This window comes from Pinus tabuliformis, chromosome 3_2, assembly GCF_031772625.1.
Source record: "Pinus tabuliformis cultivar Carrire ecotype Pingquan chromosome 3_2, CPIR1, whole genome shotgun sequence".
Taxonomy (NCBI): Eukaryota; Viridiplantae; Streptophyta; class Pinopsida; order Pinales; family Pinaceae; genus Pinus; species Pinus tabuliformis.
The window spans coordinates 254,387,322-254,459,410 of record NC_142302.1 but is presented as its reverse complement, the minus strand read 5'-3'; the positions used below and the strand labels follow the sequence as shown (position 1 = coordinate 254,459,410).

Below are 72,089 nucleotides of genomic sequence, written 5' to 3'. Positions count from 1 at the left end.
TTGTTTCTTTGATTGTCTTTGCCAAGAAAGTTGTTTTCTATAAAATTTGCATTCTCCAACTCTCTTAGCTAGGAGATTCATTGAAAAAGAAAAGTAGTGTAAATCATCTTAGGTGCATCTTTGTAGTGGTTGCGAGTCGAGTCTACACACCACCAGTTTCATCTCCACTACCTTTTTGTCTTTAAGAAAAACCATAAAATTAACGCTTAATGTAAAATCAACTTAGTAACTTTTATTTACTAGGGCTCTGAAACACAAATTTAGATCAGGCTAGTGTCTTGGAGTAGGAGAGTAATTAACTCTCAAAGACAACAAAACCAAACAAGTAGCTTATCTTGTGATAGAATAAATCCAATTGTTTCATTTGTACTCTGGGAAAGCTCCTCTTAAAGGAGAAGCGCGAGCTCGTGTCCGAACCAGTGAGGGGATCAATCCTCCCTCGTTGGGAACGACGCCAGACACGCACGTATTACAAACAGTAAACCTCGGATTAACCATTGTCGAGGAGCCAGGGGTCACTTGTCGGTAAACCTTGAATTATTGTCAAGGAGTCGGTAAGGGGATTGAGCTTGATACTCTGCCCTTGCATGCTGTCGGAGTGTAGACTGTTCCCCCAGGTGCATTTGTTGCTATTGGTAACCTTAGTGACCATTATCTTTAGGATTCTACCGAGGTGACGGTGGAGGGAAGATCCCACTGTACCTGGAGCAGACATCGGCTAGACTCACTTGGATTTTCCGGGGGGTTCACTTCACTCGAGACGGTTAAAGTGGAGGAACTTGTGCCGGTCTATTCATTAAGCATGTTGCCGAGGTAACTGTTCCACCCGCCACTTCTGTACTGAATCCAGCGATGTTGGGTTTCATCTCCAACTAGCGTTTTTGGTCTGGAAGGCTACTTTTTGTGCTTGGTTTGACGCTCTAGATTCTTTAGGCGTGTGATTCAAATTTGTTTGGTTCTTTAGAGACTTTAGGTGGTTTGCTTTGAGATTTTACTTTGTTTGCGTGTGCAGTAGTTAAAAGTTTTTAACTGTGGCGGAATTACCGAGACAGTCCCATCGACTTCGAGGCAAGTCTCCTGAGGTTGTTTCTGTGGCCGAATTGTTGAGGAAATCTCGTAGACTTCGGGGTGAACCTCCTCAAGACGTCCTAAGTCATTACGAAGGTTTAAAGGTCCTTGTAACTCCTAGTGGCAGTAAAGTAGGTTCACCTGAAGAAGGAGAGTCGTCATTGGTAGTCCATCCAGATTACCAAGGTCTAGAAATAGGTTATAATCCTAAGGCAGTTGCAGTTTCTGAGCTTGCTGGTAGTTTTTCATCTACTAGTGATATAGGCGAAGAACCTGAAGTATCTGAACCTGTTACTCCAACTTCTAGTGCACCAGATTCACCTAGGGTAGAAAGAGTCATCACCGAAAATCTTCCTACTGGTTTGATAGCTATTGAAGAACTTGCTCCAGAGGAAGAATTAGGCGTATCTATCCTTGAAGATCAACCTACTATTGATCTAAGGGAGCGTGAATCTATCTTTTACAGTCCTCCTAGAAGTACTACTTGGTACCTTTCGTTAACCAATTATTTAGACAACTCAGGGATAGGTTTTTCTCCACCTCGTACTCCTTTTCCACCTGGAGGTATTTATACTCCTGTAAATATGTCTGGTCAGTCGTCCGTATTCACTCAATCTCCTGAATCTTTCTTGCACGGCGGTCCTTCTGTTCCCGCCGGGTATCAGTCACTTTCTGGTACCTTTGCGGGGGCATCTCCTCAACCCATTGATCATGGGTTATTAGCTGGAAACAATGGTAATAAACCGTTGGGTGTAGGGGACATTTATATGATGTCAGGTTCAGTTCCCATTTCTCAACCTCAAGGTGGCCAATTACCGCCTGGGGGGCAGCCTCAATTAACGCCTGGGGGGCAACCTCAAGGTACACAAATTGCGTCTGGGGGGCAACCTCAAGGACAGTATGTACCCATAGTACAATACATGCCTCAAGGTCAACCCCAGCCTCAATATGTACCCCAGGGTCAACCTCAGTATCAATATTTACCTCAAGGGTATCAACCTCAAGGTCAAGGCCAACCCCAGTATCAGTATTTACCCCAAGGTTATCAACCTCAAGGTCAATACTCGAGTCAAGGTTATCAACCACCTCAAGGTCAGTCATATGTTCAAAGTATGGGAACTGTGCCTTTCAGTTATCAATCCTATCCTCAATCCAGTTATGGATCTCAGTATCCTCAACCTGTTACGGGTCAATACCCCGGAATGATAGTGTGGGATCCATCACAAGGTCAACAGATGTTGCAGCCAAGTATACAGTTGTTACCTCAAACTGGACAACCCGTAGTTTCTGGTTCACCCCAGCAACCGCAACCTGTCCAGTCAAATGTTCAAAATTCTGTAACTTCGGTAGTTACTCAGCCGCCAATTGCACCTAGTACTCCATCTCAAACGACTGCTGAAACTACCGCAACATCTACCACACTTACTTCTAGAGTATCGGCAGCTCCGGTTTCTACTGTCTCTGCAACCACTCCTCAAACATCTTTACCGTTGTCTGGATCTACGATTCAAACCACGGTCCAGATGCCTGTAGGGCAGCCTGGTTTAAGTACTGTTGTAACAAGTCAACCTCAATTTACCTACCAACAGTACCAGGGATAGTACCAATTCGGTCTTGCTGTCCAACAACCGGTTTACCAGTATCAATCGTATCCTGGGTACACTTATCAACAACCTCAACAACCCCAGTACAGTCCGGTTAATCTTGGTTTTCCAGGAGGATATAATATCCCGAATGCGATTCCTGTTCCAAGTTATCCTGGATATCCTCCTCCTGGGACTGGTCTTGTGACCCAAAGTTTTAGGGATCCTAATCGGCAATTACCGTTTATCGCAACTTTGGATTTACCAGACTTGACGCGCCTAACGAACGATCCAATACAATATCTTCCGTTCTGGCCGTCAATGCCAAATAAGTTTCCCAGTGATGTACCCAAGTTCGAAGGTAAGTCTGGAGAGGATCCGTCCAATCACGTGATGACTTAGCACCTCTGGTGTGCTTCAAATTCCATCTTGGATGATTCGATCCGCTTACGTCTTTTCCAGTGTACGCTCATTGGTCTCGCGGCCAAGTGGTACATTGAGTTACCACGGGCCTCTTTTTACAATTTCAGCCAGTTAGCTACCTCGTTCCTAACTCATTTTCAGTTGCCGGTCAGATACGATAATGGTATTGAGTTATTAACTTCATTAAAACAATCGATGTCCACTTATATTTCCGATCATATCCATGAATGGAGACGTCGAAGACGTTTAGTGAAAGTTTTTATCCCGGACCAAATCTTAGCTGAATGGTTTGTAAAATCATTATTACCGAAGATTACTGAAGATGTAGCTAAGGCCGGAGTAGTTACTGAGGAGCAAGTCATTGCTCAAGCCCAGTACCTTGACTTAGTTTACACTCAGTCGGGTACGTTGCACGAGAAGATCCCAGATCTTCCTAAGTCGAATCAAATCGTTGCTGCTCCTTCGGGATCTCATGCTGCTGATGGCATGATTGGTACGGTGAATACTAAAAGTAAGAAGAAATCCTCAAAGAATTCTTCTCCAATAATAACCTTACCAGACTCTCCGACAGGAGAGTCTTCTCCTAAAATTACCGCCGACATTCACGCTGTAGAGTCATCTACGGCTAAATCAAAAAACGGTGGTAAGAAGAAAGGCAAAAAGAAGGATAAAGCAGACAAGGCTCCAAAGGAGAAAAAAGAGAAGTCGGAATCTAACGACGAAAAGCGCAAACCTCGCTATCCTTGTTTAATTTGTGAAGAAGATCATTTCACAAGAGATTGCCCTCATCGGGCGGAGGTTGTGAAAATCGTTAAAGGTTCCCCAACTCCTGCTGTTTTGAAAGATCCATTTCCAAAGCAGGAGAGTAAAATGATATGTTCTTCCTCGAGTGCCAATGAAGAACCCATATTGATGATGTCTCATGTACGGATTGCGACTCGATCACAAGATTATGGTAGTAAAAGTCCTGTTGATGGATCAAAAGAAGCGGAATCTTCTCGTTCAAATCCATCAACCTCAGCTCCCGGTTCCGATCCACTACAGATCGAGAAACCTAACCCGGACTTAGTAATAAAACCGCCCGCCAAGGGTGTACTTCGAAGGTCTGCTTTCAATCCACATGCGAGAGCGGCCCAGAATTACAACATTGTTGAGGATTTAGCTGTTTCACCCTCAGCAATGTCGGCTTTGGAAGTGCTGCAATCATGCCCAGCACAGAGAAAATTACTTTTGTCGGCTATAGGAGCTGTTGATATTCAGGACCCGAACCTGATAATCTTTGATCTAGAAAGTAGTACACCGCGTCTCCCTCATCAGATGGCTTTCCAGATTCCAGTGATAGTCAAAAACAGACCTATTCATCGGACTGTAATTGATGAAGGAGCTTCTATGTGTATTATGTCGATTCAGTGTTGGAGATCGCTTGGCTCTCCTTCACTGAACCAATCCCCGACGATTCTTAAGGCCTTTGATGGCCATGGGTTCCATCCGTTTGGCATTCTACAGGATTTTCCTATAGGGGTTGAAGGAAAAACCGTTAGTCTGGATGTGGAGGTGGTTGATACCCCTCTAGACTACAACCTTCTTTTGGGTCGCAGTTGGTCTTACGCTATGACAGCGGTCGTGTCATCGGTCTTCAGAGTTATAAAGTTTCCACACAATGGTAAGATCGTGACGATAGACCAGCTGGCTTACTTTTCATCCGACCCAGCCTCTTCAGAGAGTATCCAGCATGTCGGTAAAACGACTATCCCTTACAAGGATGTTGGTGTAGGATTAGTTAAAGATTCCGGTTTACTGGGAACTTTTCCTTTTCCTCCAATCAACGCTGACCCTTCATTCGCAACCATTCATATGATTACTTCAGACACTATTATCTATGATGATCCTTGGATTGTCCCATCTGAATCTGGGATAGACTCATTCGGTAATGCAATGCCTTTGAGTCCATATGAAATTGCTTATGAGGCCGTGCAGTCTTTTTCCGACTCGCGTTCAACCCAAATCGACAAAATGAATATGGTCCGTGAGGAATCACTTTTCACATCAACCTCAGAATGGATAACGTTTCCTGAAGTTGTGTCATCTGACGAACAACTTTGCGAAATCCTAAGTGTAGACGATCTACCATGGGAAGATCTTCATCATAGATCTTCGTTTTTACCTGAGAGTGATGACTTTGAAAATGATTTTTCATCAATTTTTACAGCTGAATATGTCAAGGACGCTCAGAATCCCATGAAACATCCTGATTCAGAGTTGAATTTGGGAAACATTTCCCAAACTATTGCCATTGACATTTCAGTCAAAACCGGAATTATTGAGAACATTCATATAGGTGCCTCGTGTACAGATGACAAAATTCAAACATACAAGGTCCTATTTCAAGAATTCCACGACGTGTTTGCCTGGTCCTATGAGGAAATGCCAGGAATTGATCCCTCCATTGTTGTTCATGAAATCAAGACCTACCCGGACGCTAAACCCGTTCGGCAACGTCTGCGTCAGATACACCCTAGGAAAGCAGCTGCGATTAAAGCAAAAGTCGAAAAGCTGTTGAAAGCAGGTTTCATTTATCCGATCCCGTTAAGGGATTGGGTATCGAATATTGTTCCGGTCAACAAGAAACAAGGAACAATAAGAATATGCATCGACTATAGGGATATAAATCGTGCTTGTCCAAAAGACAACTATCCCACGCCCTATATCGATCAAATAATTGATGATTGTGCCGGCAGTGAAATATTTTCCTTTATGGACGGTTTTTCCGGTTACAACCAAATCAATATTCTACCTGCCGATCAACCAAAAACGGCTTTCATTTGTCCTTGGGGGACATTTGCTTACTGCAAATTACCTTTTGGACTTAAGAATGCCGGCGCCACTTTCCAACGGGCAATGTCTTACGCGTTTCACGACATCAAGCACATTGTGCAACCGTATCTCGATGATTTGCCTGCTCATTCTTTACATCGAGCTAATCACCTTGTCCACTTATGCGCTATTTTTATGAGGTGTTGGCATTATCGAATTCGGTTGAACCCACACAAATGTGTCTTCTGCATAGAAGTGGGACGATTGCTAGGATTTGTCGTTTCAAAAGCCGGTATCCGCGTCGATCCCTCGAAGGTCGAAGCTATCATCAAATTGCCTCCTCCTTCGAGTTTGCGCCAACTCCAAAGTTTGCAGGGGAAAGCAAACTTTTTACGTCGATTCATTCCTAACTACGCCGAGATTACAAAGGGTTTCACCCGGTTGTTGAAGCAAAATACACAATTCTCTTGGGATGAGATAGCTCAGAAGTCATTTGATGCACTAAAGCACGCATTGACCCATGCACCGTTGTTGCATCCTCCCAACTACAACCAGGACTACGTTTTGTATCTCGCCGCCTCCCACTCCACCATTGGAATGGTCTTAGTTCAGGAAGATGAATTCGGAATGGAACATGTGATATATTATCTTAGTAGGACGTTAAATCCCACTGAGCTAAAATATTCGCATGTGGAGAAATTGGCCCTGGCAGCTGTTCAGGCTGTCCAACGTTTTCGTCATTACATTCTTCTCCGTAAAACTACAGTGATTTCGGATTGCAACCCTATGATCTATATTCTGACTAAACAATTGCTAGGGGGCAAGTACTCCAAATGGATCGTTATCTTGCAGGAGTTCGATTTGGAGTTCGAGAAGTCCAAGTCTAAGAAATCCTTAGTTTTTGCGGAATTGATGTGTGACTTCCCGCGTGCTGACACGGAAACTGTGGCAGAGGAACCCATTGCGGACGAATCTCTGTTTCTCATCAGCACTTTAGATCCGTGGTATGGGGATATAATCGTCTATCTCCAAACCCAGTCCTTTCGGCCCGAAGCTTCAAAGTCGGAGCGTCGGAAAATTCGATTCTAGTCCCAACAGTACAAAATTATTGGAGTCACTCTTTATCGTCGTGGGGCAGATTTAGTTTTTCGTCGTTGTTTAACTCATGAAGAGGCAGAAAGGGTTCTGAATGACTGTCATTCTGGAGCATGTGGCGGTCATATGTCTGGGTATGCCACAGCTCAGAAGGTGTTGCGTGCTGGCTACTTCTGGCCGTCCATGTTTAAAGATTGTATCATTGCGGTCCGAAAATGCCACAACTGTCAAGTGTTTGATCGCAAGATGCGCGCACCACCTGCTCCTCTCCACCCTACAATTGCCATTGGTCCTTTTGCTAAATGGGGTATCGATTTTATTACATGTAACCCTCACTCGGCCGGGGGGCATGCGTATATCATCCTTGCAATTGATTATTTTACTAAGTGGGCCGAGGCGATGCCTACATTCGAGGCAGATGGCAAGACAGCTGCGATTTTCGTTTTCAATCATATTATTGCTAGGTTTGGTGTCCCACAAGCGATAATCACTGACCATGGGCGCCATTTTCGAAACATTATGATGACAGAACTCACAAGCCAGCTTGGTTTACGCCATGATAGTTCTACTCCTTATTATCCTCAAGCAAACGGTTTGGTTGAATCCATCAACAAAGTTCTAGTTATCATGATCCGACGAATAATAGGTATTCATTAGTCAAATTGGCATAACATGTTATTTTCAGCGCTTTGGGCGTACCGAACCTCAGTAAAAACATCAACAGGGTTCACTCCGTTCCAACTAGTTTATGGTTTGGAAGCAGTGTTGCCCATTGAATGCGAAATCCCATCACTTCAAATGGCTATCGAATTACTCCCAGCTACTTCCGAAGAGGAGAAGCGTCTGTTATACTTAGCTAAATTAGATGAGACTCGACGTGACGCTGCTTTGGCAATCGAGACTCACGCAAAAAGGATGAAAGCTCAGTATGATCGTAACGTGACCCCTCGTAATTTTTCGGAAGGAGACCTAGTGCTATTGTATGATCAAGCTAACGATAAATTAGGTGCTGGAAAATTCGTTCCCATGTGGCATGGGCCCTACATTGTCAAGCGAAAGCTAGCAAAAGGGGCCTATGAGCTGGTAGATTTTGATGGGGACTCTTTGCGTAAGCCCAGAAATGGACTTTACCTAAAGAGGTATTCTGCTTAAAAGGTGGGTATGGAGATTCAGTTAGTTTAGTTAGGTTAATTTTTCTTTCTAGCTGGTATGTTTGCTTAGTTTAGACAGTGTGCTTAGCTTAGAGAGTGTGTTTTTCGTCGTTATTCTGGCTTATCTTGGTTTTACTCTTGATATTGCAGATGTCGACGCCTCTCCAAACGTACATTGGATTTGCTGATGGTGCTTGTCGTAGTACACGGAATATCTCTTCCGCAGCTTGGGTTATCTATTCGCCCTCTGACGAGTTAGTTTCTATGCATGGGGTGAGCCTCGGTCAAACAACAAAAAACATTGCAGAATACAGTGCAGTGATTGAATTATTATCTGAATCTATTTCATTTGGGATTCGGAGTTTGATAGTGAGGTTAGATTCTGAACTCGTTGTATTACAGCTTAATAGAGTCTATGCCATTAGAAATCCAGTGTTATTAAGATTGTTTTTGAGGGTGCGTCTCTTGGAACGTGAATTTGATTACATTGAATATCAGCATATTCCAAGGTCTTTAAATACATTAGCAGATGCAATGGCGTCTCGAATGTTAAATAGACATTTGTAACAATCATAAATGTAAATTTATAAACATTTCATCACACATGTTTAACAAAATAAGCCAGTAATAATGATATATAGATAGGAGTGTGTCAAAAAATATACATCGTCTTCGATCATAGGTTGAAAAACACCTTATGATCGGCAAAAATGATAAGTACAAAAAATCAAAAATGTCACATGTGTCTACAAAAGTGACTAGCCAATCACTGGTGGTGCTCTCTATATGAGACCACTGCCCACGCTACCCTACACAGGAACCTCCTGAAAGGTCCTGGGACTGCGACCACATAGCGCTGAAGTCGGATAGGAATATCGTCTATAGTCGTCTCTGGTATACCCGCCGTGAGACGCTCTAAGTCCTGTTCCAGCTCGGCTAAGGTCTCTGCAGCCGCATCCTGTGGGGTTGGTGCTGGTGCAACTGGTACTCTTCTCTCAAAAGCCCGGAGATTGGCCGGATGCCGTGGACCTACATCTGCATTTTGAAAATTTTTTGCTGTCAGTTTTGAGACGATATATAAAAAACAAAAAAATAGATAATTTAAAAACTGGTGAAAAATGAAGTACCTCTGTCGTCCCATTGTTCTCCCTGTGGAAAAACCATGTCCGGATCATTGCGAAAATCTGCTCCGGCATAAGGAAAATCCTGAATCGCAAAGACCTGGCTCTCCAACCAGTGAAAGTAACCCGCAGGAAATCGGACAACCCCCGCTCCCTCATCAGGATGCCGGGCCATTACCGAAACCCATCGCGTCAACTTAGGCTCCCGAGGAGGCCCAACTGGAACAGTAAGATGTTGGGGGATCAGCATTGGAACTCTCTCTAGGGCAAAGCTCACAACTAAAGGCCCATATCCAAAGGTCTTCAATTGTCCCTTCTTTGCCCTAGTCAGTTGGCCTTTCATATTGGCCAGCACAGCATTGCACCAGTTGAAAATGGTGCCTCGGAAGCAATCTATAGCCATCCGCATTTGGGAACCAGTAGCTATGTGCAAAGCGGCAGCACCGCAAAGTCTGGTAACTGTAAAGGCAATTACCATAAGTTCAGGTTGGGATATGTATTTGATTTCTATCCCCTTATCCTAGTTTTGATTGTTGCACCACTCTAGCCGGAGACTAGCAAGGGATTGGCCACCCGGCCTAGTCCCGAATAGAGAGAGTTGCTCGCCCCTGTTAGGCAAACCAGTGAGAAAATATATGTCAGAGGACTCTATCTCGAGCTGGTGTTCTCCGATGTAAAATCATTGATCCTAAATGTTCCACCTTTCAACCAGCCACTGTAAGAATGGCACCTGGGCCCTCATGCCAGGTATGGCCCAGTACTTGTAGAGACCGCATGCCTTTAAAGCATCAATGGAAGGTTTATGACCTATTGCGGCCAAATCGACATCTTCGTGTTCTCTTTCACGCCAATCTAGCATGGTGGGCAATCTAGACACCAAAAAACATTGATTAGAATTCATTAAATCAAATTTTAATGGTTAAATTTTGAGTTTGGGTTTTGAAAATCCACTTTGCGCGGAGTACGCACCCCACGTTCAGAAAACAGAGCGTGGGTACGCAGCTGTTCTGAAGGTGGGCTGCGTACTCCGACCATTTTCCCATATACGAAAATGTCGGGGTACGCAGGCCGCCCATGGGGCACCTGCGTCCCCCAAAATGCGGACTCTAAAACCCCAAACCCTCCAAAAAATCAAACTAAAACTTAAAATGGAATCCTAAACGGATGAAATTGAAGAGGAGGATGTTGTGAAATACCTGAAAGAGACGGCGCTCGATTCCAACGGTCGGATTCTCCGCAAAGTCCATGGGAAGTTTCTTGCCAAAAGCCCTTTTCTCACCCTCAACAGTAAAATGGTAAAAATGACATGGTAAAAAGTCTTTTTATAGGTTTTTTGGATGAATGAATGCTAAGTTTGTTTATTTTTCACCATGAAAGGATATTTTTCAATGTATCTTTGCCCATCTTAAACAGGTATGAGTAATGTGTTGTTTTTGTGCAGGACAAAAGGACTTTAGGGTAAAATCATCATTTTTCATGAACCAAGACATCAGAGTCATCTTTTAAGCCCTTTTCTGACTCCTAAAATATGAAAAGATTGCCGAGCGTTTCTTTTACACTCGTTAAAAGGAAATTAAAAGACGGTCCTCTTACAGCCCTTTTCTGACCGTAAAAACAAGAAAAGATTGCCGGATTTTTGTCGTTTGAAATTCGATACTGGAAATAAAACGACATGCCTCTGATCGCTTTTTACTTTTCAGGTCAAATGCATTAATCATGAAAGTACTCCTTGGTCGCAAGATCAAGCGGTTCTCCCAGGTATTATTTTATACTTTTTCGGGCTTGGGAGACACAAATTTACGAAAAAGTTCACCTTGGAGTCTTCTTTAGTTTTTTTCAGACTCTCTAAAATTGAAAAACGCCGAGTTTCTCCTATACTGGACTCGTTAAAATTTCACAGTAAAGGACCTGTTCGATTACAAACAGGAACGGACCACTCCTTCTTAGGGTCCGAATCTAAACTAAGTTGGACTCATCCGAAGGATGAGCTTATAATCAAGCATATGTTATCCTCCTCAAGCTTGTAAAAAATAAAGAGGTACTTGCCAGAAATGGTGGGGGAAAAGAGAGAAGAATGAACCTATTTGTTATCCTTTGTTACAGAAGAACCTTATCACCGCTCTTGAACACGACACGTTTCATTCACCTGGGTTTGGAAATCCTTTGCCTTAAAGCTGATAAAACCACTCTGAAAGTCTTCAACCGTTTCTGGGTATTAACTTTGGGTCAATCGTCACCAAGCCATCTGTCGTGTCGTTATGTGTTCAAGAGGTCTCTGCAAATAAACCATTCATATGCAAAATACTTGTCATCCATTTGACCATCCCTGAGTCAGTCCTTACAGCAACATTTCTTCAACTTGAACAATGATTTCGTGTTGTGGGCTTGCCTACAACGGGTCGCTTTCTATCGACATCAGCACATTATCTAGAAATATGACTTAGAAATCGTCAGTACCTTGAAGTCTGCATGCATCAATAGCAGGTTTCTCGCCTTTGACGACAGTTTACATCATTGACTTTCGATCAAAGGATTCCGTGACGTGTTCGACATCAACCCATTCATTCACATTTCATGGATTGTACTGGGTACTTTGAGAACCATTGACATCACTGGTGGTCTCTCTCACACTTGTTAACAGTTTACATCATCGACTGGTAATCAAGTGGTTTCTACCATGTTCGACATCAACTCATTTATTCGCATGGATAGAATCGTACCAATTCAGGAAGTAGAGATGAAGACCCTGGATCTAGTTTCCACCATCCAGGCTGCGAGGAGTTTTGTATTCATTATATAGTAGACTAACCATAAACAGATGGCTGCGTCCATACTGTGTCTACAAAAGTCTACAATTGTGATGTACTGCAAAATCATTCTTGTATCAGAACAGTAGTTAGATTGTTAGTTAAAGTTTTCAATCTGAGTATCCTCAACGATGATATCATCTTATATATGTATTTTGTGTTGAATATTTGCAGGTTCTGACCGGGCTCTCCACAAGATACTCCTTGAAATGATAAAGTACTTCACCCTTCCTAGATCATATAAAACCCTAATCTACTACAGGCTTCGCACTTTAGGGGGCAATCTGTTACACTAAAAAATGTCACCATGACTATTTGCAGTTAGTATGGCTCCATCCACTGTCATACTATCCTCCTTGGCAAGTATCATGCCTCTGCTCTTCATGGCAAACTTCAAGAAAGAGAGAAAAGTCATTTAAAGTCAATTATCTCTGGTACGCAGTTTCTCTTAGCCTTACCTGCGTGTACGCAACCCAAGTTCACAATACCTGCGTACTTGTACGCTCTGTATGTAAAGGGGTGGGTGCGTACTCCTGTAAAGGTCAAAAGGCGCAAGTTTCACTCCAAAAAAGTTACTTGTGGTCATTTCTAGAGCATTCTAGAAGCTTGATTGACGTGTATGAAGCGCCTCCAGATGGTTCATGTATCCCTACCAAAGAGGAACTTATCCCATCAAGAGGGGAGCTATCCCATCCAAAGAGGGGCTTATCCCATTGATGGTGGACCTGAATAACTTCCTCTAGAGCACTATAAATACAGGCATTGGGCCAAAGGGAGGGGAGGTTGAAAGCTGAACATTCCTAAGGGTAGATGCTGCTGGAATTAGGACTTCCTTGTAGAAGCTTGTGAGGAGAGATTACCATCTTTGCTTGTTCTATTTGGAAGTGGGTGAGCTGATCAGATTAAAGGAGAACTCTTGTGGACCCTGGGAGGGACTTGCACAACACCAAGGCTCAGGTTGTAATGATTCCTTTTGTTACCTTTTAATACAAATTAGTCCATTCTTCTCAACAATTTGTTATTTATGAGTTGTTTCATATACTCCTTGGTCTATATGTTAAATATGTTTTATTTTATGTGATATTCAGGTGCTATTTAATCGTTTGATTGTTAGTGAATGCAGGTTTCGAAGGGAAGGAGGAGCTCATCCAGATCAACGAAGCTGGACTACTACAACAGTGTTGGGTTACAGGTAGGATCTAAACACTTGATTTCTCATATTGTAAAAGCATATTTAGAGAAGGATTGCTCTTATTTGTCTTGTTTGTCACTAGAAAGTCTTAGGCTTCTAGGGAGGTAGGTTGTGTCCACACTAACGACTCATTTCGTGTGACAGTAGGTTCAAGGATTATGCAAAGCATCAAGCAAGAATAATGCATAGTGGGGTTTCGAAAATCCTACCTAGTTTGTCTCGGGGAACTCCAAAGACAAGGGTTTTTCCTAGATTTACCGACGCCGTGTATAGCAGTGGTTCCGCTTTTCAGTCGAAGAGGGGTAGGGATGATCTTGTCGATTTTATCTTTGAAAAACTACCAAAAGCTTTATTACCACTATTTCCATCGCTTTTCTCGAGAAAGCTCAGTAAACATTAAGTCATAGAATAATTCAATTATTTCCTACTGATTCTTTTAAGATCTCAGATTGAATCAATTATCCCCTTATTTTTTCATTGGTCTAAGAACAACATCTAACAAATTATTCTTATGTGATTATATGTAGAGCATAAAGCAGGAAGAATGCTCAATGGGGTTTCGAAAATCCTACCCAGTTTGTCTCGAGGAACTCCAAAGATAGAGGTTGTTCCTAGATTTACCAGTGTCGCATATAGCAGAGGTTCCCCTTCTCAGTCGTTGAGGGGTAGGAACGATCTTGTTGATTTCATTTTTGAAAATATACTAAAAGGTTTATTACCACTATTTCGGTCCCTTTTATCGAGAAAGCTTAGTAAACATTAAGTCATAGCATAATTCAAATATTTCCTTAATGATACTCTTATGATCTCAAATCGAATCAATTATTCCCTTATTTCTACATTTGTCTAAGAACTGCATCTAATCTGCTAAACTTTGGAAAGCTCTCCATCTTCAAATCCCCCAAGTTTCAGGTTCCTTTCACTAGAAGTTAGATACATACGTCGTTCTTTACTGCCAGGCTTTGCGAATGCATTACCATACCAAATCATTCCAATATCAACTAGGAACATTCCCAATACCACCTATGAATTTAACCCTTCTTGTCCAAAAAATATGAATCCCAATACAAGGACAAAGATAGTCTTCATATGGGCAAGAAATTGAAATGAGACTGCTGTGAACCAGCCAATGCAGATGAATTGGCTAAGATTGGTGCCAACTGTGATCAAGCATGACAGTGTAATGAAGATTTGTACAATCATGACACACAAGATTAGCTACAGAACTTTAATTGACCTAATGATGGGGGAATTGTGCCCTAGTTTTTGAGCTTGTGATTTAGCTTATGTAACAAATAAACAAAAATACCACATACAGAAAAATAATCTATGAATGATGCCCTTTCCATCTTACCACATAAGTTATGGAATAATCATAAAGATCCATTCTTTTTTCGGCGAGTCAGTAATCAAGAATAGGACCTAAAATGAGCAAGGTAGCTGCTTGAAATAGCGGAGTATGTCTAAGAAGATGAAAAGAACCCAGTGCATATTTCTTATGCATGCAGTGAACATATTGTGTATACAACAGCATAAAAGAGCTTTTTATCATAAAATACTGAAACATTTACTAGCCTAATCAACGAAATTGAAGTACCTCAAATGCAAACAACAACAAAATATTGTATGTCTTGGACATTAGTGAAACATGGAAAAGTGTAGTAAGCATGATTTAAGACTTCCATATTGTTGCATAGAATTGATCCATACGTCAATCTCAGTGGACAAAAAACCTTTTGTATTGACACTAACATCTGTGACAGTACATATTTCTACACCAATTAGCACTACTATTATACTTAACTTGGTATCTCTTGAATAACGAATCTTGTCAAAGAGAACTTCAAAAAATCAAGATATAGGTATTATGCTAAACTTTTCTATCTACACAACAAATAGAAGCTCATATAAGAAACTAAATCTTAACAAACACGAGGCATTACATTCAAAACAACAAAATATATTTATCATGCTCTAAACTGCAATACAAACTGAACCTCATAAAAAAAATTAGATATTTAAATAATAAAATTCAATATGAGCAAGAGACTGTAACAAACGAGTTTTGAACCATTCAATCGATTCCACCAATAGGAAGAATTCTTATCTAAGTGGCTTAATTGTTTACTAAAATATGATACATGCCAATTGGCAAGAAGCCACGGGGATGTGGGATTGGAAGAACATTGCATTAAAATACTCCCAAAAATCTAATAGTTCAACTTATGGCATTTACAGATAGGAAGTCGGGAAATATTTATTTGCCAATATTATAAATTTTAAGAAGGATTCTAGGATCATAATAATTATTTTATCTCTGGCATTGATCTTCTTCCTTTGTTTCTTGATTTTCTTTGTCATTTCTTCGTTTGGTTCCTCATTTAATGTATGCTGAATAACAAATTTCAAGAATTTGCATCACATTTTTCACTTTGAATTTTATATGTTCCTACAATTTTCCATACTTTCAACACTTTTATTGGATGCAATATTTTTAGTATGTATTAGGTTCCATATAAAAAAATTCCAACAATTCTCAGTAACTCTGACAACAGCTAAGTTGTTTATTTACATACAAATGAACAGAAAAGGTGAGAAAAGAAGTGATGTGCTGACAATGAACACCCATGCTACCACATCATGGGTTTATTTCCTATCTGTCTTGCTTGCAGGTGCCATGCCTACCCAACCTCTAAAATTACACATAGATCTAATCACTTCCATCCCACCAATTTATGCTATCAGATTTGGATCTTGAATCCCCAAAGCTCGAAGTGCCAATATGCCCTATGGTGCACAAAAATCATACAAATGACCTCAAGTGTTGTAGATCCTTAGAATACCAATGAGAAGAGAAGCTAATGCACAAAACAAAGATAAACCCACATCACCAATCCCCCAAAACCAGAGACCCAAGTCACCCGTTGCTCCTCAAAAATATTGAATTAAGCAACACAAAGGAAACATGTCCCTTTATGCCTTGTAAAGGCTCCTCTTCTCACTAAATCTTTTACTTAACATAATGAGCCTATTATTCTAGAGTCAACAATTTTTATGTGCTTATTACATATAGGTATTGTGATAAATTAGCAGAAAATGAATTTTCCGACACATATTATGTCAAAACAAGAGTCAAGACAGAAGCCAATATGCATATGCTTTCCTACAATTCTGAGAAAAGAGACTCGAATCTTTAATACTAACTGAGAATTTGATCAAGTATAAGAAACCTGCTACATTTTTATATCTTAAATGTGCTTTATCCCCTAGAGGAACTCTGAACTTAAATATTGTAGGATGGAATGATTTGTCTTCCTCACGGGTATTAGAAAAGACCTTCGAGGTAAACCAAAGGGATATTACTAACACTGAGGTATGATTAGGGAAGGCTTTGGTTATTTTCTCATGTTAACTCCCAATTTATGAGGCTAGATTGTCGTGGGGATTTTGAAGGGTATTAATAATGTTTATCTAGGGTTTTCTTCTCCTAATGTTACCAATTATGTGTGGTACAGATGCATGTGGAGAACATCATGGTGACTTGGTGAGTGAGTGAGGTGATACTTCAAAGCATTCACTAACTGCTCATATTTATTGTAAAAATTGAATTATATTTTGATCCCCTCCAATGGAAGTCTTATTTCCTACATATTTTCATCGGAATTTGTTTTGGGTATAATAGCCAAAAGCCTGCTTCAAAATTCCATATTTGAATTTGAATGGGTTGTTAAACATGCCTTTATTTACAAAGAATCATTTCCACAAGTATAGAATTGTTTGCTAGAATAGATGCAGTTGATGCTACTAGAGTGAAGCAAGTAGCTAACCAGTTTATATTTGATAGGGTAAGTTATATGGATCTTGGGTATTGTCCCCATGAATAGGTACTTAAGAGGGAATAATCTATTTTTTCAGGACTTGCATTTCATGACTTCATTTTTTTTCACCTATAGGATGTTGCCATTGCAGCAATGGGACCTATTTAGAACATTCCTGGCTGCAACTGGTTCAGACGCCGCATTTACTGGCTATGTTACTACATCAATTTGCACCTGAAATATGTTTCCATTGTAGCAATGGGACCTATTCAGAACATTCCTAACTACAATTGGTTTCAATGATGCATTTACTGGCTCTGTTACTAGATCAAATATTCATTATCTTTGAAACAATAATTATTGCTTGTTAGCCTTATCTTGACTTGCAACCTATTGCATTTAATTTTGAATAATGAGAACAGTAAAATTGCGTTCATTTTTTAAATGAGATGGCAGGTCTTATAGTGTCAACATTGTAAGATTCCAATATCTTAATATCTATGTAGTTTTATGTGTCAATTGAAAAGCAATGTACTTCTTTGGCGTCATTGTATAAACTAACATTTTCACCAAAAAGTGCAAAGCGACGCTAATAGTGTTTCAAGGTTTTTTTGACCCTTCAAATATATATTTTACCACAAACCATTATCATGCATTGTCTAGAAAATTGTAAGTAAGGATAATTACATTATCTAGACTCTACCTAACCTTATACACTATAGGAAAGGTTCAAAAAATTGGGAGGACTTTCAGCAAAATGGAGAAATGGCTCCACTAAAAAGCTGAAAATTCATTTTATTGATGTTATTTGGCTTACTATGTCTTCTTCCACAAGGACATGGGTATAATACAATGAATTTGCATGACCTTTTCAACCCCTCTGATGCTAGCACAACTCTCAACACCATAACGAGCTAGTAATTGCACAAGTTTGTCTTTAGATAGAGATTGCAAAGGGGAAAGAAAATTTAGGAACCAAAGTGGCTTAGAAATAATGCACAACATGGGAAGGGAAATACCATCCTTAGAATGAGGAGAAGTTCCCACTAGTTTCTTGGGAAGGCGTATTTCATGGAGGAAATCTTTGTTGGCGATGACGAAATTTGACAACCAAAATGTCTGCCATGAGGCATTTTGTCCATCAAGTATAGCCAATATTCTGATCTCCCTGCTGCCAAACATACGAAAACCAATGAATACACACACACACACACACACATATATATAATACCATCAAAATGATAGGTGAGGGGTTTTTGCAAGTTGTGGGCCTTTTTACCAACATTTCAAAATGAAAAATATTGTGGAAGAAACACACGCACCATGCCAAATTAACTCTTCATAGACCAAAGAAATCCACTTTGATGAAATGTTAAAGAGTAAGGGAGGATGCTTGACCCCATAAACACATATCCATTCATCTAAAAGTATACTCATATTGACAAAGATTTAAGGCAAATGGTACCATATGAAGCACTTTGGCATGGAAATCCCAAAAGGCAGAAAGTGAATCTTGGAAGGACCATGGGTTTAAAGTAGAGCTAGTCATTTTATGAAACCACCTTTTCCAAACTTTGACCCAATTTCCATGTCATATACACAAACCCTATGTGCGTAAGGCTTCCCAAAATTCCCTTGCATCTTTGGCATAGTAGTTAGTAATACTCTGGATAATTGCAATCTTCCTAACAAATGTAAGGTCAGGGATAGTTTGACGCTTTTTGGATTGCTGGATAGTATAATCCTTAAGTGTGAAGTGTGATGGGGCTTTTTGTAGGCAACATGTAGTTTATAAAAATATGCCTTTTCAATGCAAGATGTATTAAAAAAACATAATAATCCATCATATGGCTAAGTGTCCAAAAAGGTTGCAACAAATAGGAGGAAAATTTTTCATTACCACATGCCTAAGAGATTTCAAAAAGTAAGGAAGCAAAAAGTGTACTTAGGTGGGAAAATTCAAAATACCTAGGAAAGGGGACAGTTAGCTCTTTTGCAACAACATCGATTGTAATTCTAAGGGAAGAATTACCATGGAAGAAAAATATCATCTAGGCAAACAAGAAACTACCAAAAAAAAGGAATCCAGATGTAATCAAACCATAAATACCTCTTTGTTAAATTCTTAGATACAATATGAGGAAAAGCTTCAGGCCTTGTAACTTGGTTAGTCTCGACAAGGGATTTTTGTGGTAAATTTTCCTGCATTTAGTAATAAGTTCTAGTCTTCACATAGATACTTGTCAAATTTTTAGGTCGACTCTTACCATATAGACTCTGGTGCTTAATTTTCCTTCATTAAATCATCAATCCAAGTCTCCACAGATGCTCTTTTTGTGAAATTTCATTCACTTAAGTCATCCCTTCGAGTATTGTCAGAGCTTTCCTTTGGTGAAATTGCTTCGTTATATGCCATTGTTCCCTTCCTTGTGGGCTAGGATGTATGAAAATGTGCATATATATATATATATATATATATATATATATATATATATATATATATATAAGTGCAGTCCTAAGCATGAAACCTCTAGCCTTGACATTTTGCAAACAAACAATATCCAAATCCTTCAATGTCTGGCATAACTATTTGACATTATCTTTAAAGTAGGGGTTTCAAAGACCTTGCTCCTACCTTGGTTTCATTCTAATATCCATATGACAATTTTCCTCATTAAATTCCCCAAATGAATTGGATACGAGTGCTATAATCAATGGAAAAAAAATTGTATCATCTTACGTTTGTTTGGACGCTCTTCACCTTATTTGTTTTGTCCATGTGTTAATTTAGTAGGTTGGGCAGATCTGGAGCATGCCTTTCAGCATCATTGTGGCTTTGAGCTCTCTAAGGGATAGAATATGCACATTCAGGTGCAATGATGGTAGACTAGGAGAGCCTTTTATTGCCTAACATGGAGGCAATTGGCTAAAGGGTCGCTTGGGTTTGAGGCTTCTTGCTAGCTTTGGAGCCCTTTTGACACACATTTTCCCATTCATCTTGGCTAGCATTTAAAGCCAGAGGGGGCTACTAAAGAACTTGAGGTTCAGGGATTATAGTCTGCAACTTAACCATAACGATGCAGTCTTTAATATTGTGCTTCAGGCTTTGACAATGGAAAAAGGTGTTTGTCAAATTGACAACTCGGTTAAGGATGCAGTCTTTAATACGGTGCTTGAGGCTCTGACAATGGAAACATGTGTTGGTAAAATTAACAACTTGGTTAATGATGCAGTATTTAATATGGTGCTTCAAGCTTTGACAATGGAAACAAGTGTTTATCAAATTGACAACTCGTTTGCATGGAGACTCATACCCAAATTTCCAGGAAAATCTTTCAGGATTTTCATAATTTCCTGGGAAAAAATTACATTTATCCTATGTTGCATGGGGACTCATACCAACATTGTGACATTTCAAGGACTTGGAGACCCCTAGAAAACATTGCATAACTGTCAGGGACTTTGTTGGGGACTTAGGCACTTGTTGGAAGTTTTGAAGACATTCCGGGTTGATTTCAGTGATGTTTTGGGCAGATTTTGGGGACATTATAGGCAGAATGTAGGGGAGTTCCAAGAAGATTTTATGGATTTTCTTTCCATGTATTCGTTTTGACAATGGGCATTTTTTATTGGACAATGTGGTCACTTTTCCCATCATTTTTTTGTGATATCAAACAAAACCTATACAAGTTGCAACTCAAAACATGGGTTTTGTATCATGGGTTTTGATTTATATTTTTGGTGATCCTCCATGTCAACATACCATGAAATGCAACATCCTAAAGGTTTGATCCTTGTGATCAGTGCTCTCGTTCTTCTCATTTGAAGAGTCACATATATCCCAATCCCAAAGCTTTTAGTAGTGGCTTCAACACAACTGTAAAAATCAACAAAACCTATGGAGAAAGGAATTATTTTAACATAAATGTCATAAGGGAAGAAAGAAATATGAGGAAAGAGAAGATGTTATAGAGATAACATTCATCTCATGGACCCTTCATGAAACTTATTGCAAATTGAAAATTGCTACACTTGAGTTTTCTAAAGCCAAACTACATTTCACTCATTACCTAATGCCAATAATGGAATGCCACTTTGTCCCTTTCTTAATTTCCCAAGCTTTTTTAGAAATGGCATGTGTAAGGGCCATGCATAATACTAAAAAGTGCATACTATTGTGCTTACGAGAAACTACAAATGTTTATGGTGAATTCTAATTTTTTTTTAAATATTTATTTAATATTTGTTAGTAGAAAAATAGGATGTAGGTGAATGCAAAGAAAGGGAGAGAAAATGGTAATCTATAAGCTTCCTTCATTGATTTGAATATGACTAATCTATCATTCAGGGGGCTGAAGTGACCATAGAACTGAGTCAATTCCCTTTGAGGCAGCCCAAGAGAAGGTATTATTGTTGGTATTATTGTAGTCATCAACATGCCATCCCTTGAAAATATTAGGGATGCCTTCTAGCATCCTGGAGAGTCTTCGCCATCCCTACCATTCCCCATCCAAAAAACCAATGCAACATTGCATTTCTTTGAGAGATTTACAACCAAATAGAACTCTGGATTCTAACTAAAACACTATATAATAAAAATACAAGAAGAAAAAATATAAAAAATAAAAATTTGAACACTACAAACCAAAACTGTGTTTGGATTTCTAGGACTATTCATGAAAATACTACAAACCATTTTTTTCTAGTTTTATAACATATCTAATGGCACTAGATTACACCCAGTTTTGAGGAAATCCTCTAAGCATATTATTTTCTAATATATAGCACCTGGTTCTTGATTTAAATCTGGTCAAGATTACTTAAACATGCATAATGATATAGTATCTTCTCTGAATAACACTTTAACCTGAATCCAAACTAATGAGCATACTATCTCCACCCGTTAGTATCTCTTGGTCAAGTATTTCTGTATAATATAGAAGTCAACTCATGGAAAAAGTAGTACTTCACAATAACATGTGGGAATTAAAAATAAAATCTATTTTTTAAGAATAAAGGCTTTACCTTTAGCAACCTTTGCTTCTTTGCTTCTTCTCCTCCTTTAATGTTTGCATTGTTTTGGCTAGCCTAGCCAACATATCATTGCTAATACCTTTTGACTTAATCCCCACCAAATCACCTAATATGCGTTGGTGAACAAAATAAATTTATTGGAAACCCTATCACTGTAAAGTATGAAAATCGAACCATTTATGAATTCAAATAAATCGGTGTTGGAATGATTTGGGCTTTAATTTTAAAATTCTTTCCCATGACTCCAAGGGTTGACATCCCTTGCAGCCCATGGTTGTTGTGAATATCCAATGTGAAGATTGTAATACTGTTAATTTCAACTTTTTGACCATAATAATTGAACCACTCATATTCTTTAAAATCGACAAATGCTAATAATATTGGGTTTCAAACCACACATTACCTAACTTTTTCATGTGATTCCAATGCAATCTTCATCTTCCATGTGTGAGGGATCACATGAATTATTATTTTAGGATTGATAAAACTTTAATAAATTTATTATTAAGATTATAAACTATGTCTTTCCACTAGGTTACCAATCCATTGTGTAAATTTTTTTAAAGTGATTTTTCCTTGCTCCATTGTAAACTCAATTGTTTTTTAGTTTGATATCTCACCTTTAATTTATACATTCCATTAAAGTTAGGTATGACTCTTCATTTATCTGTTGAAATTGAATCTTTGGTAACGACATTTAAAAAGTCAATCCCAAATACACGTCAAAGATCACGTACAATATTAACGTAATCAAGAACCTTGTGGAGTTGATCACTCTGCCAAGGATTGCATATATTAATTAAAGTACCAAGAAACAATATAGTTTATAATTAAATCCCATATGATGTATGTTCAGATGAAATAAAAAGGATTTGTCATTTGTCTTATTTAACTTACAAATGAATATAACCCCTTCCAACTTTAAGTAAATCAATGAAAAAAGGCTAAAAGATTATTTCTAAATCAAATGCCAAGTCTAGACCATAAGGAATATATAACAGATGATAATATTATTTTCAGAACAAAATAAAATGTATATGGACCAAAGCTACTGAGAAATATCACCTTTTCTCTGTGAAGTTCTTGAAATTGTAGAGGAAGTTAATCAAACTTTTTCAATGATAAGTTCTGATCGTCAAGTTTTGGAGTTATAGCTTCATTGAGTTGTAATTTTCAAGAAATTTCTCAACAAATCCTCTGAATGTGTACTTGAACATCCAAAAACTGCTTGATCCTCTCTTCATTTTGTTTCCAAAGCTATTCCAAAGGTGGTGTAAAAGAAGCAAGTTGTTCCTTCAGGGTGCCTGCAAGATTTTCAGGCTAGAAATACAGTAAACACATTTACTAAGTTAAGTACCTAAACAAAATCGAAAGTTGCAAGCTAAAGAATAGAATGGATGCACTATAACTGTGCACAGAAAACATGATGATTTTGGTGATGGTAAGAAAAAATGTTGCTAATATATTAATCAGGAATTATAATTGTGCACAACTCTTATGCAATTATGCATGCTTAAAAATTATTACTTTTATAATGTTTTTTTGAAGTGCTTCATTAAAGTCAAGACAAGCATTATAAGCGACCTGGAGTGGGCAAGCACAAGAAGTGGGAAATGACCGAAGGAATTAGTTTTAAACTAGACAACATCTAGATCGCATAACATATCACATCTCCCTTCATCTATGTTCTTCCATATGCTACTGCCTTGCATCATTTCCTTTGCAACATCTGGTGCAATTGCTAGTAAATATTTTATTGCACTCTACAACCCAGTATGAGAGTCATGCATGATTTTGTATGTGCTTAACATGGAGTTGACACGTGTTCTTTAATTCATGGTATTATGTGGGCATGTGGTATTATAATCCATGGTATTGTAACAAAGCCTATCTACAAATTAAGAATCTCCATGTTGTAAGGGTAAATCTCTCGGGATAAGGATTTTGTTCCTTGTTTTTTCAAATATATATATATAAAGATATATTTTATGGTACAAAATATCTCAAATATAAATTTCTATTTATATAACAAATGAAAATAATTGTGTATAACATAATTTTTTTTATATAAATTAATAAAAAACTGAAAACCAAGATATAGTTACCCTGAAAAGAGTTATATGTCACACAAAAAAGGTTAAAAACTTCTAAGATAAAACAAATTCAAATATAATAGGTTATGGATCGAAATAAAGAAGCATTTAAAGATGAGTTATAAAATAAGAACATATACACCACACCTACATGAGGAAGCTCTAGTGTAGATGGTCAAGCCAGTGTTTGAAACAAGGTCAGATTGAATTTCTCAATTTTATTGAATATAATATGCAACATCAACAACCACATATTTCCCAGTGAAGTTTGGTCATTGATGTTGAATTTGTATCCCTCAATTTTCGTGAGTTGGTTTTTTTTTTTCAGAAGAAAAAAACAGAACTGAATTTTATTAGAGATAATTCAGTTTACATTGTTCATGACATATTCAAAAGTTCATAATTCAGCTGCAATGAGACCATCATCCTGATATAACTAGACATAGTGAGTATAGAAGCATATTACAAAAAGAGGTAGATATCGAAAGATATAACTAGAAACCTTTTAATAACCAAAAGTGACCAGTGACCAAATAGTACCAAATAGGAACAAAAATGAGAACATGACAATATGAGTAGAGCATAGACAAAATATTCATTTAAGGAAGAGAAAATATGTCCTCCCTATGTGCATCGCCATGAATAAAAGAAGAAACATACATATATCCCTACTCATCCATAAACCCTTGCTTTGATAAGATATCAACCATAGAGTTGGATTCACGAAATATGTGTTGTATGTTGTAATGTTGGAATATGCTAAGTAGCTCACTAGTACACATCCTCCAGTATCTTAACTCGGGAGGGTTGAAATGTGTTCTGCCAGAAAACTCATTAACAATGGTTTTCGAATCCCCATAGATGTGAATGACTGAAACCTATTTCTTAGCAGCGAACCAGAGGAATCCGCAAAGATCCACCGATTCGGCATGGGTTTTGATGCCCATAACCCTGTACTAGTGTATCCTGTGGGAAATAATTGCATCAATGTATAAAAAATCTTCACAACCACATCTCCCATTCTTCTCTGCCCCATAAAAAAAAGTCGAATGGCAAAGAGATCTGATTACGAATGAGGCGCGTCGATAAATCCTGTTCTTCGGATGGGGTAGGTGCCATGAAGTCAAGCCATGACAATATCTTGGATATGGTCCAGTGAGTGTTGTGAAACCTGCCACGAAAAATAACATGGTTGCGTGATTTCCAGATCTCCCAAATCACTAGTAGAGTGATGTAGGATCTTATTCCCCTTCCTGACAGTCCCCATTTTAAACAATTTTCTATGGATGTGAAGTTGTGTACTGGAAGCCCATAATGTGTGAGGATATGAGACCATACCTGAGATGCAAACCTGTAGAGAAAAAATAGATGGCACACATTTTCAATATCAAGACCACAAAGAGAACATCTACCAGGGCCCTCGTAACCTCTTTGCAGAGGTTGTCCTAGGTCAAGATTTTGTTTTTCCAGGAAAGCCATGCAAAAAGATTGATCTTAAGGGGAAATTTAATGCACCGAATAGCCTCAAACCATGATTTTGTGAGGGCCCCAATTGATGTCGAGTGATAAAATCATAGTTATCTGCAACAACAATCGATCCATTTCGGGTGATGCCATCCCATGTAATGTAGTCACCCTCTGGATTCCCACATAATCCCGCTTGCATGAGGTTTTGAATGTATTGGTTCCATTCTTCAACAATGACTCCCTGCAATCCAATCTGAGATGCTGACTTCCAAGTAGGGATATTACCTTTTCAACCGTGTATAGTCTGGTCAAGGTGAAAGAAGCCCCTATGTTGAAGGGCCACCACCGTGTCATGTGATAGTTGTGTGGAATTTTCATGAGTCATTGTAGATGACTATTAAGTGGAGCATGGTTGAAAAAAAACATTATATTTAATTTAATGGTTTGAAAATTTTTATCACAAGTTTTAATATTTTCAATGAAAATAAATTTGATGGTTTGAAAATATCTAATATCTATTTTAATATTTTCAACGAAATATGTGGAGGGTTATCAAATATTTAATTGTATTTGAAAGGAAAATTGATCAATCACTATAATTCCTTGTCTGTAGTCCAGTATGTGTTATCATTGGATTCAAATCCATTGTATTATTCATTTTTGTCTTCTTTCTTTCCATACCAGTAACTACTATTCATTCATTGTCCTCATATAGATCCTCATAAATGTCAAATGAAACCAAAACCTTAGTTGATTAACCAAAGCATTGAAGTTATTTTAAATTAGAACAATGCCATCTTTTAGCAGCCAATACATCTCGGAATGAAAATAAATATGGATGGAATAGAATCTCAATATTGGTTTATCCATTCGCAACTATGTGGGGTAAAATAAGATCATTCTAGATGTATAAATCTATATAATAAATCAAGCTCATATAAAATCATCTTAAATCTATATATCAAACATCCAAAATAATTTAAGTTTCAATGAGAATGAAATTTATTTAGGCTACCCATTTCTATAATTGGGAAAAAATCAAAATCTTAAAAATAAAAATAAAAATTTTGCATGATATGACAATGATCTTGCAAATCCATAAAAAGATTTATTATTTTTTTTAATATCAAAATTAAAAGATATTTTTATACTTATGGTTAAAAGCTTAATAATATAATCGCCACAAGCGTGATTTGAACCCCTAATGTTAAGCAAGTTTGATAATATAGTCACCACAAGCGTGATTTCAACCCATAATGTTAAGCACTATATGGACATTTCATGGAACCCATTTAACTAGTTAATCCTTAATTAAGTTTTATCTCTAATTAAATGTTTTTATCTTATTTTCTATATTTAAAATTTCTTATTATTTACGAAATAAGGTTATAATTCTTTTGTTTTTCTAAGTAATGAGAATTGAATTTGAATAGAAAAATTGTATTTATAGATTATATGTTTTTATTTTTAAGTTAGTTTTGGTTTTTTGTTATGTAATTATTGGGTTTTGGGTGAGCTCTGATCATATTCTAGGTAGTGTTCCCTTTCTTAGGGTAGGGTTTGATCGTCGTAGGGGGGAAAGCTCTAGTTTGGCAAGGCAGAGAGCTGGTTAGGATTTTGTCACAACTTCTATATTACGTTTTTTTTATTAAATTATAAATTCTTAATGTTTACTTGGGTAAATCTTTTCCATTAGCTTCTTTTTTTTATTGTTTTCTTTAACTGCAATACAAACCATTATTTTGAGTTGCAATCTTTGTTTAGTGAAGTAATTTGTCTTTAATTCGTCCATTATAAATTCACATAATAATTATGTTTTAATAATAATGTATATATATATAATTCTGTTTTAATAATAGTATATATATATATATATATTAATTTGTCTTTAATTTATTCATTATTATAAATTAATATAATAAATCTCTTTCTAATAGTAATGTACATATTTATACAAACTTTATAATAGAGTTTTTAGTTTAAATTCTAGTTCCTCTAATGAGAGCTTAACGTTTTGTCAGGATTCTTCGAAGAGGTAGGGACCCAAATCTAGACACTCATTAGGATTCTTCGGAGAGGCAGGCACCTAAATCTAAATGCTCCTAAAAAACCGTGCAGGAAAATGTTCCTCAATTTCTAGCCCATCATCTAAATTGGACTATATAAATGGAAGTTGTCTCTCTTCACTCAAATGAAATTTCTATCTTTTCTATTCCTCCCAAAATTTTTATTAATGGATTATATTAAAGAGTATATGTGTTCTAATTCTGCCCTCATTCATTTCATTTTCAATATGAAAATCACTGGAGGAGCCCTTACCGTTGCTTCTTTTCTCGATCACTTATTTTCCTTCGAAGAATGGTGCTAAATAATTTGGAAAAAAGGATAATAAAGATTATTGACCTAAATTTTCTCATCCACTTGTGACATTTACGTGAACATAATAAAAGATATCATCAATTCTTCTTAACAATGGACATGACGTAGTGTAGACTATTTTTCATCCTATTAATTAAAGTCAAACTTTTCATTGACCACTTCATTATCCGGCAAATTCTCTATCTATTAAATAACATGAACTATATAAAAAATCTTTGACAAATCACATAGCCTTAGTAATGTGGATTTCTTATTTATTTCTTTGAAAATATATATATATATATATATATATATATATATATTAATAGTTTTTATTGTGTTTTTTTCATATTTTTTTTTAATGTTTTTTTAATTTATCTCAATAATATTATTAATTTATTATGTATGTTTATATTTTATTTTTTCAAAATTTTAGGTTTTTTTTTTAATTATGTTTTTTTAAATATTTTTTTATTTATTTAATTTTTTATGTTTTTTTTAAATATTTTTTTTTTATTTGATTTTTCCATATTTGTTTGTTTTTTTGGGTTTTTTTTTTTTGTTTATTTGTTTCTTTAATATCCACAATGTAACAATGAATTACAAAAATAATTTATGTTATATTCAATTTACCAAAGTTGATATTTTGATTAAAAGTAAAAAATATATATATATTAAAAATTAATGTTGAATTTTTAAGTTATGCAGTGATCTTGCCATGATATTATTTATTGTTATCATTTGTTCATATTTTGATTAAAAATAAAAATAAAAATATGATAAATTAATGTTCAATTTTTAAATTATAATATTGTCATGATATTATTTATTGTTATCATTTGTTCATATTTTGATTAAAAGTAAAAAAAATATTAGAAATTTATGTTCAATTTTTAAATTATACAGTGACATTGCCATGATATTATTTATTGTTATCATTTGTTCATATTTTGATTAAAAGTAAAAAAATATGAGAAATTAATGTTCAATTTTTAAATTATACTATGATATTGCCATGATATTATTTATTGTTATCATTTGGTATAAGATACATTTTAAAATGTTGAAAATTTAATGTCTCATTAAAAGGGGCACTTCGTTTTGATGGTTAATTTTCTTTTAGTCTTTAAAAGAAAATTTTCTCATGGAATAATGAATCTTTCATTTACTTGTTCATTTTTAAAAATTGTTTTTGTCATATAATTTGTCAATAATTTCATGGTTCAAATATGTTGAAAGCTCAAGGTTTTCAATTCCATGGTTGATCTTTAATGTTATGGTTAAAAACAATTACAATTTTAGGGTTTTTTTAGAGTCGATGTTTTATTTTTAACAAGATGGATGAAAATTGTTGGAATTATAAGCCTTTGAGACATGATATTTTATCTTCAACATCATGTCTAAAAATTGTTGGAATTTTATGGTTTTTCGTCCTAATATTTTATCTTTAATTACATTGCTAGAAAGTACTCGATTCTTTTTTTGTTATTCCAACATCAAAACTTTTTGTTTCGATGGTGTTTTTCCAATCCTTTTTGCAAAAAAAATTGGTTTTTAATAAAATGTTGAAAATTTACCCTTTCCAATCCTTTTTGCAAAAAAAAATGGTTTTTAATCAAATGTTGAAAATTTACCCTTAAAAAAACATCGTTTACACACTTTTCATTTTTTGGTTGTTTTTCATGTTTTTTTTTGCATTTTTAGGCTAGAGTTCTAGTTTTGAGGCAATAGTTGTAGTTAGGTAATAGTTGTAGTTTCATCATAACTTTGTTCCATTTCTTTTTGCATCTAAATAGTGATGGTGAAACTCAAAATTTCCATATATCTATGTTTCATTATTGCTTTGCTTTTGTGCTTGTCTTTCATTTCATAATTGTATGTTGTGAAGTTCATATACTAGGTAAACAAATATTAGGGGAATTTTGAATTAAAAAATATGTCCCAAAACAAAAAATACACTATCAAAATCAACTTTAAAATAATCATTAGGATTCAAGATGATGATGCCAACTATAAAGGTAAATATTTTTGGAGTGAAAGAAAAAAAAAATTAACAATACTTTTTAAATTTCACCTTATAAGGTTGTCCAAATTTAAGTCATAGCAAATAAAGAATTAAATAGATGAACTAGAAATACATGCAAAAAAATATATTATTTTATCATGTTTATCAAAGACATGCAAAGTGCATATCTATCATATTCATTTTTTAATTATAAATTCAATGAATTATTGCAATTAAAATTTGAGTAAACTTATAAAGAGATAAGTTAAAAGTAAGATTAAAAAATAGTTTTCTTTTACTCCACAATTCTCATTTTATTATATTAATTATTCTTTTATTATTTTTCTTGCGAAACCTGTTTTAAATCTCAAATTTCCCCTAATAAGATTTTTTTCACTATTGCAACTAACCCATCACAAATTGACATCTCCACTCTAATTTTTTAACACCTTATTAAACTTCTTGAGTTATTTAATACCTATAGCTAACTTTTGGTAACTTATAAGGTCATTAATATCTCTATAATTTCATTTTTCACCTATAAATAAAAGTAGAAATTTTCAAACCCAAATTTTGAAACTTAATATCTCTATAGTCATACAAAAATCTTAGACCAACTCTTCCCTTTTATGTCCTCCATTTCAGGTTCTTTACATCTACATGGGATCTCTACTCTTTATAAACATATTTGCTTCCATATAACCCACCTCTGATTAAAATATTTAACAAAAAAAAATCTTTCACCTCTAAAAATTCAATTTAGTTTAAATGTTATATGGGGTTTCCTTTTCCAAGCATTTTTGGATAATTTATCTGCCAAGCATATTTTTGGATAATTATTTTCTTAATAGGACCAAAAATTGGTTGTAATGATACATTTAAGTTGTTATATTTATACAAACTAAATGTATTCAAGGATTTTTAGAACTGTGTTTATGTATTAAAAAATACATTTCAATTAATGAAAGACAAGGATCTCACCAATAATTATATTATTGGATCTTAGCAAAAAAAACAAACAAACAAATATAGAATAGCTATAGTTTGCTTAAAAATTTTAGAACTAACAAAATAAAATTACTTTTCCAAATTTCTATATATTTGAGGTTATAAATATTGTTTAGTTGAGAGATTATTCATATAAAGCTCAATGCCATTACAATGAAGCTCATTATATAAATTACAAAAATTAAATCTATATGAAGAAAATAATAATAATTATAGATTCAATTACTTATTTTTATTTTTCTTATAAATAAAATATGTTAATTTATCTATTTTATTTTTAAAATAATATATATATATATATATAGATATATTTCATTATTATTATATCTGCCAAAAAAGTATATTGTAATCTGTTTCTCAAATTCATTTTTTTATTTTAATAAATTGTTATGAATACGAATTTTTTCCAAAATTTTAAAATAATTCTAACATATTTAAATATTAAACTGAGTATTTTTTTTTAATTATAAAAATATTTTTCAATTTTTATAAAAATTATATTTCAACTGGTTAAAAGCATTCATATGATTAATTTTATGACGTTGAAAATCTATTTCTCAGAAATAAAAGAAAATAATTAATTACAACGTTGAATTGATGTATATACGCTGTACCTCTCGTCACAATCAATTAATGATTCAGTAGAATTTATATTTTGAGTAACAAGTCTATGTAATTCTCGTGCGAGTTTCACACATTTTTATGAAATTATGATCCATACAATGTATCCGATCGTTGAAGCAAACATGATGAACCATCACTCTAGGTATATATATATATATACGATCAATTGATTAATTCTACTACTATGATTTTGCTTATATATTTTAAGTTAAGTATTGTGATTTTTTTTAAATAAATATAAATTGTTTAATGTATATCTCCGTTAATTTTAATTATTCCAATGGCAATTAATAATATTTGGTAATTAAATTATAATAATGCATTTCCACAAAAATCACTGCCATGTGTTGATATTCCTGCTAGCTTAACCTTTTATGAAATGTAATTTTGAAGGAGATATTTTGGACATGAATGACATATTCAAATTTAGTCGGATCTGATTTTAAGATTTGTCTATTTGGATATTTGTTGATGAAATTTTTTATTGACAAGACTAAAGTCGTGATCATTAAATAAAAAAATCATTTATGGTAGTTTTGTTTATGATAGTCATTGTTTAGAGCATGTCTCCTCTTATAAATATTTCGGTATGACTTTCCTCATCAGCTCAACTACAATTATAGCACCGAAAAATGATTATTACAGACTAGAAAGCTTATTATGAGCTTGAAAATAGTTGTAAGTTTGTTGATGTTTACATTTGGAGTAAAAAATAAGATAAAATGTGAACAGAATTGAAAAGAAAGAGATGTAGCTCTCAGGTGTGGCCTGCACCTGGAGACTACACTCACCAAAATAGAGAGATCACTCTCGTACACTCTATTACTCATCAATGAAAGATTACATCATTAAATACAATACTAGGAAGTAGGAAGTTGCACCCAAACCCCTAAACTTTAGGAACTAATCCTAAACTAGGGAGAACGTTACAACAATGTAACCATTTTCTCCATTAATACAAAATAATATTAATTATTTTTAACTCCCCCCCTTAATGGAGAAAGGGTTCTCCTGGACTCCTAGCATCTTTCTAAACAATTCAAATTTCACTCGTGCAAGAGGCTTTGTGAAAATATCAGCCACATTGTCACAAGTTTTACAATATTCAACAGCAATTTCTTTTGACTGTATTTTCTCTCTAACAAAATGAAACTGAGTGTCTATATGTTTGGTGTTTTTGTGAAACACTGGATTGTATGCTAATTTAATGGTGCTCTAGTTGTCGCTTTTGATGGAAGTGGGATTCTTCTGTTCTTTTCCTGCATCTTTGAGAAGCCTTCTCAACCAGATCGCTTCACACGTTGCTGCACACAATGTTTGATACTCAGCTTCACATGAAGACAAGGCTACAGTACTCTACTTCTTGCTGCTCCAAGCTATGACCCCGGAACCTATGTTGAATGCGTAACCTGTGATGGACCTCCGATCATCCAGGTTACCTGCCCAGTCTGAGTTTGAAAAACCTGCTAGAGTAACATCAGATACATCAGTGTATAAAATACCATAATTAACAGTACCACAAAGATACCTCAACGCGCTCTTTGCTGCTATCCAGTGACTTTCAAGCGGTTTCGACATGAATTGGCTCAATACACTAACAGAGTATGCCAAGTCAGGTCTGGTTGTTGTAAGATATATCAAGCTGCTAACCAGTTGTCTGTACATTGTGGCATCAACCTCCTTAGTGCCATCGTCACTGCTCAATTTCAGATTCTGATGCAAAGGTGTCGCTGCTGCTCTACACTGATCCATACCAAACTTTTCCAACAGATTTCTAGCATACTTCCCTTGGGTAAGAAAAGTTTGCCCAGTATCTCTACATACTTCTAATCCCAGACATTAGTGAAGGCTTCCGAGATCCTTCATCTCAAAAACTTGTGCCATAAGCCTTTTGATTCCTTTGATTAAATCATCTGCATTTCCTGTTATAATCATGTCGTCCACATACAAAGAAATCAAAATAATTTGCCCTTGATTATTGTACTTGGTATACAAATTTTGGTCATTTAAACTTCTATGGAAACCATACTCTACAAAGAAATAATCAACCTTTTCATACCAAGACCTGGGTGCTTGCTTTAAACCATATAAAGCCTTTTTCAATCTGCAAACAAGATGTTCCTGCCCCTGCTTTACATATCCTTCTGGCTGTACTAAGTAAATTTCCTCTTTTAGATCACCATTTAAAAATGCAGATTTAACATCAAGCTGATGTAATTCCCAATTACATTTAGTAGCTAAAGCAATAAGCATTCTGATTGTATTTAACTTTGCTACAGGTGCAAAAGTATCATCAAAATCTATACCTTCCTGCTGTGAATATCCTTTTGCAACCAGCCTAGCTTTTAACTTTTCTATACTTCCGTCTACATTCATTTTTGGTTTAAACAGCCATTTGCATCCTATGGGTGTTTTATTCTTAGGCAGCTCAACTAAATCCCAAGTATCATTTCTAAGAATTGATTCCATTTCTTCATTCATTGCAGCTCTCCATTCCTTAAATTGACTAGCTTCTTTGTAATTAGAGGGTTCTAGAATGTTCAAAACCTTTGACATCAAAGCATAGTTTCTCAATTTTAATGGTAATTGAGTCTTCCTACCTAACCTCCTTGGTAGGGGACTTACCTCAAATTTGTTTTCTTCTGCTATGACTGGGCTTGCATTATAACCTTCTTTTTGTTCTTCTTTTTGCTCTTCTTTTTTCTCTTCTTTCTGCTCCTTCTCTCTTTCATCCTCGCTGCTTTCCTCCAACAACAATGGAATGTGCCAATCATCACCAATGTCATCTTTCCCTTCCTGTACCTGTTCATGAAACACTACATCCTTGCTTGCAAATGTCTTACGAGACTCAGGATTGAATAATTTATATGCTTTAAATCCTGTGCCATAACCAACAAAGATGCATTTCACAGCTTTAGGATCTAATTTCTTCCTATCAGCTTTGGGTATATGGGCAAATTCTTTTGATCCAAATACTCTTAGATGGTTTACTGCTGGTTTAAGTCCATATAGAGCTTCAAAAGGGGTTTTGAAGCCAAGATACCTGGTAGGACTTCTGTTCTTCAAATATACAACAGTATTAATAGCCTCTGCCCAAAAGCTATTAGACAGACCCTTACCTTGTAACATGCTCCTTGCGCACTCCACCAAGGTTTTGTTTTTGCGCTCTGCAACTCCATTCTGCTGTGGTGTGTGTGGCACTGTATACTGCTGAACAATCCCGTGAGATTTGCAGAATTTCATGAATTCCTTTACCTTGTATTCTCCCCCTTGATCAGATCGGAGAAATTTTATACTCTTACCAAACTGCTTTTCCACCAAGGTTTTAAATTCTATAAAGCACTGGAAAGTCTGACTTTTCTTGTTCAAAAAATAAACCCATGAATATCTAGTGCAATCATCAGTAAATAGCAAAAAATAGTATGCTCCTCCTAGCGACCTTGTCTGCATAGGTCCGCATACATCAGTGTGCACTAGTTCTAAAATGTCTGTTTCCTTCCTCCTATCATGCACAGGAAACTGTTCTCTATGCATTTTTCCTAAGGCACAACCATCACAATTTAACTGAATATTACGAAAGATAGGGAGTCCCTCGACCATACCTTTCTTCTGCAATAACATGAGGTCCTGCAAATTCAAATGACCGAACCTCTGATGCCAGAGTTGTTCAGCTGTCGATCTTCCTGCAACCATGGCTTGCTTTGGTATGCTTTTTTCATCCAGTCTGTATAGGCTTCCAACTCGCATGCCTGTTGCAACTATTTCATTCCTGCAATCCTTTATCACACAATGAGTCTTGAAAAACTCGACTTGCATATCTTGATCAGCCATCATGGATACAGATATCAGATTTTTCTTAATTCCAGGTACATATAAAACATTTGTGAGGTGACTAATTTTTCCATTTGATAACTTAACTGAAATCACCCCATGACCTTTAATCTCGTATCCACTATCATCTCCTAAATATATTTTTGATCCATTTATACTTTCTTCAAGACTATCAAAAAATTCCTTTTTACCTGTCATGTGAGAGGATGCTCCGGAATCGACATACCAAATGTCATCTTCATTAGATGTTGAAAGGGCACAGTCGACTATGAACAGTCGAAATTCATGACTGAATTCTTCTTCTTCAACAAAGTATCCTCTGTGCTTTGCATTTGCCTGCCTCCTCTTTGCATCATCAGCTTGTTTCTTATAACATTCACTCTGTATATGACCCTTCTTTCCACAATAATAACATTTCTTTTCAAAATGATTTGCAAGCATACCTTTATGAGAATGCAGATTCTTATGTGATGTTCCTCCTTTCTGCTTTGATTGCTGCTATGACTGCTTTCCTTTGGATGATCGTCGTTTCACCATCAGCGCAAGATCATCACTCTGGGGGTTCAAGTTCTGCCGCCGCTCCTCCTCTTGCTGCAAGATCCCAGCGAGATCATCAAATTAGGGCGCTTTCTCCCTTGCCGACACTCCAGTGATGAACGGTTGAAAATCATCATGCATCCCGTTCATTGTGATTGCAACAAGATCTTCATCAGACACCGCCACTCCGATGGCCCCCAATCCGTCTTTCACATCTTTAATTCGCGCAACAAATGTAGTAGCAATCTCCCTTTCGTCCATCCTCATTGAAAATAGCTTGATTTTAAGTGCCAAGACTCTGCTTGTATTCTGGGTCTCATAGAGTCTTTTGATTTTCGTCCAGATGTCCGCGGACGTTTTACAGTCTCTGATGTGCGCAATAACATTGTCTTTCACAGACATCTTCAATAAGACCTTGGCCTTGTTCTCTCGTTTTTCCCAATCTTTCTCCTGTGGCCCTCCATTCGGCTTCTGCTCATCGCCTATAACTATGGACCAAGCATTCGCACCCTCGAGCAAGGTTTGGATCTTAAACTTCCAATTCGAGAAGTTAGATCCATTAAGTTTACCAGACTCGTTAAGGTAAGATTCCATCATATTACTCATTCTGAATCTACCCAACAACAAAAACAATACCTGTCAGATCGATCTGTCACCTCTGCCACTGATCTACAGTGTCTGGAAATCCCGCTCCAATGAGAAAATTCGGCGCCTTCAATACAGCCGAAGATCCGATCTGATCAAAAAATTGATCCGATCTACCTCTCCTGGATAGATCTGCAACTTCGCCGATCTTCACCCCTTGCAAACCGCCAAACGAATTTGAGGCTTCCCGCAGATCCCCTTGAAGGAAGATTGGCGTGTCCTCAATCAGCGAGCGAAAAATCCCCTTTGTGTTGGCGCTTTCCCGAGCGAAAAATCCGCGCCAATTAAAAATCGGTTAGAGTATTTTTGCTAGCGCGATTTCCTCCTTAAATTCCGCGCCAATTGGATGTTCTGTCACTCTGGCACAATTAATCCCAACAAATCCGTGCTAATTCCCCCTCCTGGCGCTTCTGTCAGTGCAAAAAGCGCGCCATTATCCTCTCCACTCAGAAAAAAAAAAAAAAAAAAACAAATATATATATATATATATATATATATATATATATATATATATATATATATATATATATATATATATATATATATATATATATATATATGAGTCCGAGCCAGGTGTTCTGTAGTCCACCTGCTCAATTGAGCACAGAGCTCTTGTGTACACGCGGCCACAAAGGCACTTCAAGCCACAAAGGCAATTCTGCCACACAGGCAATTCTACCACACAGGTGACAAAAGATCAGGCTCACACAATCTGAGCTCTGATACCAGGATAAAATGTGAACAGAATTGAAAAGAAAGAGATGCAGCTCTCAGGTGTGGCCTGCACCTGGAGACTACACTCACCAAAACAGAGAGATCACTCTCGTACACTCTATTACTCATCAATGAAAGATTACATCATTAAATACAATACTAGGAAGTAGGAAGTTGCACCCAAACCCCTAAACTTTAGGAACTAATCCTAAACTAGGGAGAACGTTACAACAATGTAACCATTTTCTCCATTAATACAAAATAATATTAATTATTTTTAACTAAAAGGTTCCTTTTTTTCGACTCTTGTCACCCCTGTGGTCTTATATGGATGTGAAGTTTGGGGTTGCAGCATATCCAAAGAGTCATGGAGAAAGATTGAGATGGTTCAAAAGAAATTCATAACCTACAACCTTAAGATCAAGGGAAATACTCCCTATCCTATCCCCTGGATCGAAGTTGGCATGTCCTGTTTAGATATGTGATGTATAAAAAGAACCTTTACAACATGGAATCCAAGAGGCTCCCAAAAATTCATCATCATCATCACCACCACCACCATCACCACCACCACCATCACCACCACCACGCTATGCATTTTGTTGTGATCTTAATGATGGTTAGCTCATCCAAATGAGTAGTAATTATTAGCTAATCCAAATGAGGAGTAATTAGTAAAAGAGCTGAAAATTTTTCATACATTATAATTAGTTTATTGATTTATCATGGTTTATTATAATTATTTTTTATATTTTTAATGTAGATATATAATGATAATTGTGGAAAGTAAATTATATTGTTTTTTATTTTTTTTAATTATGTTTTGGAAAAAAATATATATATTAAATTGAATATTTTGTAAAATAAAAAATAAATTGTATTTTTTTAAATGCCTATTCAAAGATGACTATTTTTATTAGTTTTAAATTGAATTGTAAAATATAAAAATTACAATAAAAAATATAAAAATTACAATAAAAAATAAAAATTCGATTTTATTTACAAGCGTCTAATACCACATATCCAAAAACCATAACTTATTTCAAAATCTATTTTATTTTAATTATTTTTTACAATATTTTTTTAACTTAAAACTTAATACTTACAATATAACAGGATTTTTAACATAGATATTATTAACTTGTAAATGGACTTTGTTAAAATACCATGTGTAAGTATAGTGGATATTATTAACTTGTGGATGGACTTTGTTAAAATACCATGGGTAAGTATGGTGGCTTATCAATACCACTTGTCCAAAAACCATAACTCATTTCAAAGTCAAAATATTTGATAAAAATTTTATTTTAATTTTATTGTATAACATTTTTATATTCACTAAGTTATTAACTAGATATGTACATAATCTCTAGCCATGTGTCTATTGTCAATCTATAATATGAATGATTATTTTTTTTTTATTTAAAAGAAAATTTGATAGGTATAAATTTAATCCAAAATAAATTATATATGAACTCTTAAAAAACTCATAAAACCATAACACACAGATTTAACGTGGTTCACCCAACCAATCTGGGCTACGTCCACCAGAACAGAGGCATCGACAATCTTATTATTCAAAGGAGATTACAACAAATCTAATAATTCACACATGCTCTCAGCTCTCCCCTATTTCCTCTAATTTCTCTACACACTCTTACAATCCTTTACGGATTACATTTCTATATAGCTGGAGCATAAAATTGAATCATAAATTCCCTCACAACAAATATAGGATGCATTAACTCCTCCTCAAAAAATATTGGAGCTAATATAGCAACTAATCCTATTGTTGTCACATACATGAGATTTCTGCCCAATTTAATAAAAACGAAAATCTCAACAATCTTCACCTTGAAAAAAATTAGCTTGATGCCTTGTTCATTTATTATTTTTATCTTTTATGCAAGCCAAGAGAAGCCAAACACCAACGCAACTTCTCTAACAAAACTGGTTTCGTGAACATGTCTGCACAGTTTTCCTTCGTATGCACCTTTTCAAGAGAAACACCCCTTCCAGTGATAACCTGTCTTACAAAATGGTACTTGATTGGTATATGCTTTGATTTACTATGATAGGCTAGATTCTTAGCCAAATGAATTGCACTTTGACTGTCACAAAATAACTTGATGTTGTCCTGCAACCTACCAAACTCACCATTCAAACCTTTCAACCAAACCGCTTCTTTGCAAGCATGTGAAGCAGCTATGTATTCTGCTTCAGTAGTGGATAAAGCAACAATTATGTAGCTTTGACATCCAGCTAATAGCTCCACCTGCAAGAGTAAAGACATACCCTGAAGTTGACCTTCTCTTATCCAAATCACCTGCAAAATCAGAATCAACATATCCACAAACAAATTCACTACTTTTATTATAAGTGATACAATAATCACTTGTGCCTCTCAAATACCAAAGCACCCATTTCACTGCTGACGAGTGTTCTTTTCCTAGATTTGCCATATACCTGCTGACAACCCCAACTGCATGTGAAATATCTGGTCGAGTACAAACCATCGCATACATCAAACATCCTACTACATTGGCATACAGAATTCAAGACATATAATCCTTTTCTTCATCTGTATTAGGACATAAACTGGAAGAAAGCTTAAAATGGGAAGCTAAAGGGATTGACATAGGCTTCACATTGTTCATACCAAACCTCAAGAGTATTTTCTCAACATACTTCTATTGTGATAGCCACAGCTTACCATTGCTCCTATCTCTGAAGATCTCCATGCCCAAAATCTGTCTTGCTGCTCCCAGATCTTTCATATCAAATGTCCTTGCCATCTGAGCCTTCAACCTGTTGATCTCCACTATGCTTTTGCTTGCTAAAAGCATATCGTCAACATATAACACTAAGATAATGAACATGCCATCATTTAATTCCTTAAAATAAACACAATGATCATATTCACTTCTTATATATTTCTGACTCAACATGAAAGAATCAAACTTCTTGTACCATTGCCGAGGCGACTGCTTCAAACCATACAATGATTTCTTGAGCCTCCAGACAAATTTCTTATTGCGATGCTGAACAAACCCTTCCGGTTGTTCCATATAAATTTCCTCATCTAAGTCTTCATGTAAAAATGCAGTCTTAACATCTAGTTGCTGCAATTCTAAATCAAGCAAAGCGACTGATGCTGACACAATTCTAATTGAAACTATTTTAACAACTGGCGAAAAAATATCATGAAAGTCAATGCCTGCTTTCTGAGAAAAACCTTTTGCGAGTAGCCTTGCTTTGTACCTGTCCTCAGTATCATTCACACCCCGTTTCAACTTGAAAACCCATTTACATCCCACAGTTTTCCTGTCTTTCGAAAGTTCAACCAGATCCCATGTGCCATTCTTGTGTAATGCCATCATCTCGTCCTTCATAGCTTCTTTCCACTTGTCACTTTTCAAACCTTCTACAGCTTCCTGATAACACAAAGGTTCATCATCGTTAGCAGTTAAAGCAACTGAAGTAACATAATCATCATACATTCTAGGAGGACGTTTAATTCTCGTGGACCTCCTTAAAGATGTTTCTGGTGCTTCCACAATTGGCTGACTACCCTCTGTAGGAACTTCTTCATGACCAGCATCTGAGACCTATTCATGCTCTACATCTGAACCCTGTTCATGATCTGAATCTGAAACTTGTTCATGACTAGTATCTGAACTATGGTCATCATGACTATCATTAGAAGTGCTTTCAAACTGAATGTGCTAAAAATCAGATAGATCATCCTGTTTCAATCTATTATCTACATCTAACTGTACAAGAGAGGATTCATTAAACTTTACATCTCTGTTGATGATGATCTTGCGGGTAGTAGGATCCCATAATCTATATCCCTTTGTTCCATCACCATATCCAACAGAGATATACTGTTTTGACTTTGGATCTAATTTAGTTCGCTGATGTTTAGGCACTAGAGCATATGCATCAGAACCAAACACTCTGATTTTAGAATAATCACAAGGGTGACATTTCCATACCTCTTGAGGAATCTTGCAACCTATCGCTGTGGATGGTGATCGATTTATCACATAACAAGTTGTAGCCACCGCTTTCGTCCATAATTCCTTCTGCAAACCAGCGTTACTCAGCATACTCCTTTCTCTCTCTAAAAGAGTCCTATTCATGCGTTCTGCAACTCCATTTTGCTGAGGAGTATAAACAGTGGTCTTATGTCTCTCGATCCCTGCATCTTTGCAATAGTTTTCAAACTCCTTGGAAGTAAACTCACCACCATTGTCAGTTCTTAAACATTTTATAGTTCTACCAGTGATGTTTTCTACCAATGCTCTAAACTGTTTGAAAATTGTAAAAACATCAGACTTCCTTTTCAACATGTAGACCCACACTTTCCTAGAGAAATCATCAATAAACGATACAAAATATGACGAGCCACCATATGAAGTTGTAGGGGCTGGACCCCAAACATCTGAATGGATATAATCAAGTATTCCTTTACTAGTATGTTTGCCTGTTTTAAACTTTTGCTTACTTTGTTTTCCAAACAGACAATGTTTACAGAAATCTAACTTTCTAGACTTTAGATTAGGAAGTAACTTGCGATCAGCCAAAAATTTTAACCCTCTTTCGCTCATATGGCCCAACCTTTGATGCCATAAGCGAATGGAACTACTGTCATGTTCAGACACTGTAGACACATGATCTGACCCTGTTCTTCCTTCTAACTGAAATAGATTTCCTACCTTCTTAGCTTTCATTACTAGTAAAATACCTTTGTAAATTTTCATTACTCCATCTTGATTTACAGTTTTATATCCATTTGTGTCAAGTGCTCCTAGTGAAATTATATTTTTCCTTAAATCTGGTACATGTCTTACATTAGTTAACATTTTGGTTGTCCCATCAAACATTTTCAGCTGTATACTCCCTATTCCCACAATGTTACATGTGAAATCATTACCCATGTACACGACTCCATCATTAATTGATCTATACATATTAAACCATTCTTTATGAATACATATGTGGTTTGATGCACCAGAATCTAACAGCCAATGTTGATCATGATTTGACAAATTAACTGATAACACTTCATCACTCATACCTGAACCAGATGCTGAACCTGTATCTGTCATGTTTGCTTCTTACTTCGCTGTCGAAGAGTCGTCTTTGGATGCTTGCTGTCTCTTCCAACAGTCCTTCTTCAAATGTCCCGATTTGCCACAAAACCATCACTTTACCTTACTCTTCTTCCCTTTCGATTTTGATCGCGAGTCGCTGTGCTTACCTGAGTGTCTTTCTCTAGAACGACCTCTAGCCATCATTGCCTCTGATGTAGAGGTGTCGGCATTTGACCTCTTCCTTGTCTCTTCAAACAACAAAGCTCCAACAACATCATCAAATTCAATGGTTTCTGATGAACTAAGACTTATAGAAGTAAAAAAATGATCCCATGACTCGAGAAACGAGCACAATAAAGTTATAGCTTTATCTTCTGATTCAAATGTTACTTATATACTTTCTAATTGCACCATGAGAGTATTAAAGACATTTAAATGATCAGCAATAGCTGTACATTCCTTCATGCGCAAACTGTACAATTGTCGCTTCAGAAGAATCCTATTGGTCAAGGAATTTGTCATGTACAGCTTCTCCAGCTTTGTCCACAAACCAGCAGCAGCTTTCTCTGACACGATGTTAAATAAAACATCATCCGCCAAACACAGTCGAATACTGCTCAGAGCTCTTCCATCCATTTCATTCCATTCATCATCTGTCATGGGGTAAGGTTGTTTGGCTCTTCCCAACAGCGCCTTTGCCACGCCTTGTTGCACAAGCAAATCGTGCATCTTCACTTTCCAGATCTCGAAGTTATTTTTGTCATTAAACTTCTCGATCTCAAAACGAGCACTTTGAGTTTTTGCCATGTTGTATCAAACAAACAATCTCCAATTCCAAATTAAAAAATGCCTCTGTCGTACTGTGTAATCACAATTTTAAAAGAAAAAACAAAAAATTGCAAGTTTACTAGAGGAAAAATCTACCGGGTGCTCCTAGACAGCGAAAAAAACACACCTAAAACACATTCACTACCTGGCGCTCTGCTGACAGTCGATCAACCGCGCCAGAACAAAATCCGTATAAGTGTCGCAAAATTGGCGCGCTTAATCCCTTCGATTCCATGCCAATCTGAGCGTTGGATCTCTGGCGCGAGTATCAGATTCGGATCCACGCCAATTGGCGCGTCTGTTAAAAAATAAAACGCGCCAACCCGTTCATTGCTAAAATTGGCGCGACTGTCTCTGCTAAAACCGCGCCAATCGCTGAAACTCCACCTTCAGTCGATCTCTCACGCGCACCAGCTCCATAACCAACGACTTGTAGATTATGGGCCCTCCATGCTCCGCTCCGCTACTCTGATACCACTTGTTAGACTAAACAAAGCGCAGCTGAAATAATAGAAACATACATAGCACAAAACAAAAAACTCATAAAACCATAACACACAGATTTAACGTGGTTCACCCAACCAATCTGGGCTACGTCCACCAGAACAGAGGCATCAGCAATATTATTATTCAAAAGAGATTACAACAAATCTAATAATTCACACATGCTCTCAGCTCTCCCCTATTTCCTCTATTTTCTCTACACACTCTTACAATCCTTTACGGATTACATTTCTATATAGCTTGAGCATAAAACTGAATCATAAATTCCCTCACAACAAATATAGGATGCATTAACTCCTCCTCAAAAAATACTGGAGCTAATATAGCAACTAATCCTATTGTTGTCACATACATGAGATTTCTGCCCAATTTAATAAAACCGAAAATCTCAACAACATGAATTATAGGGAAGTCATGGAGTAGGAAATGAATAATATACATGCTCAATGGCAAAGGTCAAAGTGACACTAAGAGATTCATGTTTTATTAGTTCCGTTGTGGTTTGATAGTTGGCACAGGTACCTTTATTGTAACAAGTCACAGATTTTTATTTAAAATGGCAATATACAAGTTAAATAATTATTAACATTGTGGTTATTTATGTTAGTGCTCATAAAATGTTTTCAGTATGAAAAAATATACTTTTATTAAAATTATGTGTGTTACATATCTAATTAAAAGTAGCGATAACTTCCCCGGATGCGGGTGATTAAATGTTCGAAGGACATTCGGGCGGCGTTTCATGTGGGCATCTGTCAGCTCGCATACGCCACGAGTAAGTTCACTTGGGAAGGGGAACGGGCCTGCATAACCACATTAATGCGGCCATTATGGTGTTCATCTGCCGTCATTATCGCCACGTCTTGCTGCTCCTTAAACGCTCATCGCATTCCAGCTCCAATGCATTCCGCCGTCAAGGTTTCACCTGCAGTTCTGGGCGTTTCTTTGCATCCCGTTGCAGGGGTTCACAGCACTGTTAGTGTGCAGAGATTGTATGGTTATTGGGAGGTTCTACAATTACCCAGCGCACAGCAAGCCAACATGCGGCGTGAAAGAGTCAGGCTATTGAGCAGAAGGGGGGCCTCTGGTGGTCGAGCTGTCTCATAGCGCTCCTCCGACACTCTGGAACCTGAACGGCGAAGTCCTCCGTCAACGAGGAGTGGCAGAGGAAGGGGTCACGGTAGATCAGGAGAGGTGGTAAGTGAGCTTGTCGCTCACCAGACAGCGCAGTATCGCTTCCCTTGCTCATTCGACAACGCCATTTTTATTATTTCTGTCTCCATTGAAAAGCTTGAAGACAACAGCAATTTGGGAGCGGCCCAAGCTGTTGAACCTGTGGAGCAGAGAATTGCAAACCCGGAGGAGCGCCTGCGCTCAGTCTCGGAGGATGCTTCGTCGCCAATTCTGGCAAACCCCGCTGGCCCAGGTGTGTCCGTGCGTGGCGATCCCACCGGCTCGGTTGCTCCTCATTCGGACTCGGAGGACCTTCTTCGGTACGAGTGTCTGGTTGTTGAGGAGCCCTATACCACAGATGATGACTAGCCTAGCTTATTCTGGTTTTGTTGCTATGTTTTGGCTCCGGTTCTTGCAAGTTAATGTGTCGTTTCTACATATATCAGTTGTTTCTGTCTGTCTCTGGGCAGGGTCTGTCCATGTTTCTGTCAGTCTCAGGGTGCTGTCTGTCAAAATGTACTGGTCTGGTCACTATGGAAAACTGTAATGTGTCGGAGAACTGCACTGATCTTATGTGTTTTTGTAAAATGCCATCGTCAGGCTGAACTCTCAAGGCCACTGCCTCGCTGTAACTTTTTGTATCCATAATAGAATTAGTCTTATTGAGAAAAAAAAAAAAAAAAGTAGCGATAACTTTATTTTTAATATTGATAATTTAAATATATGGGAAGTGTAAGTAAATTCTAATTTAATATTATGTAATTTACTATTATTTTAACAAATTAAAATGATATATAGAAGTTAAATTAATAAAAGATATATATCATAAATAAGAAGATTGGATATTTTAAATTTTAATTAATTAATAATATATATAAATTAAATGGTTGATGAGAAATATGAATAACTTTAATCTTAAGAAATTAAAATGATATATAAAATTAAATTAATAAATGATATATAAATTAAATAATCAATACAAAATATGGATATTTTTAAATTTAATATTAGTAATTTAAATACTTATTTTAAAATTTGAAATGAAGGTAGTTTCAAATTGAATATTATTTTAGTAAATGTTTTATAACTTAGATTAATTGGTTTGGACAATATGAATATTTTTAAATTTAATATATTTAATTTAAATATTTATTTTAAAATGGGAAATAAAGTTTATGGGGTCTTGGATAGATGGTGATCCGGTGCTATGCTAAGAGACGCCTTGATGTGAAGTCACTAGTTCAATTCTCCTCTTTGATCGACGTGAAATATTGGACATGATGAAGATGTTGTCTTGCAAGCTTACAAAAAAAATGGAAATGAAAGTAATTTTAAATTAAATTAAATTAATTGGTTCAAGCATGCAATAAGACATTTTATCCTTGTTATTTTGGTATGAATAATTTACCATGTTTATGAGAAATATGGGTGTTCTTTAATATGTTTTTACAAGTATAAGATATATTAAAAAAATCAAATTGATTTAAACAAATACATTATATAGTGGCAAAACAATTACTAGTATAAATGAAAAATAAATAAAATGTTAATAAATAATTACATCAAAGATGTTTTATAAGGGAGAGTCCCATCACGATTTTTCATTATCGGTCTAGAGCTTATAGAAAAAAGGAACATGTTAATTTCTTTTCTTAGTAGGGCATCACAATAGCATGATTAAAGGCCTGCGGGTAAAGTTATCCATAATTGAACAAAAGTTTAGGGCAAACTAGGTTTGACCTCTGGATACTAGGTCTGAGCTATACATGTGGCTCTAACTTGATCTTAGATTCCATTACATACTTTGGTTTTTTATCTCATGTATGAAGTTTGCATGCTATAGATAGTATGTATTGTAGGGTATAGGGAACCTCTTAGTCTATTTCCTTTAATTGAGTATATACATGCTTGAACTCTCAATTTAATGTGATAAGCATGCATTCACTGTGGATCCCAATAAGTAGGTGTCAAAGTAAAGCTCTGGCTTCCAAGCAATGGATTCATTTATTTCTTTGAAGCTGAACCCGAAGTCTATACCACATAATTTATGCAAGAAAGATTCTTACAATTTTAGTGTATCTATAAAAAGAAAGGTCGTCGAAGAAGTAGATTCAACAAAAATCACTCCAAACGAGGCCAAAGTCTCCTAGCTACCCATTGAATTTAGAATCTCGCAACACACTACTAGACTTGATGTCTTTGTGGGTCACCATTTTCTCCAACTGTTTGTGGAGATACAACAATCCAACAGATACACCCTTTAGGATTATGTATTATTGAGGCCACCAAAAAAACGTCAATAGACTTCCAAATATGAGTTTATCTAGGATGTCATTGGGCATGTAACTGTAAACTATGAATAATTACTTCTTCCTCCTTCACCACCCCTATAGATGTACCAATTTTTGGTGTTGCATGTCCACCATGGTAAGTATCTCTGGCACAAATCCATTCATTCCCTCCATGAACTCATTTATTATGTGTTTCATTGCAACTTCCTAGACACTACCTAGTAGAATACCCCTATAAACATGGTTGAACCCCCCTTGGCCCAAACTATTTTCATCGCTAAATCCTTTCATGGAGTTGCTTATATCTTTGTAAGCAAATCTATGGGGCTAGAACTACTCCCATTCTTCAATCTTCCCTCTGTATTTTTCTCTATTAAAAAACACAACTACAACCACCAACGAGATGATAATTAGAGAAATCACTATAATGCCACCTATGAATCCCCCTTTCAGATGCTTGTAATTCATGACAGCAAAATAAATAAAATGTGGAATATTGAGGTGGGGTGTTGTGTATTTAGTGGTGAAGATCCACACCAGTGGTCTTCGAAGTATTTGTTCCTTGTAGCTACTGAAAAGACACATATCGATTCTCCTAGCTATGAGGGACTTCTGTGGTCTAGGAAATTCGACCAACACTATGCTAATGTTGAGCTAGCTTTGAAGATGGTAATAATAGATGTAGGAATGTATGTTGTGTTCACTCTTGAGGTTTAGTACCCAGAAATCCTCCCATTTCCAATAGTTGATAGACATTGGCTTAATCAAGACGAGGTTGTTGATTGTTGGAAAGGAAGAGGAGCTTAAACACAAATTTCAGACACAAAACACATGAGCTGCGACTCTTCTATTGATCACACAAAAACTTAATAATTACAATGAACCTGATGAAGGGTATTTAATATTTTCCAACTAGCGACTCGCCTAACATAATTTGACATGCAACCACACACTTTAACTTCGATCATGACTTAACTCGACTTGACTCAACGCTCAGTTAGCTGACTCTCTAAATTTAGCCAACTACTCATGTGAGAGTAATTAGGTTATTTTAACGCTCCCCCTTAATTACGACCGCTAAACTAGGACATGACTCATGTAAACTCAAACATGCCTGCTAGTCTATGTCACAGCTAGGCTTACAACACCCAAGTTTCTTCTATGAAACTCAAACACATATTTTGCTAATGACTTAGTAAATATATCAACCAATTGATCACTATACTTACAAGGCTTCAAGAGAAATTATCCATTGCTCACAAGTTCTCTAATAAAATGATATCTAGTATCAATATGCTTGCTCTTTTGATGAAACACACTATTCTTGGATAGTGTAATCGCTGAGGTGTTGCCATAATATATTGCTATTTTTCCTTGTTGTTTCTGCTTTAGTCCACTAAATACTCTTCTTAACCACATTGCTTCACATGCTGTTGATGTTGCTGCTACATATTCTTCTTTTGCTGAGGATAGTGTCATAATAGGCTTCTTCTTAGATGCCCATGAAACCACACCTGAACCAAGATGGAACACATAACCAGAAGTGCTCTTCCTATTATCCAAACTACTTGCAAAATCACTACCTGTGTACCTAATCAAATCCTTATTTTATGTGCTTGCATACATTATGCCACAATCTCTAGTTCCCGCTATGTATCTCAAAATTCTTTTTCCTGCACTCCAATGTGTGTCTTTTGGAGTCTCCATAAACCTGTAAATCAAAATCACACCTTTCATAATATCTGGTCTTATAGTTGTGAGATACATGAGGCTACCAACCAATCTTTTGAATAGAGTTGGATTGACATCTGATCCTTCATCATCCTTACTTAACTTTGTACCTGTTGCAATTGGTATAGGGATGGGTTTGTAATTCTCCATCCTAAAACTGAGAGGGGGGTGAATCAGTATTATTAAGTCAAATATTTTTCATTCCACAATCAGATTTGTATACACTACTTCAGTTAGTGAAAACTGCGTATATACACTACTGTAATTAAGGAAACTAGTGTATAACTTGCAGACTGGTAATTTAATTTATTCTTCAGATATTGATCATTAATATGTGCATCAGAACTATATAAACAGAAACCAGGTACAATAAAACAGAGTAGAAAATCACACACAAGAACACAAGATATAAGGTGGAAACCCAATGTGGGTGAAAACCACCTGCTGCAATTCATCTCTATATTCTTTTAATAAGAAACTTATTTTTACAATGGTTCTGTACTGGTGCAATCTTATACCAGTACACAGGCTTCTACCTGCAAAAGGCTACAACCTTCTCTCATTTTCTAGCTTCTCCTGGAAGGGAGCTACAACCCCCTTTGTTCTTGTACTAGCTGAAGTACTAGTATGTAGGTGCTGACCTACAGAAGGCTACAACCTTCTCTTTTCTTCCAGGGACCACGTTTCATAAATTTTCAGATTGGATCCATCTATGACAAAACATAAAATACATCTGCATCAACCAATCTCCTTTGATTCAATCAAAATTGAATCAAACAATTACTTCTCTGAATGTTGTAACCAGAATACATTAATAGTAACCAGAAACCAATCCTGAACCCAGAACACTGCAGCAATAAACAGAAGTAGCTAAAACATATTTCATGAGACGTATGCTACTTTAGTATGTATAAACTGCGTGCATACGCTTCTGTATTAAGGCCAACCTGCGTATACGCTGTTTTGACTTACTGAACTAGCGTGTATACGTGCATCTGCTGTGTCGAACCTACGTACAGATCTATAAAAGATAATTTACCCTTTTCACTTATTCAGACATTAGTTATACCCAGATTATCAGATTTATAGATCAAGTCATGCGCCAAATATAACAGATCAAAATCACACAAAGATACTACTATTCAAGCCTTAAGATCTTGACCCATCAATAGAACTTATCCTTCTTCTAGCACTCAGGTTCCTCCTTGGTTCAGATCTAGCTATGCACCATAACCTAATGACCAGTATTCTAGATCTTGCTCTTCATAAGATATTCAATGCTTGAGTGAATGCCTTTGCCTAATGATCTCTTCCCCCTTTTATAGTCTTAGGCCTTACTCAATACCATGGTCCAAAACCATAGAGAATCAATACCATGGACCTAATACCTGGGTTCAACACTTCGGACGAGATACCATGGTCCAAAACCATAGGTCCAAATACCAAGGACTAAATACCATGAACCAAAAAATAAGTTTTCCTACATGTACGCGCTTTTCCTTACATGAAAGTGCGTGCATACGTATACATGTCTTTTGATCGGTGATCCCGCGTGTATATGCGACTTGGTTAAGAGGAACCTGCATATATCTCTTTTTCCTTCATTCTGAGAGCCTGAACTGTGATCTATCATCTGAGTGAGTTGCCATCAAGGACAACACCTGTGTCATAGTGCCAAACCTGTGTCATAATGCCAAAAATCTCCCCTTTTGGACTTAATGGCAACCCCAAGTCACTCAAAGTCATTCTCCCCCTTTTTCATCAAGGGAAAAGGGTTATGCTCCCCCTGAGTACATGCTGAAATCTTTGCTCTGTTGTGTTGTCCATGCTCCCCCTGACTGTAGGCAAGGTCTACAAGAAGAAACATGACTTTATACATCATAATTTACCTTCCTATCATCAAAGACTCATACATACATCCATCTCCCAACCAAGTGGGTATTCACTCATCCACCCAACCAAGTGGGGATACACTAAAAGTTTACACATGATTAAACAAGAACATTACATCATCCATCCCAGGCATAGTGGGGAAACCAACATAGGTCGTTACATGACCTTGATAATAAAAGAAATACATGACATAGAGACTAAATATTTAAGACAAGAATATGGTAGTCATCAGCAACTAACATCAGCAGCATCTGTCAATCATCATTCAGACCGACAACCATAATCTCCCTCTGCACCTGTTCCACCTAAAACAATAACAGTTGTGAAATTGAACCAAGATCTTTTAAGATAATGCCAACAATGCATTATTAGAATTATATGCTCCCCTTGAACCTATGCCAGATGGTCTCTGTCAGACCCATATCAAACTCTTTTCATGCTGAGTTTGGCCCCACTATTTGTCTTCAAACCAAAATATATGCGACTGTGTCCATAGACTCCTGCGTATGTACGCGGATACACTTCATGAAACTCGCGTACAACCAATGTTCTCTTTAACAGATAATTTCAACAGCAAGATGATGCATCAACTACTCCCAGATTCTGTCTGAGGTATTCAAATGTCTCCCTGGGCAGTGGTTTGGTGAATATATCAACAACCTATTCCTTGGAGGGAACATCTTCCAATTTGACCTTTTGTTCAAGCACTTGTTCCCAGAGAAAATGATATTTGATACGTATGTGCTTGGTCTTTGAATGCATGATTGGATTCTTTGAAATACTGATTAGACTTGTATTATCACAAAAAATGGAGATAGGTGGAGTACAAGTAATTTGAATGTCTTGCAATGTTTGCATCATCCAAGGGAGTTATGTGCAGCAAGATGCAGCAGCCACATATTCTGCTTCAGCTGTAGATAATGCAATTGAGCTTTGTTTCTTACTGAACCAAGATACTAATCTGGAACCCATAAATAATGCACCACCACTAGTGCTTTTTCTATCATCCACGCTTCCTGCCCAATCTGCATCTGTATATGCATGAAGTGCGAGATCTATATCTCTAAGATACCATAAGCCATAATTTTGAGTTCCTTGAAGATACTTGAAAATTCTTTTGACTGCCTAAAGATGAGTTTCCTTTGGATTTGCCTGAAATATTCTGACTATTCCAACTGCATGCATGATGTCTGGTCGGGTACCTATTAGATAGAGCAGACTTCCAATCATTGATCTATAGGTTGGTTGATGCACTGCTGCTGATTCATCATTTGCGCTGAGGCTGCATCTTGTTACCATAGGGGTACATACTGGTTTCAAATCCTCCATCCCATATTTCTTCAAGATCTACTTGAGGTACTTGGTTTGTGATAGAAAGATACCATCTTTGTTTTGTTGGACTTGTAAACCAAGAAAATATGTGAGCTCACCAAGTAAGGACATTTCAAATTCTTTCTGCATCACCAAAGCGAAGTTTTGACTCATGGCTTCTTCATTGCTACCAAAGATGATATCATCAACATACACAACAAGTATTAGCAATTTATCATTATCAATTTTTATATATAGATTGCTATTTGTTGATCCTTTTGAAAAACTTTGTTGATGGAGGTACTTATTCAAATGATAATACCAAGCCCTTGGAGCCTGTTTAAGGCCATAGAGAGCCTTTTTGAGTCTGCATACAAGTTTTGGATCATTCCCAAGGATGAATCCATCTGGTTGCTCAATGTACACTTCTTCTTCTAAGTCTCCATTTAGAAAAGCAGATTTCACATCCATTTGATATACTTTGAACTCCTGAAAGCTAGAAAGAGCAAGGAACATTCTTATGGCATCAAGTCTAGCAACTAGTGCAAAAGTTTCTTCAAAGTCTATGCCTTCTTGTTGAGCATACCCTTTACAAACAAGTCTGGCCTTGTTTCTAATAACATCTCCATTTTCATTTAGCTTGTTTCTGAATATCCATTTTGTCTCTATGACATTCTTATCATTTGGTCTAGGAACCAACTCCCAAGTGTTATTCTTTTCAATCTGCTCAAGTTCTTCATTCATGGCCTTGACCCAGCATTCATCTTTGCATGCTTCACTTACATTTCGTGGTTCAATGGAGGAGAGCAATGCTAGATAGCTTGAAGCTTCTAAAATAGTTCTTCTTGTTTGTACACCTGCCTCTTTCTGCCCCAAAATTTGAGTCTCTGGATGATTCTTCTGGACGTATCTGGATGGAGTCTTTTCTTCTACCCTTATCTATTCTTCTGGTGCCTCATAGGTTTCTTCTTCATCATTAGTCTGATTTGATGTTGAAGGATAGTCCTCATCATCTTCGAAATCTTCGGATTTTACCTGCTTTGGATTGTTTCCTGCTTCATCAACGACTACATCAATACTTTCAATAATTTTTCCAAGTCTTTTGTTGTAACACTTATATCCTTTACTTCGAGAAGAGTAACCAAGGAGAATGCCTCCGTCTGCTCTAGGTTCAAAATTCCCAAGGTTTTCATTAGTCCTTTTGATGTAACATTTGCTTCCAAAAATTTTGAAGTATTTTACAGTAGGAGTCTTACCATACCAAATTTCATTACGAGTTTGAGTGTTGTTTACCCGGACATTTGTTTTGTTGAGAATAGTAATGACAGAAAATGAAGCTTCACCCCAGAAGGTTGCAAGAGTTCTAGACTCATCAAGCATAACACGAGCCATTTGTTGAACCGTTCTGTTCATCCTTTCCACTACTCCATTTTGTTGAGGAGTCCTTGTAGTAGAGAATTCTCTTCTTATTCCATGTTCTTCACAAAAATCGAAAGATTCATATTAGGTAAATTCCCCTCCTCGATCAGACATGAGGCATTTGATTTTGCGATCTGATTCGTTTTCAACCAAGGCTTTGAATTCTTTGAACTTTTCGAAGGCTTCGTCTTTATGCTTCAGAAGTCCTATCCAACACATCCTGGAAAAGTCGTTAATGAACAATATGAAGTATTCCTCTCCTCAAGGTGGCTTTTTCCTTGATGGACCACATAAATCAATATGGACAAGTTCAAGTGGCTTACTAGATGATCCTTCCTTCTCAGGGAAATTAGTTCTGGTTTTCTTACCAAACTGACATGATTTGCATATTGTATTGTCTAGAATTCTAATGTCAAGGAGATCGCGAACCGCCTGATATTTGCATGCTTTCCTTATCTGAAAGAAGCTTAGATGCCCCAATCTTCTGTGCCATAGCCAGTGTTCATCATTCTTGCTTAGATAGCATTGTTGTTGTCCTCCTTTGAGTATGTATAAATTATTTGGAGTTCTTATGCCTTTGATTATTGTTTCTCCTGTATCAAGCTCGTGAAAAATACATTCATTTGATCAAAATATTACCTCATTTCCTTGATCACACATTTGACTGACACTCAATATATTATGTTTTAAGCCATCAACATACATAACATTTCCAGCTTTGACTTTTTCTTTCAAAATAACAAAACCTTTACCTTTTATGAGAGTAGGGGTTTCATTTCCAAATGAGACCTTCCTTTCCTTTTCTAAGGCACTATATCACTGAATTTTTTCTTTATCACCTGTCATATGTTTCGAGCATCCACTATCGATGTACCACTCATTTTCCTGTCCTTCTGCATATAAGGCTATACCACATCTTTCGGGTTGCGGTTCTTTCTTTCTCCATATTTTGGGACTCAATGAAGCTTGCTCCTTCTGAGTTGTTTGCCGAAACCTACTCCTGCATTTAGAATCTTCATGACCGAAGTGTTACAAATAGAACATTCTATTTCATTTTCAAGAGCATAAATGTTATTGTAGGTCCTTTTCATGATCCTAGCCATACTCCTTCATTTTTGTGCTTCTCTAGTCATGATGGTCTTGTAGGCAACACATTGAGAAGCTTTGTGTCCAAATTTATGACAAGAGAAACATTGGCCATTGAAGAAATTCCTGCGATTATCAAACCTACCAACCAAATGATTGTAGTTTCCATTGACATCCATTCTTGAGGAAAAATTGAGAATGATTTACCTGCGGTTAGTTGTAGCTTCTGTTCATCCTTGAAGTAGATTTCCCCCGATTTGCTTGGTGATCTCTATTCATCCTTGAAGTAGATTGACCCTGATTTGTCTGGTGATCTGCTTTATGCCTTTGTTGTCGATTGTCAACCTGTTCACTTCTCCTTGCTGCATCAAGATAACTTTTGGAGGTGGATGGCTTCTGTGCTTGAGATGCTTCTTCAGTATATCCAAGACCTATCTTGATTAGAGGAGAGCGCTGCACTTTGATAATCTCATCTAAAGTTTCAAATCCTTTAGAAAATCTAAGATTAAGAGCTTTTGTTTTCTCAATATCTTTTCTAAGTCCCACAATTTCACATTCTAACTTTTCATTGTGTTTTTCCCTTTCAGCAAGTTGGAATGTCAGAGTATCTATGATCATATTCTTTTCTTCTAAATAGATTTTAAGTTTAGAAATTTCTTCATAGAGATCATCTTCATCTATAACATCTAGGAAATCATCATCTTCAAAAGCCATCAAAAGTCTATAATCATTACATTGTTCATCTTCATCACTAATTGAAAATCCATCACTGTCTTCATGAGTATAATAGCTCTTCTTACTTACATTATGTTTTCTATTCCATCTAACTGGTTCCTTACCTTTGTCAAGCTTATCTTTATGAGGACACTTGGCTGCATAGTGACCGACTCTTCCACAGGCAAAGCATTTGAAAGGTAGCTTACCTCTATATCTTCCAAAACCCCATTGAAGGTTCTTGACAAAGTTTGATTCTTCCTCTCCTTCTGACATATGTCCTGACTCATTGTAATCTCCTTTTCCTGAAGCTTTGAATGCAGCTTCTCTCCTGTCTGATGGTCCCCCTTTTCTCATTTCGAAAGCAGTTAGGATTCCATGCAGCTGTGACATGGTAATGCTCTGTAGATTCTACTTTTCTTCTATGGCAGAAACTTTTGATTCAAACTTGGAAGACAAAGATCTTAGAACCTTTTCAACTAAAGTAACTTCTTTTATCTCTTCACCCAAGTTTTTCATATGATTAACAATCTCATCTATACGTAAGAAATAATTAGCCACACTTTCATCAATGTGCATTCTGAGATTTTCATATTGAATTCTAAGAGTTTGTAGTTTTTCACATTTTACCTGATCATCTCCTTCATATCTCAGAACGATCTTGTCCCATATTTCTTTTGCGGTTTTAAGTTGCATAACCTTGATGAATTCTGATTGAGATAAACTCCCTAATAGAGTATTGACAGCCTTTGCATTTGTTTCATACTGCTTCTTACCAGCCATATCTGTAGGAGTTGCTGATGGAAATGTGTATCCTGCTTCCATGATATCCCAAACTTTTGTACCAAGAGATTGAATATAGGTTGTGATTCTTGCCTTCCAATAGACGAAGTTGCTCCCATCAAAGATTGGTGGCCTGATCGATGCCTCTTTTTCGTAGTTTCTCATTGTTACACTAAAAAATGTCATCATGGCTATTTACAGTTAGTATGGCTCTATCAACAGTCATGCTATCCTCTTAGGCAAGTCTTATGCCTCTGCTCTCCATGTCAAACTCCAAAAAGAGAGAAAGTCTTTATAAATGTATTTATCTCTGGGTACGCAGGTTCTCTCAACCTTACCTGCGGGTACGCACCCAATGTTCACAAAAGCTGCGTACTTGTACGCTCTCTATGTAAAGGGGCAGGTGCGTCCCCCTGTAAAGGTCAAAATGCACAAGTTTCATCTTTAAAAAGTTACTTGTAGTCATTTCTAGAGCATTCTAGAAGGTTGTTCGACGTGTATTGAGCGCCTCCAGATGGTTCATGTACCCCTACCAAAGAGGAACGTATCCCATCAATGAGGGAGCTATCCCATCCAAAGAGGGGATTATCCCATTGATGGTGGACCTGATTAACTTCCTCTTGAGCACTATAAATACAGGCATTGGACCAGAAGGAGAGGAGGTTGGAAGCTAAACATTTCTAAGGGTAGATGCTGCTGGAATTAGGACTCCCATTTAGAAGCTTGTGAGGAGAGATTGCCATCTTTGCTTGTTCTATTTGGAAGTGGGTGAGCTTTGTCAAAGTAAAGGAGAACTCTTGATGGACCCTGGGAGGGACTTGCATAAGACCAAGGCTCATGTTGTAATTGTTCCTTTTGTTTCCTATTAATGCAAATGAGTCCATTCTTCTCAATAACTTGTTATTTATGAGTTGTTTCATGTACTCCTTGGTCTATGTGTTAAATATGTTTTATTATATGAGATTATCAAGTGCTATTTAATCGTTTGATTGTTAGTGGATGCAGGTTTCAAAGTGAAGGAGGAGCTCATCCGGATCAGCGGAGCTGGACTGCTACAACAGCGTTGGACTACAGGTAGGATCTAAACACTTGATTTCTTATATAGTAAATGCATGTTTAGAGAAGGATTGCTCTTGTTTGTCTTGTTTGTCACTAGAGAGTCTTAGGCTCCTAGGGAGGTTGGTTGTGTCCGCACTATCGACTCTTTCCGCCTGACAAATTGGCGACTCCACTGGGGAATCCATTGATGTGAAAGTCTTTTCCTTTGTATGCAACTTTGACCTGAGAAAAGTCACTTATTTTCTGGTTTTTGGCTCTGTGACTTTGTTTTTGGGTGGGTTAGCTTAGGGTTAGATTTAATTTAGTTTTTCTTGAATTTTCCAGTAGGACGCACCCTCTGAGTATTGCACAGTGCGTCCCTGTACGCACTGTCGCTGTGTGCACAGAGCGGGCCCGCACCTGTCTTAACGGGTTGCCTGCGTCCCCTGCTAAAATTTAAGAAAATTCCATTTTTTGCATTTTTTCTCTTAGATTTTGCTTTTTCTTAGTTTTTACTGCCCATATCCATTAGCCTCTTGTCAAAGATCTTCACCTGAACTTGTTTCGATAGCATTGAGTGTTTTAGTGGATTTCATAGAAGTTTAAGCCCTAAGGTTTGATTTTTGAGTAGGTCTTGTAGTGACTTTGGCGGTAGAAGTTGTCAAGCCTTAGATCTCTCTGGTTTTGTCAGCATTCTTAGAAGTTAGACCTGTCATAAAGTCTACCTGTGAGAGCAACTTACCTTTGAGTGGTCTCTTTGGCAAATTTCGAAGTGCTTGTTGATTAAGTATTGAATTCCATTTTACAAAAAGAACAAAAAGATTTGAGTTTTGTTTTGACTGGTCTTTTGATTCTGCATTAGCTGGTCCTTGACTTGATTGTGGTCAAGTAAAACAACCTAGAATCATCTTTGTAGGCTTTTGCCTCGTTAGGTTTGCTTAGAGTAATTTTCTTTTTGATTTGCTTGTGAGTCAAGTTTTCATAGATTTTATAGCTTTTGAGATTGATTTTCGTTAAAATAGATTTATATGCTTTATTAAATAAGAGAAAATACAAAAACATCTCCTTTGAAAAGTTTTGTTTCAAGTAGCTTTGAAGAGTTTTGAAAGAAAAAGAGTTTTTCGTGCACGTAGGGAGTGGTCATGTTTGTATGCTTGGAAAGATAAAGAGAATTGTTTCTTTGATTGTCTTTACTAAGAAAGTTGTTTTCTATAAAATTTGCATTTCTCAACTCTCTTAGTTAAGAATTTCATTGAAAGAGAAAAGTAGCGTAAATCATCTTAGGTGCATCTTTGTAGTGGTTTGAGTCGAGTCTACACACCATTGGTTTCACTTCCGCTACCTTTTGTCTTTAAGAAAAACCATAAAATTAACGCTTAAAGTAAAATCAACGTAGTAACTTTTATTTACTAGGACTCTGAAACACCAATTTAGATCAGGCTAGTGTCTTGGAGTAGGTGAGTAATTAACTCTCCAAGACAACAAAACCAAACAAGTAGCTTATCTTGTGATAGAATAAATCCAATTGTCTCATTTGTACTCTGGGAAAGCTCCTCTTAAAGGAGAAGCACGAGCTCGTGTCCGAACCAGTGAGGGGATCAATCCCCCCTCGTTGGGAACGACGCCAGACACGCACGTATTACAAACGGTAAACCTCGGATTAACCATTGTCGAGGAGCCAGGGGTCACTTGTCGGTAAACCTTGGATTATTGTCAAGGAACCGGCAAGGGGATTGAGCTTGATACTCTGCCCTTGCGTGCTGTCGGAGTGTAGACTGTTCCCCCAGGTGCATTTGTTGCGGTTGGTAACCTTAGTGACCATCATCTTTAGGATTCTACCGAGGTGACGGTGGAGGGAAGATCCCACTGTACCTGGAGCAGACGTCGGCTAGACTCACTTGGATTTTCCGGGGGGTTCACTTCACTCGAGACGGTTAAAGTGGAGGAACTTGTGCCGGTCTATTCATTAAGCAGGTTGCCGGGGTAACTGTTCCACCCGCCACTTCTGTACTGAATCCGGCGATGTTGGGTTTCATCTCCAACTAGCGTTTTCGGTCTGGAAGGCTACTGTTTGTGCTTGGTTTGACGCCCTAGATTCTTTAGGCGTGTGATTCAAATTTGTTTGGTTCTTTAGAGACTTTAGGTGGTTTGATTTGAGATTTTATTTTGTTTTCGTGTGTAGTAGTTAAAAGTTTTTAGCTGTGGCGGAATTACCGAGACAGTCCCGTAGACTTCGGGGCCAGTCTCCTGAAGTTGTTTCTGTGGCCGAATTGTTGAGACGATCCCGTAGACTTAGGGGTGAACCTCCTCGAGACGACCCCAGTAATCTAGAAGGTTTGAAGGTCCTTGTAACTCCTCCTAGTGGCAGTAGAGTAGGTTCACCTGAAGAAGGAGAATCTTCCTTGGTAGTCCATTCAGATTACCAAGGTCTAGAGACAGGTTATAATCCCGAAGCTGTTACAGTTTCTGAGCTTGTTGGTAGTTTTTCGTCTACTAGTGATACAGGCGAAGAACCTGAAATATCTGAACCTGTTACTCCGACTTCTAGTGTTCCAGATTCACCAAGAATAGAACGAGTTATCACCGAAAATCTTCCTACTGGTTTGATTGCTATCGAAGAACTTGCTCCAGAGGAAGAAATAGGCGTCTCTAACCTTGAAGATCAACTTACTATTGATCTCAGGGAGCGTGAATCTATCTTTTACAGTCCTCCTAGAAGTACTACTTGGTACCTTTCGTTAACCAATTATTTAGACAACTCAGGGGTAGGTTTTTCTACACCTCGTACTCCTTTTCCACCTGGAGGTATTTATACTCCTGTAAATATGTCTGGTCAGTCGTCCGTGTTTACTCAAACTCCTGAATCTTTCTTACACGGCGGTCCTTCTGTTCCCACCGGGTATCAATCACTTTCTGGTACCTTTGCGGGGGCATCTCCTCAACCTATTGATCATGGGTTATTAGCTGGAAACAATGGTAATATACCATTGGGTGTAGGAGACATTTACATGATGTCAGGTTCAGTTCCCGTTTCCCAACCTCAAGGTGGCCAATTACCACCTGGGGGGCAGCCTCAGTTAACGCCTGGGGGGCAACCTCACGGTACACAAATCGTGTCTGGGGGGCAACCTCAAGGTCAGTATGTACCTATGGTGCAATACATGCCTCAAGGTCAACCCCAGCCTCAATATGTACCCCAAGGTCAACCTCAGTATCAATATTTACCTCAAGGATGGCAACCTCAAGGGTATCAACCCCAAGGGTATCAACCTCAAGGGTATCAACCTCAAGGTCAAGGTCAACCCCAGTACCCGTATTTACCTCAAGGTTATCAACCTCAAGGTCAATACTCAGGTCAAGGTTATCAACCACCTCAAGGTCAGTCATATGTTCCAGGTATGGGAACTGCACCTTACAATTATCAATCCTATCCTCAATCCGGTTATGGATCTCAGTATCCTCAACCTGTTACGGGTCAATACCCTGGAATGTTAGTATGGGATCCATCACAGGGTCAACAGGTGTTGCAACCAAGTTTACAGTTGGTACCTCAAGCTGGACAACCCGTAGTTTCTGGTCCACCCCAGCAACCGCAACCTGTCCAGTCAAATGTTCAAACTTCTGTAACTTCGGTAGTTACTCAGCCGCCAATTGCACCTAGTACTCCATCTCAAACGGCTGCTGCAACTACCGCCACATCTACCATACTTACTTCTGGAGTATCGACAGCTCCGGTTTCTACTGTCTCTGCAACCACGCCTCAGACATCTTTACCGTTGTCTGGATCTACGATTCAAACCACGGTCCAGATGCCTACAGGTCAGCCTGGTATAAGTACGGTTGTCACTACTCAACCTCAATTTGTTCAACAACCGTACCAGGGACAGTACCAACATGGGCAAGCTGTCCAACAGCCGGTTTACCAGTATCAACCGTATCCTGGGTACACTTATCAACAACCTCAACAACCCCAGTACGGTCCGGTTAATCCTGGTTTTCCAGGAGGATATAATATCCCTAATGCGACTCCTGTTCCTAGTTATCCTGGATATCCTCCTCCTGGGACTGGTCTTGTGACCCAGAGTTTTAGAGATCCTAACCGGCAGTTACCGTTTATCGCAACTTTGGATTTACCAGACTTGACGCGCCTAACGAATGATCCAATTCAATATCTTCAGTTCTGGCCACCAATGCCAAATAAGTTGCCCAGTGATATACCCAAGTTCGAAGGTAAGTCTAGAGAGGATCCGTCCAATCATGTGATGACTTACCACCTCTGGTGTGCTTCAAATTCTATCTCGGATGATTCGATCCGCTTACGTCTTTTCCAGCGTACACTCATTGGTCTCGCGGCCAAGTGGTACATTGAGTTACCACGGGCCTCTTTTTACAATTTCAGCCAGTTAGCTACCTCGTTCTTAACTCATTTTCAGTTGCCGGTCAGATACGATAACGGCACGGAATTATTAACTTCACTAAAACAATCGACGTCCACGTATATTTCTGATCACATTCATGAGTGGAGACGTCGAAGAAGGTTGGTGAAAGTTTTTATCCCGGACCAAATCTTAGCTGAATGGTTTGTTAAATCATTATTACCGAAGATTACTGAAGATGTAGCTAAGGCCGGAGTAGTTACTGAGGAGCAAGTCATTGCTCAGGCGCAATACCTTGACTTAGTTTATACTCAGTCGGGTACGTTACACGAGAAGATTCCAGATCTTCCAAAATCGAATCAAATCGCTGCTGCTCCTTCGGGATCTCATGCCGCTGATGGTATGATTGGTATCGTGAATACAAAGAGTAAGAAGAAGTCTTCCAAGGCTTCAACTACTCCTATAATCACTTTGCCCGATTCCCCGACAGGAGAGTCTTCTCCTGAACTTTCCGCCGATATTCACGCTGTAGAGTCATCTACGGCCAAATCAAAAAACGGTGGAAAGAAGAAGGCTAAAGCAGACAAGGCTCCGAAGGAGAAAACGGAAAAGTCGGAAACCAATGACGAAAAGCGCAAACCTCGATATCCTTGTCTTATTTGTGAAGAGGATCATTTTACAAGAGATTGCCCTCATCGGGCCGAGGTTGTGAAAATAGTCAAAGGTTCTCCCACTCCTGCTGTGTTAAAAAATCCATTTCCAGAGCAGGAGAATAAGATGATAGGTTCTTCCTCGACTGCCAGTGAAGAACCCATTTTGATGATGTCTCATGTGAGGATTGCGACTCGATCGCAAGATTATGGTAGTAAGAATCCTGTTGATGGTAAAGAAGCAGAATCTTCTCATTCTAATCCATCAACCTCAGCTCCTGGTTCCGATCCACTACAGATCGAAAAACCTAACCCGGACCTAGTAATCAAACCGCCCGCCAAGGGTGTACTTCGAAGGTCTGCTTTCAATCCACATGCGAGAGCAGCCCAGAATTACAACATTGTTGAGGACTTAGCTGTTTCACCCTCAGCAATGTCGGCTTTAGAAGTGCTGCAATCATGCCCAGCACAACGAAAATTACTTTTGTCGGCTATCGGAGCTGTTGATGTTCAGGACCCGAACCTGATAATCTTCGATCTAGAAAATAGTACACCGCGTCTACCCCATCAAATGGCTTTCCAAATTCCAGTGATAGTCAAAAACAGGCCTATTCATCGGACTGTGATTGATGAGGGAGCTTCTACGTGTATTATGTCGATTCAATGTTGGAGATCGCTTGGTTCTCCTTCGTTGAACCAATCCCCGACCATCCTTAAGGCCTTTGATGGCCGTGGGTTCCGTCCGTTTGGTATTCTACAGGAATTGCCTATAGGGGTAGAAGGTAAAACCGTTAGTCTGGATGTGGAGGTGGTTGATGCCCCTCTAGACTACAACCTTCTTTTGGGTCGAAGTTGGTCATATGCTATGACAGCGGTCGTTTCATCGGTCTTCAGAGTAATTAAGTTTCCACATAACGGTAAGATCGTGACGATTGATCAGCTGACATACTTTTCATCCGACCCAGCCTCTTCAGAGAGTATCCAGCATGTCGGTAAGACGACAATCCCTTATAGGGACGTTGGCGTAGGTTTAGTTAAAGATTCCGGTTTACTGGGAACTTTTCCTTTCCCTCCAATCAACGCAGACCCTTCATTTGCATCAATTCATATGATTACATCAGACAACATTATTTATGATGATCCTTGGATTGTCCCATCTGAATCTGAGATAGACTCATTCGGTGATGCTATGCCTTTGAGTCCATATGAAATTGCTTATGAAGCTGTCATGTCTTTTACCGACTCGCGTTCAACCCAAATGGACCAAATGAATGTGGTCAGTGAAGAATCACTTTTCACATCAACCTTAGAACGGATAGCGTTTCCCGAAGTCGTGTCATCTGACGAACAACTTCGCGAAATCCTAAGTGTAGACGATCTACCATGGGAAGATCTCCATCACAGATCTTCGTTTTTACCTAAGGAGGATGCCTTTGAAAATGATTTTTCATCTATCTTTACCGCTGAATATGTCAAAGACGCTCAGAATCCAACGAAACATTCTGATTCAGAGTTGAATTTAGGGAATATTTCTCGCACTATTCCCATTGATATTTCAGTGAAGCCCGGAATTGAGGAAAACATTCATATAGGTGCCTCATGTACAGAAGATGAAATCCAAACTTACAAGGCCCTATTCCAAGAATTCCGCGATGTGTTTGCCTGGTCTTACGAGGAAATGCCGGGAATCGACCCTGCCATTGTTGTTCATGAAATAAAGACCTACCCGGACGCTAAACCCGTCCGGCAACGGTTGCGTCAGATTCACCCTCGGAAAGCGGCTGCGATTAAAGCAGAAGTCGAAAAGCTGTTGAAAGCAGGTTTCATTTATCCAATCCCGTTAACGGATTGGGTATCGAATATTGTTCCGGTCAACAAGAAACAAGGGACAATAAGAATCTGTATCGACTATAGGGATATAAATCGAGCTTGTCCAAAAGACAACTATCCTACGCCTTATATCGATCAAATTATTGATGATTGTGCCGGAAGTGAAATGTTTTCCTTCATGGATGGTTTTTCGGGCTATAATCAAATCAATATTCTACCTGCCGACCAACCAAAAACGGCATTCATTTGTCCATGGGGGACATTTGCTTATTGCAAATTACCTTTTGGGCTTAAGAATGCCGGGGCCACTTTTCAACGGGCAATGTCTTACGCATTTCATGACATCAAGCACATTGTGCAACCGTACCTCGATGATTTGCCTGCTCATTCTTTACATCGAGCTGATCATCTTGTCCACTTACAAGCAATCTTTATGAGGTGTAGGCATTATCGAATTCGGTTGAATCCCCACAAGTGTGTGTTCTGTATAGAGACGGGTCGATTGCTGGGATTTGTTGTTTCAAAAGCCGGCATTCGCGTCGATCCCTCGAAGGTCGAAGCTATCATCAAATTGCCTCCTCCTTCGAGTTTACGCCAACTCCAAAGTTTGCAAGGGAAAGCGAACTTTTTACGCCGATTCATTCCAAACTACGCCGAGGTCACTAAAGGTTTTACACGGTTGTTGAAACAGAACGCTCAATTCTTTTGGGATGAGATTGCCCAACAATCTTTTGATGCGCTTAAACACGCGTTGACCCATGCACCGTTGTTGCATCCTCCCAACTACAACCAGGACTACTTCTTATACCTCGCAGCTTCGCATTCCACTATTGGAATGGTGTTAGTTCAAGAAGATGAATTCGGAGCGGAACATGTGATATATTATCTTAGTAGGACATTAAACCCCACTGAGCTAAAATATTCACATGTGGAGAAATTGGCCCTGGCAGCCGTTCAAGCTGTCCAGCGTTTTCGTCACTACATTCTTCTCCGTAAAACTACAGTTATTTCGGATTGCAACCCTATGATTTATATTTTGACAAAACAATTGCTAGGGGGCAAGTACTCTAAATGGATCGTTATCCTGCAAGAGTTCGACTTGGAGTTTGAGAAGTCCAAGTCTAAGAAATCCTTAGTTTTTGCGGAATTGATGTGTGATTTCCCGCGTGCTGACACAGAAACTGTGGCAGAGGAGTCCATTGCGGACGAATCTTTGTTTCTTATCAGTACTGTAGATCCGTGGTACGGGGATATAATCATCTATCTCCAAACCCAAACCTTTCGGCCGGAAGCTTCAAAGTCGGAACGTCGAAAAATTCGGTTTCAATCCCAGCAATACAAGATTATTGGAGATACACTTTATCGCCGGGGGGCAGACTTAGTTTTTCGACGTTGTTTAACTCACGAAGAGGCTGAGAAGGTTTTGAATGATTGTCACTCTGGAGCATGTGGCGGTCATATGTCTGGGTATGCCACAGCTCAGAAGGTGTTGCGCGCTGGCTATTTCTGGCCGTCTATGTTTAAAGATTGTATCATTGCAGTCCGGAAGTGCCACAACTGTCAAGTGTTTGATCGCAAGATGCGCGCACCACCTGCTCCTCTCCACCCAATAATTGTCGTTGGTCCATTCGCCAAATGGGGTATCGATTTTATTACTTGTAACCCTCACTCGGCCGGGGGGCATGCGTATATCATCCTCGCGGTTGATTATTTTACTAAATGGGCCGAGGCGATGCCTACATTCGACGCAAGCGGCAAAACAGCTGCAGTTTTCGTATTCAATCATATTATAACTAGGTTTGGTGTCCCACAAGCAATCATCACTGACCATGGGAGCCATTTTCGAAACATCATGATGACTGAGCTTACAAGCCAGCTTGGTTTGCGCCACGATAGCTCTACTCCTTATTATCCACAAGCCAACGGTTTGGTTGAGTCTATCAACAAAGTTCTGGTTATCATGATCCGACGAACCATTGGTATTCATCGGTCGAATTGGCACAACATGTTATTTTCAGCGCTATGGGCATACCGAACCTCAGTGAAAACTTCAACAGGGTTCACTCCTTTCCAGCTAGTTTATGGCTTGGAAGCTGTGTTACCCATTGAATGCGAAATCCCATCACTTCAAATGGCTGTCGAATTACTTCCAGCTACTTCCGAAGAGGAGAAACGTTTATTATACTTAGCTAAATTAGATGAGACTCGACGTGACGCTGCATTGGCAATCGAGACTCACGCGAAGCGAATGAAAGCTCAGTATGATAGAAATGTGACCCCTCGAAGTTTTTCGGAGGGAGACCTAGTGCTATTATATGATCAAGCTAACGATAAGCTAGGTGCTGGAAAATTCGTTCCTATGTGGCATGGACCCTACATTGTAAAGCGAAAGCTAGCAAAAGGGGCCTATGAGCTGGTAGATTTTGATGGGGACTCTTTGGGTAAACCCAAAAATGGACTTTACCTAAAGAGGTATTATGCTTAAATGGTGGGTATGGAGAATTTTTAGTTAGGTTAGGTTTTCTTTCTAGCTAGTATGTTTGTCAGTTTAGATAGTGTGCCTAGTTTAGAGAGTGTGTTTTTCGTCGTTATTCTGGCTTATCTTGGTTTTACTCTTGATATTGCAGATGTCGACGCCTCTCCAAACATACATTGGATTTACTGATGGTGCTTGTCGTAGTACACGGAATATCTCTTCCGCAGCTTGGGTTATCTATTCGCCCTCTGACGAGTTAGTTTCTATGCATGGGGTAAGCCTCGGTCAAACGACGAACAACATTGCAGAATACAGTGCAGTGGTTGAATTATTGTCTGAATCTATTACATTTGGAATTCGACGTTTGATAGTGAGGTTAGATTCTGAACTTGTTGTATTACAGCTTAATAGAGTATATGCCATTAGAAATCCTGTGTTATTAAGGTTGTTTTTGAGAGTGCGTCTCTTGGAACGTGAATTTGATTACATTGAATATCAGCATATTCCAAGGTCTTTAAATACATTAGCAGATGCAATTGCTTCTCGAATGTTGGACAGACATTTACGATAATCATGCAAGTAAATTTAAAAACATTTCATCACATATGTTAAACAAGATAAGCCGGTAATAATGATATATATATAGATAGGAGTGTGTCAAAAAATATACATCGTCTTCGATCATAGGTTGAAAAACACCTTATGATCGGCAAAAATGATAAGTACAAAAAGCCAAAAATGTCATATGTGTCTACAAAAGTGACTAGCCAATCACTGGTGGTGCTCTCTATACGAAGCCACTGCCCGCGCTACCCTACACAAGAACCTCCTAAAAGGTCCTGGGACTGCGACCACATAGCGCTAAACTCGAATGGGAATGTCATCTATGGTGGTCTCTGGTATATCCACCGTCAGACGCTCTAGATCCTGTTCCAGCTCGGCTAAGGTCTCTGCGGCCGCATCCTGTGGGGGTGGTGCTGGTACAGCTGGTACGCTCCTCTCAAAAGGCCGGAGGTTGGCTGGGCGCTGTGGACCAACATCTGCATTTTGAAAATTTTTACTGTCAGTTTTGAGACGATATATATAAAAAACAAAAAAATATATATAATTTGAAAACTTGTGAAAAATAAAGTACCTCTGTCGTCCCATTGTTCTCCCTGTGGAAGAACCATGTCCGGATCACCTCGAAAATCTACTCTGGCATACGGAAAGTCCTGAATAGCAAAGACCTGGTCCTCTAACCAGTGAAAATAACCATCAGGGAATCGAACAACTGTCGCGCCCTCGTCAGGATGCCGGGCCATCACCGTAACCCATCGTATCAGCTTTGGCTCCCGAGGACCCAAGATATCAACAGTGAGTTGCTGAGGGATCAGCATCGGAACTCTCTCTAAGGCAAAGCTCACAACTAGAGGCCCATATCCAAAGGTCTTCAGTTGTCCGTTCTTTGCCCTAGTCAGTTGGCCCTTCATATTGGCCGACACAGCATCGCACCAGTTGAAGATGGTGCCTCGGAAACAGTCAATCGCCATCCGCATTTGGGACCCGGTGGCAATATGTAAAGCGGCTGCACCGCAAATTCTGGTAACCGTGAAAGCTATAACCTTGAGTTCACGCCGAGAGATGTATTTGATTTCTACGCCTTTCGCATGGTTTTGATTGGGTATGCACCAGTCTGCACGGAGACTAGCAAGGGATTGGCCACCCGGCCTAGTCCCGGCTAGATTGAGTTGCTCGCCCCTATTTGGCAAGCCAGTGAGAAAGTATATGTCAGAGGGCTCTATCTCGAGCTGGTGCCCTCCGATGTAAAAGCATTGCTCATGAATGTTCCATCTCTCAACCAGCCACTCCAAGAATCTCACCTGAGCCCTCATGCCAGGTATGGCCCAGTATTTATATAGTCCGCATGCTTTTAGGGCATCAATGGAAGGTTGGTGATTAATTGTGGCTAAATCAACATCCTCGTGCTCTCTTTCTCTCCAATCCAACATGGTGAGTGCTCTACACACCAAGAAATAAAGATTAGAATTAGTTTGGGAAACTTTAAATGGTTATTTTTGGGGTTTGGGGTTTCAAATTCCGCCCTTCGCGGGGGACGCACCCCGCGTTTAGGACACAGAGCGCCGGGACGCAGCTGGCCTGAAGGTGGGCTGCGTACCCCGACCTTTTTCCTGTGTGGGAAAAGGTCGGGGGACGCAGGTCACCCTTAGGGCACCTGCGTCCCCCGCAGAGCGGATTTTAAAACCTAAAACCCCCCAAAAACCAAAACTAAAACCTAAAACAAAATTTTAATCGGATGAAATTGAAAAGGAGGATGTTGTGAAATACCTAGAAGAGACGGCGTTCGATTCTGACGGTCGGATTCTCCGCAACGACCACGGGAAGTTTCTTGCCAAAAGCTCTTTTTTCAACCTCAACAGTAAAATGGTAAAAATGACATGGTAAAAAGTCTTTTTATAGGTTTTTTGGATGAATGAATGCTAGGTTTGTTCATTTTTCACCATGGAAGGATATTTTTAAACATGTATGAGTAATGTGTCGTTTTTGTGCAGGACAAAGGGATTTAGAGGGAAAATTGTCATTTTTCACGAACCAAAATATCAGAGTCATCTTTTAAGCCCTTTTCTGACTCCTAAAATATGAAAAGATTGTCGAGCGTTTCTTTTACACTCGTTAAAACGGAATTAAAAGACGGTCCCCTTATAGCCCTTTTCTGACCGTAAAAACAGGAAAAGGTTGCCGGGTTTTTGTCGTTTCAAACTCGATACTGGAAATAAAACGACGTGTCCTTGATCGCTTTTTACTTTTCAGGTCAGTGGCACTAATTATGAAAGTACTCCTTGGTCGCAAGATCAAGCGGTTCCCCCAGGTATTATTTTATACTTTTTCGGGCTTGAGGGACACAAATCTACGAAAAAGTTCAACTTGGAGTCTTCTTAAGTTTTTCAGACTCTCTAAAATTGAAAAACGCCGAGTTTCTCCTATACTGGACTCGTTAAAATTTCACAGTAAAGGACCTGTTCAATTACAAACGGGAACGAACCACTCCTTCCTAGGGTTCGAATCAAAACTAGGTTGGACTCATCCGAAGGATGAGCTTATAATCAAGCATATGTTATCCTCCTCAAGCTTGTTAAAAATAAAGAGGTACTTGCCAGAAATGGTGGGGGAAAAGAGAGAAGAATGAACCTATTTGTTATCTTTTGTCTCAGAAGAAACTTTATTACCACTCTTGGACACGACACTTTTCATTCACCTGGGTTGGGAAATCCTTTACCTCACAGTTGATCAAACCACTTTGAAAGTCTTCAGCCGGGTTCCGGGGATTAACTTTGAGTCGTTTATCACCAAGCCATCTATTGTGTCGTTATGTGTTCAAGAGGTCTGCAAGCAAAACTTTCATCTGCAAAATACTTGTCATCCATTTGACCATCCCTGAGTCAGTCCTTACAGCAACATTTCTTCAACTTGAACAATGATTTCGTGTTGTGGGCTTGCCTGCAACGGGTCGCTTTCTATCGACATCAACACATTATCTAGAGAGATGACTTAGAAATCGGTCAGTACCTTGAAGTCTGCATGCATCAATGGCAGGTTTCTCGCCTTTGACGTCAGTTTACATCATTGACTTTCGATCGAAGGATTCCGTGAAATGTTCGACATCAACTCATTCATTCACATCTCATGGATTGTACTGGGTACTTTGAGAACCATTGACATTACTGGTGGTCTCTCTCACACTTGTTAACAGTTTACATCATCGACTGGTAATCAAGTGGTTTCTACCATGTTCGACATCAACCCATTTAATCGCATGGCTAGAATCGTACCAATTCGAGAAGTAGAAATGAAGACCCTGGATCTAGTTTCCACCATCCAGGCTGCGAGGAGTTTTGTATTCATTATCTAAGTAGACTAATCATAAACAGATGGCTGCGCCCATACTGTGTCTACAAAAGTCTATGATTATGATGTACTGCAAGATCATTCCTGTATCAGAGTAGTTAGTCTGTTAGTTAAAGTTTTGATCTGAGTATGGGAATGCCTACCTCAGTGATGATATAATCTTATACATGTATTTTGTGTTGAAAATTGCAGGTTCTGACCAGGCTCTCCACGAGATAATCCTTGAAATGATAAAGCGCTTCACCCTTCCTAGATAATACAAAACCCTAATCTATTACAGGCTTCGCACTTTAGGGGGCAATCTGTTACACTAAAAAATGTCATCATGGCTATTTACAGTTAGTATGGCTCTATCAACAGTCATGCTATCCTCTTAGGCAAGTCTTATGCCTCTGCTCTCCATGTCAAACTCCAAAAAGAGAGAAAGTCTTTATAAATGTATTTATCTCTGGGTACGCAGGTTCTCTCAACCTTACTTGCGGGTACGCACCCAATGTTCACAAAAGTTGCGTACTTGTACGCTCTGTATGTAAAGGGGCAGGTGCGTCCCCCTGTAAAGGTCAAAATGCGCAAGTTTCATCTTTAAAAAGTTACTTGTAGTCATTTCTAGAGCATTCTAGAAGGTTGTTCGACGTGTATTGAGCGCCTCCAGATGGTTCATGTACCCCTACCAAAGAGGAACTTATCCCATCAATGAGGGAGCTATCCCATCCAAAGAGGGGATTATCCCATTGATGGTGGACCTGATTAACTTCCTCTTGAGCACTATAAATACAGGCATTGGGCCAGAAGGAGAGGAGGTTGGAAGCTAAACATTTCTAAGGGTAGATGCTGCTGGAATTAGGACTCCCATTTAGAAGCTTGTGAGGAGAGATTGCCATCTTTGCTTGTTCTATTTGGAAGTGGGTGAGCTTTGTCAAAGTAAAGGAGAACTCTTGATGGACCCTGGGAGGGACTTGCACAACACCAAGGCTCAGGTTGTAATTGTTCCTTTTGTTTCCTATTAATGCAAATGAGTCCATTCTTCTCAATAACTTGTTATTTATGAGTTGTTTCATGTACTCCTTGGTCTATGTGTTAAATATGTTTTATTCTATGAGATTATCAAGTGCTATTTAATCGTTTGATTGTTAGTGGATGCAGGTTTCAAAGTGAAGGAGGAGCTCATCCGGATCAGCGGAGCTGGACTGCTACAACAGCGTTGGACTACAGGTAGGATCTAAACACTTGATTTCTTATATAGTAAATGCATGTTTAGAGAAGGATTGCTCTTGTTTGTCTTGTTTGTCACTAGAGAGTCTTAGGCTCCTAGGGAGGTTGGTTGTGTCCGCACTATCGACTCTTTCCGCCTGACACTCATGATGATAGATCTTCCTTCAAGCGATCAAGCTTATTTTGAAGGACCTGCTCTGATACCAATTGTTGGAAATAATACTGAGAGGAGGGGTGAATTAGTATTATTAAGTCAAATATTTTTCATTCCACAATCAGATTTGTATACGCTACTTTAGTTAGTGAAAACTATTTATATACGCAACTGTAATTAAGGAAACTAGCGTATAACTTGCATACTGATAATTTAATTTATTCTTT

The 72,089-nt window shown here is 37.9% G+C and overlaps 1 pseudogene; it reads right to left on the bottom strand.

The window, feature by feature from the left end:
* Window positions 1–14,121: 14,121 nt before the first annotated feature.
* On the bottom strand, window positions 14,122–36,290 carry LOC149180638 (UDP-rhamnose/UDP-galactose transporter 6-like; annotated as a pseudogene).
* Between the last annotated feature and the right edge of the window lie 35,799 nt (window positions 36,291–72,089).